The sequence below is a fragment of the Condylura cristata genome, unplaced genomic scaffold (genome assembly GCF_000260355.1).
Source record: "Condylura cristata isolate star-nosed mole 26May11 unplaced genomic scaffold, ConCri1.0 scaffold00025, whole genome shotgun sequence".
NCBI lineage: Eukaryota > Metazoa > Chordata > Mammalia > Eulipotyphla > Talpidae > Condylura > Condylura cristata.
The window spans coordinates 21,291,380-21,363,468 of NW_004567126.1; positions in this window are offsets into that span (position 1 = coordinate 21,291,380).

The window sequence follows — 72,089 nt, forward strand, 5'->3', positions numbered from 1 at the left end:
GCCAGCTTCTCTGCAGGGCCAGGGGGGCCGTGCATGCCACGCTGACCTGGCATGATGACCTCACCCTCTTCTCCCTCCTTTTCCCCAATTCGGGAAGGAGAGGCGTGAGTCAGGGAAAGGAGGCCGCTGGAGAGGAAAGCGGGTTCCTCCCCACCGTTTCCTGGGGGACAGCACTTCCTGGGGTGTCATGGCAGGAGTGCAGGTTGCATCCGGGACCGGTGACTGGGCTACCTGGGTAAAACCGCACGAGCCCCTTCCGCGGCGACGGACGTGACAAGCATGCGCTGTGCCCTCAGTCAGGGCGAGGCAGCACTTGGGAGAGTGACCCCGGGTGGCCAGCGACGCACGTGCACACAGGGCGCCAAGGTGCGTGGGCATGCCGGTGGGCAGCCTACGGCGCCCTTGCCCTTGGTGTCGTGGCCGGCACTGCCCACAGGCATCGAGCCACTTGGCGGGACACAGGGCCCGCAATCTGCTCAGAGCCCGCTTTATGGAGTTCTGGCGCCAGAGGGCTGCCAGGGGCTGAGTGACTGGCATCGTCTGTCACTCCGGTCATCTCCTGGCTTGCAGCCACTTGCCGATCTGGGTCTCCTGGTGTTGCACACAGCCTGCCAGGGCACTGCTGGGTGGATTTGCCTGTTGCCTCTGGTCTGAGGCTGGGGAGAAGCACCCGCCACCACCGCCTGCCTGCGCTGTCTTTAAAGCCTGGCCTCACCAGGCTGCCCTGGGGAGCCGCCTCTGGTCGGGCTGGAGGCACCCGGCTCGCCCTTTATTGTTTAGCTGAGCTCCTTTCAAGGAAGCTCTAGTGCCATTTTTTGTTTATTTCCTCAAATGCTGCCCATAGGAGAGAAGCCCTCACGAGGGATTCACACCTGGCAGCACCCAGTGGAAGCTGAGCATCTATGTGGACCTCCATGCGAATGCTGTGCATACATGTGACATCTGTGCGTGGATAATGTGAGATCTGCGCACACATACATGTGAGGTCCATACATGCATACTTGTAAGATCCGTGCACACATACATGTGAGGTCCATGCATACATGCATGTGAGGTCCGTGCATGCATATATGTGATATCACTGTGTGGATACATGTGAGACTTGCACACACTCACATGTGAGGCCTTTGCATGCATACTTGTGAGGCCCGTGTGCACACACATGTGACATCCATGTACACATACACAAGAGGACCATACATTCACATACATGATATCCATGTGTGAGTACATGTGAGATCCGCACACATGTATGTGAGGTCCGTGCATGCATGCATGTGAAATCCATGCATACATTCATGTGTGATCCATATGCACTGAGCATGTGTGTTCAGCTACAAGCTTGCAATTCTGTATATACCATATGCCCATACTTCTGCATGCACCTAAGTGCCCCCATTCACAGAGGGCTGTGTGTGTGTGAGTCCTCCCTTGCCTGCCCTGATGTGCTCAATGGGTATCTGCTCACGCACACCCAGCTGTACACATTTCCACGTGGACCTGACCTGCATCTCCATCCCCGTCGGTGCTGCATGTGTCTCTGCGGCTCTGGCTCTCTGCCTGCGTGTGGCATGCTCACCTTTGTGACTCAGGTGTCGTGAGCCTTCTGCTCAGTCTCTGCGGTCCACCCCCGGGGGTGGACCGGCTCCAGGCGCTGTCTGCCTCATTGGTCACTCTGCCGGCAGCCTGCATCTTTCCACTCAAGGAAAGGTCACTTGGACCCCCATGCAGACTCAAATCATGTAACCTTTAATGTTTCCTCTCCTGTGGGGACCGTTCAATTTCCAGCCTCTCTGGGGTCCCATTAATGTGATGGCAGATTGTGAGACTGTGGCCTGGTACAGTCTTCCCAGCACAGTGTGACTCCATGCCCAGGTGGGCAGCTGGCTCACTGGGCGGAACTTGCCATGGACTCAGGAAGCTGCTCCTTTCCCGTAGTACTATCTCAACTTCAGCGTGTGCTCAAAGCCTGCTGGGGGCCATGAAGTCAGCCTTCCTGTTTTCAAGATAAAGACACAGGCCAAGCGTTGGACTCCTGGTCCACTGCTCTTTCCCTATTTATAGCTGGCTTCTTGGGGCAATGGCTGGTCTGTGGTCAAAGATCTGTGTTTCCTATCCACCATGTAGGATTGTCACGGGCAGTCCCTGTGCAGCTAGGGATGCCATTTCCACCACGACCTTGTGCTTGGCGTGGTGCAGAAGTGATGGATGGGTGTCAGTTCCAGGTTTTCTTCGTAGCCTCCCGGGCTTAGAGCCTGTCTTCCCCTGTCTGCTGGCTAGAAGTGGGTGCCTGGCGAGTGTGGAGTTATTGCATTATGACAGCGGCAACCTTGTTATCATTCTGGGGCCTTGAATGACTCCTTGAATCAGAGTACTTCGCATGAGAGAGAGAAATAGACTTCGGTTGGGTTAAACCACGGTTGTGATCACTTGTTACAGCAGCTAGCCTTTCTTTAGTTCCCACACTGCCTGTGTGTAGGACATGACCCTTAAGAAAACCTTCCCCTGTGTTCTCACTGGTGGCGCAACAAGTTAGGACGCAGCACTACAAGTGAGGTGCAGCCGCTTCAGTGCAAGTTCGATCCCCGGCCCGGAGGTGACACACATGGTGCGGCAGACCTCTCCTGACCCGCCCGCTGCTCCCCTCAGCAGTGTACCTCGTCGATCTGCCTGTTCTGCTCCCCACTCTGTCTCTGGTGAGTCCCCACACTTCTGGCCTGTACCCCAGTTCTGGATGCATAAATAAATAAAAATAATTAAAAGAAAAGAAAACCCTCCCCAATCCCTTCTCATTGACCTTGTTCCTAAATCACAGGGTGCCATAGACTGGGGTCCTTTTGATCCCCTGAAGCCCAACCCAAAGAGAAAGCCTGAGTCGCCATGGCAACAATTCTTGCAGTGCATAATAAAATTAATGGAGGCACTCATTAGAGCAATTCCGGCTGTCCTTTGAGAAAATTTCATTCTTTGGAAGGACCACTCAAGAATGATCATTTAAGACATGGATGGAATCAACTCTCTCAGCGCCTTGGCCCCTGGGGCCAGTGGCTTTGCCTCTTGGGAGACTGAGCAGTATGACATTTGATGACTAGGAGTGCCAGTTGGTTTTTCCTCCCCAAATCCTCTCCCAGCTGAGGATCCCTTCATCTTCCCAAATGTTTGGGATTCTTCTCCAGGTCAGGAGCTGCGAGGTTCTGTGTTGTGACCTGGGTCGGTGCTAGTGAGCTCATTAAATGCTACTGAGGAGTTCCCCTAAGTTAAGCCCTCTGAGTTGGCATCTCTGAAATTTCAGCTCTGCCAGAGGAAGAGGCAGGGGCAGAGCCTATAAAACCTCACAGCAGGGCCCTCCCTGGTGGCGCAATGGTGCAGCACCACGAAGCTTCAGCCACTTCAGCATGAGTTTAATCTCCCGCGAGGGAGGTGACCCCCTTGCGTGGCAGACCTCTCCTGCCCCCACCCCTGCTCCCCTCAGCAATGTACTTCGATGATCTGCCTGTTCTGTTCCCCACTCTGTCTCTGATGAAGCCTCTCCCCGCCCCTGAGCCTCTGGCCTGTACCCCAGGTCTGGATGCATAAATAAATAAATCTTTAAAAAAAAAAAAAACTCATAGTAGTATGAGAAGTCCAGAGGTGAGAAGACCACTGGCATGTCTTTGACAGCAGTGTCTAGCCACCAGGCATGCTGCAAGCACACGTGAAAGCAGACCACACTCCTACTCAAACACCACCCATGACCCCGACCGCTCAGGCCAAAGTTTCAGCACCACAGCTTTCATTGCCAGCCTCCACGTTATCCCTTGCCACCCCCTTCTTTCTCCATGCCTCCCCTCAGGACAACCCACCTGGGACCCCAGCAGCCCCCAATATGCTTTGGCCTTTTATACACGGGCTCTCTGTCCATGTCCCTCTGCCGGGCAGCCCTCCCTCTCTTCTTGGCTTGTTAATTCCTTTCTTATCCTTCTGGCTGCTCACTGCCTCTACCTCTATGAAGTCTTTCCTGACTTTTACCACAGCCCCCGGCTTCCTGAGGATCTCCCTCTCATTTTATCCGCACCCTCTTATAGAGGGTGATTAAGTGTGTTGTCTTGAGGGAGGGAGCAAGCTTAGGAGCTCTTGTACCCCAGCATAGCCAGGTGCTTGCTCTGGACATCCAGGTTGTTGACGCAGCTTGAGTGGTGTGGGCTCATTTTGGTGAGTTGCTCAGGAGGTTGTCTGCGGGTCTCCCTGTGGGCTCAGGCCCCTCTGGCTGCATGACTCTCATGGGCCTGGCTCCCGAGCAGCTATCCTTTCCCCTTGGCCAACAGTTAGAGGAAGTTAGAGCCCCAGAGTGTGAGGAAGCTGGAGCCCTGAGGTCCAGCAGCCCCCGAAGAGCAGCTGAGGAGCACCACATCCACACAGGGAGCACCACGTCCACATGGGAAGTACCACATCCACACAGAGAGTACCACATCCACACGGGAGTACCGAGTCCACACGGGGAGCACCACGCCCACATGGGGAGCATCAGATCCACACAGAGAGCACCACGTCCACATGGGAAGTACCACGTCCACACAGAGAGTACCACGTCCACATGGGGAGCACCATGCCCACATGGGGAGCATCAGATCCACACAGAAAGCACCACGTCCACACGGGGAGCATCGGATCCACACGGGGAGCAACACATTCACATGGGGAGCACAGACGGAGTCAGCAGGTGAAGCAGATGTATTTCATCATTTCTACATCTGCTCACATTTTAGCATCTTGAAGTCCAAGTGGATCTTACATGGCTGGCATTCCACTGGCTATTTACAGGGTGTTTTTCACTAAGAACAGCCACACATGAAAGGATAGCGTAGTTCAGAGTTGATGGCCTCTCAGAGTTGGTAAAACAGGTTCCGTTATCTGTGGGCAGAGGTCAGGGCTGAGACACGGATGGCTGGATAAAGTCAATACTGGAGTCAGATCTGCACTTTAGGAAAAGGCAGAGTGAGGTTAGGGGGAGGCGGGAGGCCTCTGAGAGGGGGTGGGGAGCGGGGTGGAGCTGTGTCTCTTAGGAGAGCAAAGGAACTCTGGAGGGGGGAGTTACCATCCCAAGGTCTCTTTCAGTCTCCCTAATTCTAGGCTCCTGTGTCCCCTACTTTCCTCTTTCCACAGTACCACTTCGGATGAAGGAGATGAGGGTGGGCAGAGGAGGGCAGTTTATTCCTAGACCCAGGGGACAGATAGAAAACGGTGCTGGAACAATGCAAAAACCAAATACAAACCCCTGGCTCTCCACCCTGGCTGCGAATCCCCATAACCTGAAGGCTTTTCGAAGAACACTTCACTTGAGTCTCATCCAGACCGATGAAATCACAATTTTTCATCTAGGGTTGAGACTCACTGACCAAAAGTGTTTCTTAAATATTTAATGCTAATCACTGAGGATTGCCTTCAAAATGCAAATTACATTGTGAATCCCTGAATTGGAGAAATAAAACAATTTACATTTAAGTTGCCCTTTCAGTTTGCAAGGCACTTGCACAGGGTATGATTATATTTGCTCCTCAAGGTAGGAAGGTGCATTGTTATTATTATGCTCATTTTACAGATGAGGCGCGAGGGCAGGAGGTCACTGAACTTTGCAAAGGGAAGTGATATTCAAGCTGAGTGAAGGAGGTGATTCTACACTTGGCCAGTTATCCAGGGAATTACGGGGCCACAACTGGAGGAGCAAGAGGTTGGTGTTGGTAAGAGAGTGGAAGCAAAGAGGGCTAGCATCAGCAGGCGAGGCCAGAGGCAGAAGCAGGAGGGTTGCAGACCGCAGAGCTGATAGAGGGAGGGAGACAGGGCCCGCCAGCATAACCAGAAACAGGAAAACAAACCAGAAAATGACCAAGTGGGGGGAAGTCATTTTCAGGGTTAGCTGGGGAGCCCAGCTGCTCTCAGGGCTGGGCCCGAGGTGACATGGCAGAGGTCAAGGTTCTTGGAGATAATCTCCGTTGGCGAGGAAGGTGAGGACCAAAGAGCTATTCCGGACCCCAAAGCAAAAGGATCTGGTTTTCCAGGGACTCCTGGGGGAGAGGAAGCAGTAGAAGTGGAGTCAGCAGAAAGGAGGGGTCTCAGGACCACAGACTGGGTCTGAGTGAGAGCAGAGGCTGACGGAGACTTAGCAAGGCCCTGAGGAATGGGGCTGGAGCAGGATGACAGATGGCTGGCATCTTTGGTGACCAGAGGCCCCACTCTTCAGCGGTGTTGTGTGTGTGACTCACTGCAGGGGAGGACAGGGAGAGGGAGAGGCGGGGAGGGGTGCTGGACGGGGTGCAGTGTTCCTTGCCAGGAAACTGTCCCATCAAGCTTCGCTGAGGCCACGCTCCGTGTCCGTGCCCTCTGCAGAGTGTGCAGGTTCTGGGGCAGCAGTGGGCAGACACCAGTTCCTCACGGGCCGGGGCCGTGGCCAGGCCAGGCCTGGTTCTTGAAAATAGGCAGAAGCAACCGCTCGTCCTTGCTCCACCTCCTTCCTGCCTTATCTTCCTTTTAACAAATTCTGAATCATAATGAAAATTTTCCTTGGAGGTACTGTATGCCTGACAATCAAATCCCCACTAAATCAATTCTTTGCAATCAATGTTTTTCTAATGAATTTTGCATTTCTAATGGCAGGACCTGACACTATCTGTTTATTTTCTCTCTTGCCCTTGGCTCCCTCCCCTGCCTCCTTGTTTGAAGCAAACGGCAGGAGAGGCTGTTGGAGTCAAGTGGTGGGTCTGCTGAGTCTCTGTTTCTCAGCCCTCCTCAATTCCTCCTCGCCCCTTTCCTCCACATCCCTCACTGGGAAACTTAATGGGGTGTTTCTGGAGTAATTAGAATGATTTAGTCCTGCTAACAAAGTTAGTCAGGAAAAACCCCACAATCCACCAGGGCTCCCCCCACCCCTACTACATCTGTTATGTCTTGGACAAAGGAGTGGAGAAGGGATGAGAGGAAATGGGGGGGAACCTCTCCTCCCACTCCCTGGCCCCTCCCGCCTTCTCCACTTCCTTCCAGAGCAGGGAAGTGTTATTGGATCAGAGGCGCAGAGATTTTTTTTTTTATTTCGGAATTTCTGTGCAAAAGAACACATCCATTAATAAAAGAAACATTGCAGGGAGGCAGGAAATGACAACCAGTCAGGGCTCGTTCCTGAAGCCCAGATTCCTGCGAATGTATGAGGGAATGAAGGCGGAGAATAAGGGCCCCGCAGTCCAGTGCTCCAGAGATGTGACCTGTGCAGAGATGAGCTAGGAGCCAAGACTTCCTCACCCTGTCTTGTTCTAATTTCTGGAAGTTGTGAATATGACAATGGGGAGTGAAAGTTGCCGATGACATTAGTGTCAGTTGCAGCTGACATTAAAGGGGGGGATACCTGAATTACCCAGGAGAGCCCATGGTATCCAGAGGGGACTTCAAAGAAGAAGCCTTTGGCTGGAGAGAAAGTCAGGGTGGTTCCTTGTGACCAGGACTCTGCTTGCATGGCTGGCTCTGGAGATGGGGAAGGGGCCAGAAGCCAAGCAGAGCAGGCAGCCACTAGAAGTTGGAAATGCACAAGAAAGTGGGCTCTTCCTCTGAGTGTTCAGGGGCAACAGTGCCCTTCAACGCCTGGGTCTCAGCCAGTGAGAGCTAGTTTGGACTTTTCATTTCGATTGCTGTTGCTTCCTACTTCATCGAGAGAACGGAAGCCTCAAAAGCGGTCTTCCACAACGTTGTACGCTGCAGCTACTCACCCTGTCCTGTGTCCTCTCACAAGGCCCCTCCCTGGAGCCAAGACAGACCCTGCCCACACCCTCACCGAAAGCAAACTCGCCTTGTGTGTCTGTGTGCACACGCATGCTCTGCTCCTTTCCCCTCCCCTTCAGAAATCCCCTCCTCTCTCACATTCCTCTGATTTTGTCTCTGCACATAAGCTGTGGGTGTTAGGCAGCCCGCTCTGGGTCCCACTTCTCTCTTAGGCTCCTGCCCATGTCTTTGCTCCCCATTGAGGTAAAATTCCTCAAAAGAGTTGGCACCACCCAGGAAGGTGTTTCCCCACCAGCGCCCTGAAACTGTTACTGTCAGGCCACCCAAGACTGTGTGGCTTAGGGCCATTGGGCTCTTCCATTGGGAAGAGGAAGAAGAGTTGCCTTGGAGACACCTAGGAAAGGTTTTGGAGAGACTCAGATGTGAGATGAAGGTGACTCCCAGCAGAATGGGGGGCAGTGAGGTGGGAGAACTGGTCACATTCTATGGACTTTTTAAAAGTGAAGCCACGGGCCCTTCCTGGTGGCGCTACAGGTTAAAGCACAGCTCTAAGAAGCCGTCAGCAGCCACTGCAGCTCGAGTTCGATCCCCGGCCCAGGAGCTGACCCACAAGACAGGCTTAGGGCAGGTGTGTGTGGGGGTGAAGTCTGTGTCTTGCCCACCTGGCTGGGGAGACTTTGATTCAGGGGTCACACCTTCTCTTGTCTCCCAGACATGTCTCTAGGTTTTCCTGCTATTCACTCACTGCTCCTCTTCAGTCCCTTCACTTTTTCATCCTTTCTACGTCCCTTTGTGCTAGGCTTAAGGTGGGCTGGGCTTGTGTCGGTCCTCGGTACACACCCTTGTGCTCCCACTTAGGTTCTGTACTAAGGGGCTCGTCTGACCTTTCTCCATAAGCCTTGCGTAGCCAACACTTTCAAAGAGGCTTCCAGGCCTGTTCTGAAATCCAAAACCTCCTGCTTTTGCTTGAATTCTGATAGACTGCTCAGCTTCACCATGCCCCAAACAGAACTCTTGCTCTCCCCACCCCTGATTCCAAATCGGCTCTATTTACGGCCTTCTCTACCTCAGTTAATGACAATGGTCATCTTGCAGTTGCATAGGCAAAAAAAAAAAAAAAGAAAAGAAAAGAAAAGAAAAGAAAAAAAACCTATCAGAAAATACTCTCCTTGTGGCTTCACTTTATTTTTTAAGATTTATTTATTTATGCATACAAGAACTGGGGTACAGGCCAGAGGGGGTGTTAGAGGATTCACCAGAAACAGAGTGGGAATCAGAACAGGCAGACGTACTGAAATACACTGCTGAGGGGAGCAGCAGGTGGGTCAAGAGAAGTCTGCCACGCCATGTGGGTCAGCTCCTGGGCCAGGGATCGAACTCGTGCTGCAGTGGCTGCTGATGGCTTCTTAGTGCTTTAACCTGTAGCGCCACCAGGAAGGGCCCGTGGCTTCACTTTTAAAAAGTCCATAGAATGTGACCAATTCTCCCACCTCACTGCCCCCCATTCTTCTGGGAGTCACCTTCATCTCACATCTGAGTCTCTCCAAAACCTTTTCCTAGGTGTCTCCAAGGCAACTCTTCTTCCTCTTCCCAATGGAAGAGCCGGAATGGCACTGGCAGAGACTCGGGAAGCTCAGGCACTCCTCTGCTCAGACCTGCACTGGCTCCCAGTCCTCAGAGCCGAAACCCCACTTTCTGCAGGGATTCCTCACCCCACCCCGTAGCTGATGTGTTCTTGCTCTCACTGCAACGTATTCTGATTGAGCCACACTCACTGCTTTGTGGCTCCCGGACAGGCTCTGGCCAGGGTCTTGGCCGCAGGCCAAGAGAGAGCCCTTTCTCCAGCTCTCTGCTCAGCTGGCCCTGACCACTGCTCCAGGTCTTTGTTCAGACCGCACCTTCTCCGTCCGTGAGATCACACCGACCACTTAAAATTGTACAAGCTCTGTGCAATGCACTCCCCATTACCTTCTAACGTATTGATTTATTTCCTTTTAAAAAATCATGGCTATTGTTTGCCTCTCTGCAGGAATGTTAATCATGGAAAGGGAGTATCCTTGTCTTCTAATGCACACGTAGTTTCTCCAACAGTGTCCAGGCACATAGCAGTCACTTTGCACTTGTTGAGTGAGTTTGCCACCATGTGGTCTCTCCAAATCTTCTCTACAAGTCATTTCTTCTGTTGTTATTTTCTTGCCCATTGTAGGCATTCTAGGGATGGTGAGCTCACACACAGTGCGGGCTTCAGTGTTTTCTTACCTACTGTCTACAAGCACACCTGATGCTGGTGAGTTGTCACCATGTACCTCTAACTGGGTGGCCACACCTCGACACTAAGAGTCGGCACTGTGATAAAACTGCTTGAACCGCTTATAACAGGGCATCTGCTGTCCACCCTAATGAAATCGTCATTGTCTCTGCTTTGATACTCAAGGCCAAGTAGTTCTATGCTGGGTCCCTGTTGGAAATCTTATGGGCCTACTGATTGATACCGTTAACAACTGGGAACTCCTAAGAGCCAGGAGTTCCTAGCGCCCAGCCCATGCCTGCCCCTGGCCTGCACTCAGTAAATACGTGTTGGATGAATGCTTGCTTAGCTGATTATCAGTGAACCTGATTGTTGAACTTCTGGTGGGTGGAGGTTGGACACTTGATAGGAGCGTTTACTTGCAGGTGGTCAAACCCATCAATGAATTCTGGAGAGGCTTCTTTCTTTTCCATGATGGGTTAAGGCTTGATCCGGCTCAGCCCACCTTAATCCCAAGATACACCCATTGATAGTCTTGAAAGAAAGTGAGAAAAGGCAAGCAAAAGAGTGTAATGAAGTTCTGGCCCTGTTTTCTAGAGGGCAGTTGGGCAAGCCCACTCAAGAGACCCACCTTTTGATCAATTCAAAGTCACTTGGTCAGTGGCCCTCCCTGGCAGCACAAAGGGTTAAAGTGCAGCACTATGAGGCTCTCTGCAGCCACTGCAGCACGAGTTCAATCCCCAGCCAGGGAGATGTCCCACATGGCACAGTAGACCTCTCCTGACCTGCCTGCTGCTCCCCTTAGCAGTGTATTTCAGTAGATCTAACTGTTCTGCTCCCCACTGTGTCTTTGGTGAATCCTCTCACCTCCCACCTCCCTCTGCCCTGTACCTCTGGTCTGTACCCAGTTCTTGTATGCATAAGTAAATAAAACTTTAAAAAAAAGTCACCTGATCAGTAACCTAATCACATGCACGAGTCTCTCCCCCTCCCCCCAAACCCCAGGTGTGGAGGTTCCACCTGACATGGGACTCAGGGGAGCTGACTTAGAATTCTGGATGCCACACGGAGGCTCAGGGGACATTCATTGCTTGTCCAAGTTTCTATGCTGTAAGCACAGAGACAGAATGGAGTCCTGGCTCATAAGAGCCCACGACTCTATGCCGTGCTAGGAATGGTGGGAAGAGGCGCTGGGATGTGGAGAGGAGACCCGGGGCCTTTCTCTTTTTGGCAGGTAACTGCTAGGAGGACACTTGGCTCACCCCGGATAGGGCACGGTAGACCATAGAAGCTTGGCACAGAGATCGAGAGAGGTTGCACACAGCTTTGGCCACACTGAATGATATCGTAGAAGTTTAGAGTCTAGAATTAGAAACTACCGGTGCTTAGATCAGCTAGTTCATAGTTGCCAGAATGGTGTTCCATGGAACCCTTTTTCTAACATGGCAAATTCTTTCTATGGAGAAAGGAGTTTCCTGGTTTAAAAAGTTTGGGAGCCCTGGGTTAAATGCAGTAGAAGACGTTTTTGCTGCAATGTGGGACTTTGTGTGCCTTTCAGCTATTAAAGTACTTCAGGAATCTGCAAGAGAAGGAAAGTATTTGGCTCCAGAACAGTCCTTGTGTGTAAATGGTAACTACTGCTGCATGGATTCAGGCACTTCCCACACCCCAAAAGGGGACTGTGCTTTGGGATGGAAGGAAGCTCTGTGGGGAAGCCCTGTTTCTTAATGAGGAGAAGCAGGTGGCCAGACCCTGGGAGGTTCAGACTGAGGAGTGACAGTGTGAACACCGCCTGGGGGAGGGCTTGTAGCCTTAGGGGAAGGGGGGAGCTTATTACTGATCTGTTGGTAAGAAGAGGCGCTGGGTCTGTTGGATTAATGAGAGGACACCTTCCTGGGGATGATCGGAGATAAGTTTTCTCCAGGGACCTGGAGAAACAAGTCCTAGATACCCGGATGCAAAGTGACTTTGGGAACTGTCTTTTATTCTGTTTGTTTTGTTTTATCGTGTCACCCTGATCACAGGCTTCTAGGTCTCAGGGGAGTAAGGAGATGTGGATTAGGAGGGATCTGTGGCTCTGGATTCAGCCCTCAGCATCTTGGGGGGCCCTGGAGGGTGGAGGGGTGTGCAGGGATAGGGAGGCCAGGCTGCTGTCTGCCTGGAGGGAGGGGAGCCGCTGCCCACCCAAGGGAGGGGGTGTTTTCTGTTCCTTCCCAGAAGAATCCTGGGAAAGGGAAAAGCAAATCCATCTGAATATTCAGCTCCATAAACAACACTATAAAAATCGCATCCATTTGCAGAGCAAGGCTCAATGCTAATGTGCCAAAACAATGAGGTACTTGTGGCATAAACTCTGATCAGCCTTGTGGCCAGGAAGCTGCTCCTTTGAGGATCAATTTCCAGCTTCTTGGGGGAGAAGGGAGCTAGGCCTGGCCCACTGAACTCACCTTGCAGCCCTCTAACCCCTTACCAAGGAAGAGCTGGCCTGCACAGGCCTTGGTGGGAAGCAGTTGTGGTGAGAGAGAACTGGCCAGGGAAAGCAAAGTGCCCCACGCATGGATCTGGGCATAGGGCTCATTTCTGCAGCTTCTGAGGTCGGTGATGTTAGCCCAGAGATTAAGGGCTCCTCTCCTGCAAACTCTAGAATTTGGCTTGCCCTCCTCAGTGGACATTGGGAGAGGTGACTAACCCAAGATGGAAGTTTCTGGGCAAACTGTTTGAAACATGAGGCACAGCGCCTCATTTTGCAGATAAGGAAACAGGCTCAAAGAGAGGAAGCAACTTGGCTCAAGGTCACCCTGCAAAAAGTGGCAGCGGCATTGTGATTAACTCTGAGTCAAGGCCTGAAGCAGGTGGGATCCCAGAGAACATTTCCCTGGCAGTCACCCTCAGCTGCAGCCACCAGGACGTCTCAGCACTCCCAGCTTTTCCCCATCTTTGGGGTCAGCAATTCAATCGATGTCTCCTGCCTGTGTAATCTCACTGGGCCCAGCCCAGGCCAAGGCTGTTTTTCTGCTGAAATAGGGCTGGCAGCTGACTGCAAGACAGAGGCAGGAGGAGAAAGCCAGCCCTTTTCTCTGGACCTCCTGAAATGTCACCCTCAGCCCTCACTGCGAAGCCTCCATTCCCGGGGGACTCTGGTGGTGCTTATAATTAAATCTCACTGCTCTTCCCCCTCTGCGTCCCCCAGGCGCCTGGCCTTTTCTGGTGCATGCTCACGGCTTGGAGGCCAAGACCTACGCCTGCTCTGTGGGGCGCAGGTGCTCCCCAGGAAAACACTTCCCTCCTTGGAGGGGCATTCAGAGCTCTAGCCGCCACCCAGACTCTGCGGGGGGCGGGGAGGCATCAGGAAGGGGCTCAAAGGCTCTTCAGTGGCTAAGGGTGGGCTCCAAGTCCCTCTCGTAGAGTAAGATCCCACTGGCACTCTGTTTCTTGCATTCCCTTTGTGAAAGGCGACACTGATCAGCTCCCCAGGTGGGCAAGGGTGGGAGGGAGGCTTTCTGGAGACGCCAAGGGTCTTAGAGCTAAAAGGGCCCAGGCACAAGCCTGTGACCACACGCAGCCTTCTCCCAGCAGCAGGGTCCACAAGGAGAGTTCCTGCCGCATCACTGGCCAGGAACTCTCCCCTCACAGCCCTCTCATCCCACCTGGCCTGCATGTTAGTGCTCTGAAATAAGCCTTCTGGAAGCTTCTGCACATCTGTCCTGGTCTGTTTTGTGGAGTCACAGCCTGGTCAGAGCCTCTACTCATTGACAGTTTGCTCTGCACCTCTCTCTTTGAAGGACCTTGTATGTCTCCACTCCCGGGCCTGGAAGCCAAGAGCCCTCCTACCTACTTTGCAGGTGGTGTGCGGAGAAGTTGAGGACATGCAGAGCTGGGATGGCTCTGGCTCCCGAGCCTGCCTTCTTGATCTTCAAACTGCCAGGCAGGTCTCGACTCCTCTCTCTGCCAAAGAGCAGCCAGTCGTGCTTGAAACTACCACGTGCCCTGGGTGAAACACCCCCAGAGTCTTTGCTGCTCTTTTCTACCCCTTGGCTCCTGGACTCTGCTCCCTTTTAAACGAGACAGTGAGAGCTAAGCCCAGGGCTCCAGATGGGTCCCACCAGCGTGGGCTTCAGAGGGCTCTTGTCTTCCTCTCCACTTGGCACCTTTCAGATTTCTTTCTCTTCTCAGGAAGCTGCATCACCGTATGAGTTTGTGGTCAGTTGCACCCCCAAGATCTTTCCTCATGACTCTGACAAACCAGAGCTCCTTTATCTTGCTCTTGTCCATTTGATTCTTTGAACTTAAATGCAGGATTTCTCCTCAACTCTGCCACATTTCCCCAGTGTGCTTATGGCTTGTGTTCTAGCCTGGTTAGACAGATGCGGGGTCTGCCATACCATTCATTTCCTCAGACCTTGTCCTACACACATGCGGCAATCATCCTTTGTCAAGATTTATCCATGCCATTGACAGAAACATTGAGTGAGAGAGATGATGGAGTTTGCCTCTTCTCTGGAGAGACATCTCCTACTGGGTCACAGGAGCCCAGTTCTGAAATGTAGACATTGTCATTTTTGACTTTAGAATGCTGCATTAGTCCTATATGGAACGATCACTATATTTCAGGCAAGATACTAGACACTGAAGAAAGATATTCAAGTGGGAATGCTTGCTGTCATAAAGCTCCTGGTGGATTTGGGGAGATGGGTTTGCAGACAATAGGGTGTCAAAGTAGTCAGCTTGGAAGCACCTGGGTGGGAGGTTAGACTAGGGGACCTCCCTGGGCTGCCTGGCGCTCAAGGTAGGACTGAGCACATGAGATGGATTGATCTGATTTGGAGTTCCAGAGAGGGTAGCATGGCCCCGAGGGGCTGTTTTTGAGACCATCACATGGCCACTGGGATGTCATCATCATTTTAACTCAGTCACCCTCTCCTCTTTGTGACTCATTCTCCAACTCCATTTCCTCTAAATTTAGAATGATAGCCCCAAATTCAACAGTACTCAGGGGAGTGTGTGTGTGTGTGTGTGTGTGTGTGTGTGTGTGTGTGTGTGTGGAGAGTAGAGATGGGGTGGAGGGGAGGAAGAGACAAGGAAGGAGGTTTGAAGCCTTCTCTATTGAATCTGGAGAAGTCAGATGCAGAACAGGGGCAAAAGGCAGATTTCACTCTAGATGAGTCAGACACAGAATGTGTAGAAATGAGGGCAGATGCGGTCTGGCCTGCACCATGGAGGAGTTTGCTGGGCATTGTGACTCATTCCCCTGAAGAGGAGCAATGGGAAGGCGAGCTGGGCTGGGGGTGGAGAAGAACGCACAGGGAGGCTAGATAGCTTCATCCCAGCATGATGTAAATTTGATCTGTGGTTTTATTGCTTAATTCAAGTATCGTGAAGTCCCAGGTCATCAGACACCCTCTCAATATGCGGGAGTCACTCCCAAGACAACTGAAAATGATTTTTAGATTGCCAGGGCTTCCCTTCCATGCGGGGTGATCTTTACCCCAGGCTGCCCCGGACCACATCTGGCCCAAAAAGGAAACAGGAGGGGGATGCTTTACTGCAGGTTTTGCCCCCAGCACTGAAACCTCAGCTGGGTGTTAGAGCTCTGTAATTCATGCCAAAGGTTGCTCCTTGCAATTTCTCTTTTCCTCTCCCTTCCCCTGCTTCCCTCCCCCAGTGGGAGAGCAAAAGCAGCTATGCTTATAGAAAGATTGATTAGTTAAGCAAGTCAATTATATCTCTTGCCGAGAGCAACTGTATATTAAGTAATGCAGCAAAAATGATTGTCTGCACAGATCCATTTTGTCGAACAGCTGTTCCAGAGGCCCGGAAAGAGAAGACGAAGGTTAAAATCCCGTAATAGTCTTCACTCCCCATCTCACCCCACCCCATCATGCCTGGCCCCCCAGGGGCTCCATTTATTATGAAATGGAATAAGGTCGGTAATGAGCGTACTGGCGGCCTGCTCCATTTTGCCGCGCGCTCTCTCACCATGCCTTAGGCTTCTGGGCTTCCATCAGCAGTGAACCTGCTGCCCTCCTGCCATGGGGGAGCTGGCTGAGGCCTGCCACCATCCTGCCTCACTCTTCCCATCTAGCCTGGCTGCTCTGATACAGTGGAAAGCTTTGGGGGTGCAGACTCTGGAGATCTGAGTTCAAGTTCGATCTTGGCTAAGTCCTTCAACAGTCTGAGCTTCAATTTATCTTCTTTGTGAAAGTGCAATAAAATTTAAAGGAGATATGGCTGCAGATGAAATCTGGGGTCTCTGTTAAGTCATTCCTCACTGCTGGATATTAGCACGTGAGGCACGGAGGAATGCAGACGGGTGGGGCGTCTGTGCTGTTTACTGGGGGCTAGGCAGGGTCCTGGGGCAGTTGGGCCCATGTCCAAGAGGCTGCTGATCAGCCTACACCGCTTTTTACACAAGCGCTGAAGCAAATGAGTAGACTTGTTTACAGCCAGTTCTGCCTCCCTGCTGACCCAGGTACCATTTTTTCAACTTCTTTCCTGGAAGACGCCTTCGTGTTCCTTCGTGTTCATTTGAACCTAGAACCCCTTGAATAAGAAGTAATTTCCAGGACCCTCCTCCAGTTGCTCCCCCACGGCGTCTGCAGGAAGCAGTACCCCTCTGCCCCTCATAGACAAGAGGACGAGGCTGGGTGAGCCGTGGCGGAGTCTGGTGCCTCTTGCTTTGTCCACTGCTAGATTTGTCCGCAAGAGGTTGGGGCCAGTGGCCATGTTCCTTCTCCTCTGTTTCCAGGAGACACTCAGCCAGAGAACCGGCTCTCCAGTTTCTAGGCTAGCTCAAACCTCTGCTCCTGTCGGAGGACAACTTTACCTCTTTCTCTGTCTCAACAGGCTCGGCCTACTTGCTTGCTCTCCTACCTGAAGTTCTCCCATCGTCCCTTCACCTGCTGATGGTTGCTCCTCCCTGCTGGAGGACAGCCAGGTGAGGGGGGGAAAGGCCTCCACCTGTCCTTCACCTCTCAGTAGTGAGTGTGCCAACTCCCCTCTCAGAGGGCTTTGAGTTGGAAGACACTTTGGGGTGATCCAGGCCCTTCCCTTAATGAGAAGCTGAGGCCCAGAGAGGGGGTCATGGAGGTGACCGGTTGTGTGGCTGCCAACCTAGTCTCTGGCACCCTGGTCGTGCCCCTTCCCTGGGGTTGCCTCCTTCTGGAGTGCTGGCTGGGGAGGAGGGCCGAGGGGGCTGGCCGGGCTAAGGGGTCACGCACCTGCCCCGCCCTTGGCACAGAAGTGTCTAGAAGGCAAGTTGTCGCAACACTGGCTGGTTTCCAAGCCCTGCAGCCCTGCTCGTGGCCTCCTGGACACTCAGTGTCCAGGCCCAGGACTCAAATCCAGGTCAGGCCCAGGTGGCCCGAGCTCTTCTCAGCCCGTGTGGCGGAGGCCCCAGCTCCCTTGACTGCTGAGCAGCTTCACAGTTTCATTTTCCAACCCTCTGGCCACACGTGGGCAGTTAGCATAGAAATGGCTGTTTTCCCAGGCTGCTTGTCTCTCCCACGTCCATAAAGAGGGATCTATGAGATGAGCACAGAGGGGAGGGTGGTGATGCCAGCGGTGACCCACATGGGCATCCAGCCTTGGAAACTGGGCTCTGGGCTGGCAGGGGGCCCTGAACAGGGACAGGCAAGGTGGGCATCCCAGATATTTCAGGGGCCCCTGATGGCCTGGCCTGGGCACCACTGTTCCCTGAATGCCTGAATCCTTTTGTTACCCTCCTGTCTAGTCAACTCCCACCTGCAACAGAAACTTCGCTGCAGCCCCTGTGGGGAGGAAGGAGAGGGTGGCCCCAGCCTGGCCTTGCCGAGGACTGGCCCTGAAGGGACTGAGGCCTGGAGGCTTGTTTGTGTTAGGACCTGCCTGGGTGGGGACATCAGATCTCTCCTTCTCCCCCTCCCTTCTTTTCATCCTAGGCCAAGAGAATAATCCTGTATCTGTCTACTACAGAGATTCTTTTCCAACTGCTTCATTTCTTGCCCCTCCCAGAGAGCCTAAAAAGAAAGGGCGAGGGCAGTAAGAGGTATCCTTGAGCGCTTATCTTCTGAATCTTCTCATCCTGGCGAGGGTGGGGAAGCAGGTTGCCAGGGAGAATAGTGGAGGAGGCCTTGGGACAAGCTTTCCTACCACGAGGCAGGGTCAGCTTCAGCCAGAGCCCCAGAGCCCCAGAATGTCAATGAGGACGTGGGCTTTGGAGCCTTCCATTCAAGCCCCTTGTCTTACAGATGAGAAAGCGAAGCAAGGGAAGGATGAGGCCTGCGGAGGTTAGACAGTGAGCCCTGGTTTTCTGGGGACAGTCATGGCTGAATGCAGACACTGTCCCACATCACACTGGGAAGCAGGAGAGGGAATGCACCTGTCTCTTTGCTGTTTCTCAGTGAGATCTCCAGCTCCCAGGAGTAGTGACAGCTTCCTGGGAAGCAGAGGAAGCCCCTACCTGCGTGGGCCCGTGGACTGTGAAAGTATCTCTGCATTCTGAAGCAGGCCCCACCCATTTCTTGATGTCCAAGGTGCCACCATTTATCTCCAACATAACATTAAGGAATGTTATTCCTTTCATTTAATATACTTGTTTAAAAGCTAACACACCGTCAGGAATGCGCTATGGGAGCTTTCTTTTGAGGAGAGTGTTTAGCTGCGGATGAATAAAGGACTCTTGGAAGCAGGTAGCGTCAGGATTGAAGACAGATAGCAGGAGATGAGGGAAGAGGCCTCTCCTCACTGCCAGTGTGCTCCCTGGGCCGCTGGGCCTGCACTGGCATGGACGGCTGGGCTGGAGGCTGAGGGAGGTGGGCAGTGAAGTCCCAGGTAATGCCCAGAGGAGTGTTTTTCCTCACAGCCCTACCTGGGCCAACGTAATTGGACTTACTAGAGCTAATGTCTTGGGGATGAGGCCTCCCACGTGTGGCTTTCTAGAAGGTTCCACTTTCTCTGCAGGGTCCTCCTCCGGTCTCTCCTATGACAACCTCCCTGGATGGCTGTGAGTAGGTATCTGTTGTGTTCTCGGACTGACTGTACAGTCCTGGGGTAGGGACAGGTCTTAGTGGAGTAGAAGGAGGAGGGAAGGTGGTGATTCCAGGTTCTCTGCTGCCCATGGAGCAGCCCCTGACCCCAGGTCCCCCCACATGCTTCCTCAGCGGTGTTAGCCAGAACTCTGACAGGGTGATGTCGCTGCCAGCCTACAGAAGGGTGAAGAGCGCTCTTTCTTATACTTCTCTTGCCTCTCCTGCAGTTATGTAGGCTAATTGTGTAACCGTAGGAGGTAGGAGAGATCTATCTGTGTGGATTCTGGCTGGATTTCCAGATGTGCCCTGAGTGTCTGACGGGCCATCTCCAAATGTGGGAATGAGAGTTTCCTGCTGCCCTTTCAACTTTGAGCAGAGGACAGCAAAGGATGCTCCCTGCGCATCCGCAGGTGACTCTGCTTGACCTCAGCATCCCGGCTGCAATCCAGGGTGTTCTTTCATCATCCAGCCCGAGTCTCTCCTGTGTCACAGATAGATCCTCATCCACGGTGTCCTAGGAAACGGTGTCCTAGGAGTCCTGTGGCAGAGAAGAGAGGAATGTGCTTGAAAATAGTGTCCAGGAGCACTTGAGCTGAGTGCAGCTTCTTTTTCTAAATTATTCTTATTGAGGTAACGTTGGTTTACGTCACTAGAAGTTCATGCCTCATCAGATACACCACCCCTAGCCCCAAGCCCTAGGCATCTGCCACAGTCCATTGGGCTCCTCCTCTTTTTCTCCCTAAGTTCTTGGTAGCAAGTTCTTATTTGGTCTGGATTGTCTCAGAGTGCTTGCTGTAGGCAATACCGTTGGGTCAACGAGGCAGGATGAAAGATCTGCAGGCTTCCCAGCCCAGGCCAAGCCAAGTCCTGGCAAATTAACGAATTTCTGCACGTGTGTGTCCTCACGTAACTGTATCCAGCCACTTCCTTTGGCAGTGGCTGTGAGGCAGCAACGGGGCTGGTGAGCTCCTGATGGAGGGGCTAATGGGGTGGCTACCAGAGCCCTATGGGAATGCCTGGGGAGGAGGCTCGAGGATCTGGTTTAATTTTTCTCCACGATGAACCTGACAGTAAAGGAAGTAGAGGAGAGTGGCCGAAAGGAGAGAATGGCTGCCAACAATGATCCCTTTAAGAGCACTATCAGAGAGGCCTGTCAACTAGAGTGCATTCAGTGGTGGAGATGGGGGAGAAGGAGAGAGTCCTGCATTATGAGGAATGGCTGAAGGAAATAAGCCCTTACATAGCATGGAACGGTCCCTCAAGGTTGACGGTGAGCAGGAGAGGACATGGTTGTTTTCCATATCCCTTCAGTTAGAAACAGGTCAGTGAAAAAGCCTCAGGAAAATAGCTATGGAACACGGCAAGGGAGAGATTTCTCCACACAGCAAGGGAGAGATTTCTCCACCCAGACCTGGCCAAGGGGGACATCCATTCCTAGGGAAGGATGCGTTTTTGGTCACTGCAAGAAGGCCATCAAGCCAAGGCTGGGGAATTTCTTGCGTGGAGAGAGACAGGGAGAGTTTCTGTGTAGATGACTCCAACTTGAGTTGGGGCGTTGCATATGGTGACTTCTTCCAGTTGTAAGCTTCTCAGTTTTGAGGATGGTCCAGCTTCCAGGCTGGCCTGGGGCCCATCTGGATACCCACTCTTGTCCCATAATGTGAGGAAGCTTGTAGAGTCCTAAAGGCAGATAGATCCAGGTGAAAATTTTAGGCATGAACAGGTTTTGTGTGGAGGTTAGAGCACCAGGGACAGAATTACAATGGTTGAGGGTCTTCCTGAGGGAGATTACCTGCTGGGAATGGAATTCCACCAGAACAGCCCCTGCATTACAGCTCCTTGAATCACCCAGATTTGTCCACTTATTGAGGTGCAGGACACACATAAATGCTCATTGAAGTTTAGGGACTACTTGTGAAGAAGTTTGTGAAGTCTGAGGGACCTGGTTTCAAATATCAGCAATATCAGCATTTTCAAATCCTGGCGGAATGACTTTGCCTAAACGACTTTCACTCTACGAGTTGTTGAATTTTCTCATCTATGAAATGGGATGGGTAATTTCTATCTCATGGAGCTGGGCTGAAACTAAATTAGACAAATCATTCAAGGTAGGCTTAGGTAAGTGATAACTCATCCCCCCTGGGATCAATTACAGGCCCCCCTGGGATCAATTACAGGGTGAAATGAAAACTGGTAGAGATAGTGGCCAAAAATTCTCCCTGATTTTGAGGGGTTTCTGTCATCTACCACTGCTTTGGTGTACACCCCTCTTTCTCACCAGCATCCTAGGCTGTTCCCTCTTGGGTATTGTTTACAGCAAGATCCTTAATGTCCAGGATAGGGCCTGGTATGTTCTAAATCCTTATCAATGGTGTGGGCAGCAGGTACCCACCTTGCGCGAAGTGGTGTAGGGAGGGACAGGAGATATTGGTAACCTGTGGCTTGTTAGAGCTGGGCAGAGCTAGACAAACTCAAGGCCATGACTTCCTTCTGCAAAAGGGCTGAAGAAGCACATGGGTGGGGGTGGGGGTGGGGTGGGGGGAGTGCTCAGTGGCCAGCGACTGGGAATCAGATGCTGGATGAGGGACTCAGCTGGAGTGGAGAATCTTGTCGCACCAAGTGTGCTGGAACCAGAACACAGCCCAAGGTGACACATGTTAGCAACCTCTGTTGCCACGGTGCTGAAGTTCCCATGTCACTCACAGCACACACCTGTAGACAGAAAACATTACACGTCCCCAATCTAGACCCACACTTCTGTTGATTCAGCAGGCGATACACTGCTTAGCTGCAGTTCTTCAGAAATTACCGGCTCAGTTTGGTTCCTTATCCCCTGCTCAATGACTGGGGAACTTGGAGAGAGCTGTGCTCTCAGAAGCAGTGGCAGGGGGAGATGAAGGAAATAGAAGTGACCCAAGAGTCACCGAGAGGATTTTCAGTACGTATCTCTCTATAGCTTTCATTTTACTTCTATAATTGAGCTTCCCTAGATTCTACAGGGTGTGATTGGAACGCACACCCACATCTGCGCTCTAGGCTCTCAAGACATTTTCCCATCCTCTCCTTGAGTACAATGTCTGTGGAAAGCCAGAATAATGGTGAGCAGATTGGACAGGCTAAACTCCTGAGGTGAAGTGTTGCTTCGCAGATTTGATAAGTTAACAGGACTTAACCGACCCAAAGTCCCAGGTTTCAGAGCTGGGTAGAGGTTTGCCCTGGAGCGGACGAGCCCTGGGAAAGGTACCCCCTGACCACTGATGCCTCTCTGTGAGCCTTGGTTTCCCCTCCTCCATGTGATGCATATTGGCTGTGTAACTAATAGCTATTGATCACAAAGATGAGCTAATTCCACTTTGTTTGCATTTATTATGGGTAAGAAACCTGTAAGTCATGGTGTTTTACCTCGTGCAATCCTTATATTAAGAGGAAGGATGTCCTGAAAGAACTCTGCAGAGTCTTGTGGACTCTACTCCCTACTCCAGCTTTCTGGATTCCACCCACTACTCCAGTGATTGGGAAATTACATCTCCCAGCAGCACCAAGGAGAGACCGGTGAGGACTTAAGGGCGGAGCTAAGCAGGCATTCTGGGACTTTGGGGGATAAATAGTAAGCGGTTTTCCAGCTGTCACTCTGGAGAGGTAATTGTTCTCTCTGGAGCAACTGCTCTCAGACCGAGAGACTGGGGCCAGCAGCCTCAGTTTGGGACTGGAGCTCCAAGTGAGCTGCTGGTAAGGCTTTCCAGCTACTTTGTATCCTGCTCCCTTTCCCTGGGTTGTTTCCTTTTCCTTCCCCCCTTTTTAAAGTAACACACCCATCACCCTTTTGTGTGTGCCTGCAGTATAACTGAAGTTTGAGCGAGCAAGTGAGGCCCCACAGACAGGCAGCCCAAGTCCACTCTGGGTTACCTGTAACACTTACAGCAGCTCACAAGCGCGATCATTATCCCATTTTACAGATGGGAGAATCGAAGCTTGAGACATCTCAAGTGGGTCCTTGTCTCCAGCTCCAACACATCCTCCCAGCTCTTTGAAACTGAAATGAATTTGCATGAGGTTGTGTTTTCTCCCCAGATACATCTCTTTTCCTTTTCCAGGATGGCTCTGCCAGTGTTGAATGTGGGAATGTGACTGTGCGTGTGTGTGTGTATTTAATATATAATAAAATATATTTAACACTTCGATATCTACTCTTAGAGGGTCACATATTGGAATCACTAGACTGCCAATGATTTTTAAAGAGATAGTAGCCCATTTTTTACACTAATTATGTATAACTAGCTAATTATATATGTATCAATTAAATATATATATTATTTAACTTTATTGGAATAACCAGGTATTATTATTCAAGACAAATAAATTCAGAATGGAATTTTTGATAACATCTTCACCAATCCCATCATGGTCATCAGTTATGTTTCTTAGAGCTCCAGTCTCATCTACACGTTGGGTACAGAACAGTGGGTTCTCCAAGTCTTTGACATGGTCATTGCTTTGAAGGCATTTGGGGAGCAGTTCCTGATTCAAAGCCCAGCTGTCTGGCTGTTAACGGTCTTTTTTTTTTTTAAGATTAATTTATTTGTGCATACAGAACTAGGGTACAGGCCAGAGGTGTGGGGCGGTGAGAGGATTCAGCAGAGACAGAGTGGAGAGCAGAATAGGCAGACAGATGAAGTACACTGCTGAGGGGAGCAGTGGGTGAGACAGGAGAGGTCTGCCGTGCCAGGTGGGTCAGCTCCCTGGCTGGGGATCGAACTGGCACTGAAGCAGCTGCTGCTGCTTTGCTGTGCTGCGTTTTAACCCGTTGCACCACCAGGGAGGGCACTTTAAATAGTCTTTTGTAGGTACAGCCTTTCATTGCTGTTCTTGGCCAATAAGACAGGCACTGGCCTCATGCGGCTTTTGAACTCTAATATGGCCAGTCCGAATCAATCTGAGTCTGTTTGATCCACTGTAGGAAACATAAATCATATATTTCAGACAGTGGCTTACAAAGATATAGTACAAGAAATGTAAATGATCTCATTCATATTTTTAAAGTTCACTGTTGAAATATTTTGTGCATATTGGGCTTAATGAAATCTATCATTTTCACATTTCTGATTTTACCTTTTTTTGATTTCTGATTTTACTTTTAAAAACTGACTACAGAACATTTATAACTCACATTTGTGGCTTATTTCCATTAACTGCACTTTCTAGGGATGCCTTAGTTTGTTGTCCTTAATCAGTTCTCAGGTTCCAGGTTATCCCTAGATTAAAAACTATACTAAAACAGAGACTTTAGGTAGTATAATTCTTCTGATTTTTGTGAAGAAGCATGGCATCTTTTCCCCCTCTAGCAGACTTCTCTGTTGCCTCGCTGACTCCTTACCTTATACCCATCTCCAAAAGAAATGAAGCTCTTTGACCTGTACTTGAAATTTGTTGAAAATTCATTGAGTAGTAAGTTTATCCATTAGCCAAACGAGGTTATAGGAGATATCTTAACATGCTACAATATTGGGGATGGATTGGTCAGTAATATTAATGGAGGCATGGCAGAAACCTCATCAGTACTTAGAATGTAGGCCAAGAGCAGACAGAAGTCATGTCCATGCTCACCAGAGTGTATATGACATTCAAGGACCAGTGCAGGTGGCTCTTTGGTGTGTCCAGCGCTGGCCTTCCACTATAAGGTCGTTGTTCCACGTTGTTCTCTTGTTCCACTTCTCCACCAATGGTTACACTCAATGTCTTACTCGTTAGCCAAAAGGGCAAGAAACTTCTAAGGCATTTCCTTGCAAGGCTTCACCCCTTGTCTCTTTTTAGAGAGGCCCTATGTCAAGGGTCTGCTCTTCATGCTTTATCTTCTTCTTGCCTTATTCTCCATTGGGCTTGGGTCCTCTCTAGGCTGGGACAAGGTTAGTATCCCAGGGGTGGGCACCTTTTTGGGGAGCACAGGTTCTATAAACTGGGCTCTTGGGTCACCTTTAATGTGCCTTTGGACACAGTTTTGCCACATATTTTTGGCGTTCAAATGCCCTCCTTTCAGGTACTGAGAAAATCTCTAATAATTCATTCTCTCTCTCCCCTCCCCTGGCTCTTTGAAGATTTTGCATACTTTTTGCAATGGTTAGTATCTATCTTTCATGAGTTCTATTATTTATGAGAGAGTGTTTATTTATCAACTTTTTATTATTCATATGTGTAGGTAGAGGAAAAGGTATAATGAACCCCCCATGGACAATAATTCAACCTCAAAAACTACCAATATATGGCCATTAACAAAAAAGCGCTATGTGTCCCATTATCTCTACTCCTTGCTGATATCTTAGTATTTTATGTGTAAATGCTTCAGTTGTGTATTTTTAGGAGAGGACGTCTTACCATCTGAACTTCATTTAAAGTTCTACTTTTTAATTTTTTTAGTTTTATGAAAGTAATATATTCTCATCGAAAATATTCAAACAATACAAGAGGGTATAAAGAAGAAAGTGAACGCCACTCAGAAACCAATACCCAGCCAAACACAGTTAGCATTTTGGCATACATAGTTATATTTTTATTTAGCAAAATTCTTTATATAGATTTATATATATATAAAATCATACCACAGATGATGTTTGTGATCTTAATTTTTTTATTAATTTTTTGGTAAGCATTTTAAACATTGTATCAAAAAACGGATACAGAGGGGTGCACAAATTGTTAAGTGTGTATAACTCAGTAAATTTTCACTGTCACGTAACCAATGAGCATCTCTTTAAAAAAACAGACTATTTGCTGCAAGTTGAAACCTCATGCCTCTTAGTCACTAATCCTGCTGAACATACAACTTCTCTAACTCCATCACCATAGAGGAGAGTTGCCAGCTTTTGAATTTTAAATAAATGGAATCACAAAGGTTATGTTCTTCTATATGTGATTTCTTTTGCTCCACATTATATTTTTCAAGTACATCTTCAGTGTTATATGCAACGATCATTCATCCATTTGCTTTGTCTTGTAGTATTCCACTGTATGAATCGATCACATTGATGAACACCTCTCCCAAACCCAGTGTATTTAAGCAGACTTGTGGCTTTACCAATTTAAACTTGTACCAGACCTTGATTATTATTACTGTCTTAAGTATTTTCTATTATCATGAGATTTTAGCAGTAATTCATTATGGTTTTAATTTGTATTTTTCCTGATGATTGATAGAATTGAATGCCTTTTTATATGTTTATTGGAGAGAGAGATGTCCACTTTTGTGAAATAACTTCACTTTTTCCTCATTTTTCTACTGAATTTTCTGTGCCTTTTTCCCCTTGATTCTAGCAGTGAAGTATATAGTGCAAAGAACTTTCCCCATTATATGGGTTGCTTTTCATTCTTTGAAGTTATCATTTTATAAACAGAAATTAGAAATTTTAATGTAGTTCCATTATCGACATTTTCCTTTGTTGTTTGTATACTTTGCCCTCTGTTTAAAAAATACTTACCTGGGTCCTCCCTGGTGGCTCAATGGGTTAGGAAGTAGCACTGTAAGCTGGCCACAGCCACTTCAGTAGGAGTTCGATCCCTGCCCTGGAGGTGATCCACATAGTGCAGCACTCACTGCTGCCTCACCCGCTGCTCTCCTCAGCAGTGTACTTCGTCTATCTGCCTGTTCTGCTCCCTACTTTGTCTCTGGTGAATCCTCTCACCACCCCTGCATCTCTGACTTGTACCCAGCTCTGTATGAATAAATAAATCAATCTGAAAAAAAAAAATACCTACTTCAAGGTCATTAATAATTCTCCTATGTTCTAGAAGCTTTATTGTTTTACCTTTCACTTTTTTGTTTATAATATATCTGGAATTAATTTTTGTGTACGGTGTGAGGTAGGTATCAGGCTTTAGTTTTCTTACATGAATATCCAATTAATTGAGCTCTACTGAATGGAAACGTTGTTCATTTTTTCCCTCATTGTTCTGTCATATCACTTTGTGAGGAGTGAAATGACAGTATGTTTGAGTCTGTTATGAGATTCTCTGTTGTGTTCTGTCACCCATTTGCTGGTCTTATGCCAATTCTAGTATCTTAATTACTGGGACTTTATAGTAGAATACTTAATAACTGGTTCTTTAGTTCTTCCAAATTTGTTCCTCATCTTCATGATTATCTTCACTATTTTAGTACTTTGCATTTTCATGTAAACTTTGCATCGATTTGTCAATCTTTACAAAATAAAAAATATGCTGAGATTTAATTAGTGTTGCATTGAATTTTGTATCATTTGGGGGAGAATTGAGTTTTTATATTATTTTATTTTTACTATTAAAATTATGATTTTTTAATTTTATGGATTCTTCTATCTATAAATCTATTCCCCTGTTCATTCAAATATTCTTTAATTTATCTGAAAGTATATAGGCTTTTGTGTAGAGGTCTTATACTTTTTTTTGTGGAATTTATTTCTAGGTTTTATATGATTATTTTATATATATACTTATATTCAGTATTTTTGCTTGCACTGAAAATCATTTAAAAATATTTCTTCCTTGCTTGTTGGTCATATAGAGAAATACAGTTAGTTTTTACCTATTAAGCAATAACATTGCTTGACTTGGCTAAGTTAACTTTTTCTATAGAAATTTACTTGAACATTCCCCTCCTCCCTTTTTTTTTTTAGAGGCTAGGAACAAAATCTATTTGAGCATTTTAAACATGAATAGATGTTGGATTTATCAAATGACTTTTCTACATCTTTTGAGGTGATCATTTCTCCTTTATTTTGTTATAATCGGCCACATTGATTGATTTTTCAAATAGTAAACTTTGCTTTTTTGGAATAAACCCAGTTTTATTTTGACACAGCCTTCCTTTATATATCACTGGATTCAAATTGCTAATAATTTGTTTAGGATCTTTGCATTTATGAGAGAGACTGATATGTACTTTTTCTTCTTGCAATGCTCAGGTTTTGGTATTAAAGTTATACTGTAAATTGGAAAGTATAAACGGTTCAACCCTCTAGAAGAGATTGTGTAGGATGAATAGTATCTATTTCTTAAATGAACAACAAAATTCACTGGCAAATTTATACCAAAATTTTCCTTTAAGTATGATATTAGCTGTACATTCTCATAGAGAATCTTTAGTAGGTTCAGGAAATTTTCCTGGATTACTAGCTGTCAGGGAGTTTTTTATAAGAATTGGGACAATGGATGTTTTTCTTTATCTATTGAGGTGATTATTTGGTTTGTCTTTTTTATTTTTTCCTCTATTAAGATAGTGAATTATATTGATTTTTGAATGTTAAACTGATCTTGCACTCCTGGCCTTGCATTCCTGGTCATGATGTATTTTTTTATATTTCTTGTATTAAATTTACTTAAGAGATTTGCTATTCTGTATATTAGCTATTTGTTAAGATTTCATTTTATGTGTTTTGTTGAGTTATTAGCTATTAGTCTTTATTTTGCCATTTTAGTGATTTCTTAAGGATTTATAAATTATATCTTTAACCTTTGGTAGTCTAAAGTTAGGAGAGAAGAGAGTTGTGTGTGTTCAGACAAAAGAGAGATGAGGGAGGGAGGAAGGAGGACTAGAGAGCAGGAGAGCAAGCTCCAAATATCTTCAGAGGTTACCTGTTAAGGTATTCGTGCAGATACTGCTAAGCACATGCATCTGAGGGGACTGCCGAAGAAAGAAAAAGTAACACCTAGAGAGATTATATGAGACAGCCCCTGGAACTCACATAAGATTAAGGATAATGTCCATTCCTGCTATCCAGTGTGTAAACTATGATTTATGAAGATTCAGGGACAGAGTCCAAAAAGATTGTTTGTTTGTTTTTTTTCTCAATAGTGGAGAAAATTAACCCTAGATTAAATATTTCACTGGTCTTGCTTAACAAAGCCTAAAAGCAAACAAAAAAAGGTCAATCTTTTCCAAAATCCGAAACAAAACATAAAAAATATATTTTTTAAAGATTTATTTATTTATGCATACAGAACGCAGGTACAGGCTAGAGGTGCAGGGGCAGTGAGAGAATTCACCAGAGACAGAGCTGGGAGCAGAACAGGCGGACTGACAAAATACACTGCTGAGGGCAGGGTTGGGGGATGGGGGGTGAGGAGAAGTCTGCCGCGCCACGTGTGTTACCTCTGGGGCAGGCAGGGATCGAACTTATGCTGAAGTGGCTTTAGTTTCTTGGTGCTTTAATTTAACCCACTGGGTCACCAGGGAGGGCCCAAAACATAAAAAATATTTACAGGAATGCAATAATATCCAACATCTAACAAAATAAAATTTATAGTGATCAAAATAAATTTATAAGCATTCAATAAAAAATAAAATTAGACATCAGATATATGAAGGAACCGGAAAATTATACCTAGACTGTGGAGATTTTCTAATCAGTCAAAACAGACCCTAATGATGGAATCAGGGACAAAGAGCATGAAAACAGTTATCATGACTATATTACATATGTTCAAAAACCTAGATTACAAAACTATAAATAAAGTCGGGACAGTTTTAAAAGTTCCAATTTGAATTCCGAAAGATGAAATATTTAATTTTACTGTGCATAAGACATATAAACTTTAAAATGATCCAATTAGAATTCCAATGATGGAAGCAAAAAATGTACCAAATGGGATGGTGGGAATTTAGACACTGTATGAAAAAAGATTAGTGAATTTGAAGACACACGGTGGAAATTATTCAAAATGCAACACAGAGATAGAAAAGACTAAATTTAAAAAAATAAGAAATTAGTATGAACATTAATTTAAAAGGACACCTGCACCCTTATGTTTATTACAGCACTTTTTACATTAGGTAAGCTAGAGGGACAGCCTAAATGCACAGAAATAGATGACTGGATCAAGAAGATATGGTACAGATACACAGTGGAATGTTACTCAGCAATCATAAAAGATAAACTCATGCCATTCACAACAAATGAATGGAGGTGGAAGGGATCATGTTCAGTGAAACAGTCAGAAAGAAAAAGAAAAATATCGATGGTTTCACTTATAGGAAGAATGTAAGGGAACCAAATAAGGGATCAATAAAAGAAATAATTATAATAAATTAAAAAACAAAATTAACAGACAACTACAAGTCAGAGACATTCTGTAGAGGAGGGGGAGGGAGAGGGATCACAACAAGGGAGAGAAGAGCACAAGGGACTATGGCGATGGCACAAGGTGAATTAGTGGTGGGAAGTTCATGGGGACTACACTTGAGAGGAGAAAGCAAGCATTGTACAAAAATGAAGAGTGATGTACAAAATATATGTAATTAAAAAGTAAATTATTATGAATTTAACAGTTCATTTTGGCCACCTTGGGTAGATTCTCAGACTCTTGGATCTATTGCCCCAACTCCCAGAGATAGTTGAGTTCCATCTGGCTTTCCCTTCCTTGTACCACAAGGAAACTTCTGGACACTTCTCTGGGCAGTAACTGGGGCAGTCATAGAATTCACTCTCCAACTTTCAGGGATCACTGTCTTTTTGCCTGATGTCCAAAGTCTTGAGAATCATTATTTTATGAACTTTGTTCAATTTTTAAATTGTTTTAGGTGCTAGAGTCTGATACCTGTAAATAAACCTTAGCTCCAAGTGGATTCTAATCTTATATTTATATTTTTAAATTTAGTTCATGTTTCTGGGTGTTTATTTCAAATCTTCTCTATCCTTTATGATTTTTTGTGTGTCCTCATTCTACTCTGAGAAAAATATAGAAATAGTTTTTGTTTGTCCTTTCTCCAAGTTTTGCTTTTAATATTTTGAGGTCATGTTATGAGATGCCTACAAATTTAAATATATATTTTTTACCTTCCTGGTGGACTCATCTCTTTGTCATTAAGAAATATTTTTCTTTTTCTCTGGTATTTCTTGCCTTAAAGTTACTTTGTCTGATATAAGTATAGTGATAGTTTTCTTTTAGTGTTTACATAGTATAAGTTTTTCTTCTTCTATTTTCACACTTCTTGTGGTCTTATATATATATAATAGACATTGCCAATTAGCAGCATTTAGTTGTTTTATTTTATCATAGTTGTTAAAAAGCAATATAAATATGTTCATGTTTCTGCATGGTTAAAATTTTTCAAAATCTTTCTAAGCAAAGAAAATTGACATGCTGTAATAATTGAGAATGTCTCTTTCCCCCAGACAGATTTTCTTCTCACATTTCAAGGGTGATAGACCTGGAGCCACTTTTATTTATAATGGAGCCATCTGCTCCCATTGAAAGGCTAAGTAAACTTATATGCCCCAGAGCCAAATACTTGCATTCTAGAGTAGAGACTTTGTCATTTATCTTCCTTGATAAAATATATTTGCATTAGAAAGATTAGGTTCCTTTTCCTCTTTCAGAAGAGAAGGCAGCTGTATTCCTATACAGGTGCTCATATTCATAATGTTGGGACTCCTTTCCTGTGATGTCAGAAATCCCATATGTATAGGTCTAACTATCTGGCTCTCATTATATCACCCTTCTGGGAGAGAATTGGGTGTGGGCAAACAATGCTGTTATTATTGAAACAATAGTCTGCCCCAAGTCAGAAGACTTATTTTTGTTTTCAGGTAAAATAACTAAGTCATAGGTATTAAGAACTTAGCTGACCTATTACCTGTCAATTTGTGTGTGTGTGTGTTTTCTTGTAAATACACAAGAATTTTGTATTCACCCTTTATATAGTTCATGGTATATTTGGACTTGAATACACTGTATTTTCTATTTGTCTAAATTCTCCTTGAGTCCTTCTTTCTTCTTTTAAGTGAACTAAGTATATTTTCTAATTTCTATTATTGTAGTATTTTGTTTTTCTTTTTGTGGGTATGCTTGACATTACAACATGCATCTTTGATTTATTACAATACATCAACAATTATTACTTCTACCACTTTTATTATTGTTATTGAGAAGCTACCCTTGTTTTATTATTACCAGTTTGAAAGTAATATGACTGCTTTGAGCATTCCTCTTGGTTTGGGCTTGTCAACAGATTTGCTGTGATATAACCAGGCACATGTCAACTCTGCTTGAGAGTCTCTGAAAATATGTGACGGATGACTTTCTTTAGTTTTAGAATGTTGGTAGCTATTATTTTCAGCTGTTTCTTATGTGCATTTTTTTTTTCTCCCTATCTTCTGGAATTCCAGTTTCACATGTTGGATTTAGTTTATTTTATTATCATCTCCTGTATCTCCCATACTCTTTTCTCTTTTTCAGCCTTTTAGAAATATTCCCTATTGTTACCAGTGTGATTATTGTCTATCGACCTGTCCTTGAACCTGTTCCCCCTTCAGCAGTGTCTAGTCTTTGGTTAAGCCTAAATTACTGGCCTTAGTTGTTAGTTCTAGAATCGAATTTTTGTTCTTTTTAAAGATTCAGCGGTAGATTTTTTTGGCTGTCATTTTCCATTTTGATCTATTTTCTTGAGGATATTCATAAGAGTTATTTTAAAGTGTTGGTCTGAAAGCACCAATATTTGATTCAACTGTGAATCTGTTTCTGTAATTTGTTATTTATTCTGGTTCTTAATCATTTCATTCTGTGTTCTAGAATACCTACTTATTTTTTATTGAATATGAGACATTGCTATGAAAAAGTGGAGTCTCTGAATGTCATTATCTTCTTCCAGTTGAGTTTGCTTAGTCAGTTAGGGCAGGGGAAGACTTCTGTACTTGACACTGGGCCCTACTTTCTGTGAAGGTTGCTCTATTTCCTACTCATTTTTACTCCTTGAGTTGAGCACTTCCTGGGTCCCAAAGAAAGTCCTGGAATGTTTACTTGGCCTGTTCTTCTTTGGTGGCCTTTAATTTTGGCCTCTCTAGCATTGTAGTACTACAAAATTCTCTTTTTTAAACAAGGTAATTTTTTTCCCATGTAGGTTTTTTGCAGATCATTTTCTTCAGTGCTGAGAAACTCAGCTCCTACAAATGGGCTTTGGCAGATGTCATGGGGCAGCAACTGCAGGTCTAAAGTGGGCATGTTTGATCCTTCTGGGCTTCACAAGACCTATCCCTGACTGTCTTTCTGAATTCATGCAAACAATAGTTCATGTAGTTTCTTATGGAGCTTAGAAACCACATGGGTATGGAAGACACTGGCTTCAGAAATATCCCTGTCACCTATGGCCTCCACTGTGGCTCCCATGATGAGCTTCTTAATGGCATGGCCAGGAGTCGGGCACACATTGGCTATCGTTGGTACAGTGACTAGGCTGCATGGAGTATGGCCCTTTGTGGGCTAACCTTTGTTCCTTTCCTTCTTGGTCTGCACCAGAATGAAAATCGTACTAGGAAGGGAGCAAAATTTACCCATTCTCAGCCCCCTTCCAGCTTCTTGGAAGCAAGGACCCCAGAACTAATAGCTCTTTTCAATGTCTCAAACTCAAAGTCACCTTTTGGTTAGCTTTTCCAGGCCCTGCACTGCTGCTTATAGGTCACAAATGCCTGGAAGGAAATGGGCATTGAATTTTGGGCTCACTTCTTTGACCTCTTCTCTACAGGATCTCAGGCTTTTGCATTCTATTTGCTTTGGTAGCTACTGGGGAGCTTTCCCCCACCCCATCTTATTTCTTCTAAAGTTGGACAAATGAACACATTAATATCAGACAGCTTAGTAGGGGAAAAGGCCAAAAATTGAATAACATGCATATGGAGAGTGTGCATGGTTGTAAATACTAAAGAAAAATGGAGCAGACAGAGCAGGGATATTTACACTGTGTTTACAAACCAGGCCATCAAGGGAAGTGTGTGAGGGGAAGGCTTCACATGACAGACAAGAAGGGGTTGACTTATCCTCACTCTCAGAGTAAAGAGGAGATTCTTAGATATCGAGTACATGATAAACCTAAAACTGGTGAAGACCCCAAACTCATTCTTCTAGATAATAAATGGGGGAGCAGTGATTGTTTCTTCTGTTATAAAAGGGACAGAGGACATGATCATTTCTTCTTTGATTAGGTAAGCGTGAAGAATTTAGGCAAGGACAGCACCAAGGGGTTTCATTGCTTTTAGTTCAAAATACTCTGTAGGCCAGTTTGGAGCCTCTAGGGGAGACAAGTTCTGAGGTCTTGGTCCAACTTGGTCTAACCTTAGCTCTAACCTTCACTATATAGTTCCTCACTGGTCTTGTCAGTTCCTGCATTGGAATCCATAAATAACTCAAGGGAAGAGCAATCTGTAATAAATGGTGCTTCTCAACTCAGTTCTCTCCTATGTGGGATTTGGACTCTTAAGTCCTGGCTGACTTGGTGGCTCTCTGATGATTTTAGAAGCACTAGGCTCTCTGTTTAAATTTTAAAGTTTTAGTACAGGGAGAATTTGATACCAGCCAATCTAGCACAACCAAGAGCAGAAATTTTGTAACCATCTTTCATGTGATTGCTACTTTGTGTTAGACCTGGAGATTAAGTAGAAAAGGGATCAAATAAACGAGGGAGAAGAGTTAGGGCAGGATTAAGTAACTTGTCATCCAAAAGGTTTGGTACAACCACAACCACACAACCCTTGGCCCTCAGATTGCTAATTAGATTTTGGTCAAGCTGCTAGGTGGGAAGGGAACTGGACACTTTTCAGTTATCTGAAGGACTCACTGTGGCTTTGGCAATGATTGGGCAGGGCATGGTGATAGTGTCTGCATCAGGGAGCAAGGAGTAAGGGTATAAATAGAAGCTGAAGGGAAAGTCTGGAATTATTTCTAACCAGGCTGTTTGGTTGGAATGAGGATTGATGGGAAATACTGCATTCCCCATTCACAGATGTTCAAGCACTGGCCAACTTGGAAAGCACAAAATATGGGCCATAGGATGGACTAGATGCCTGGTGTGGACTGCACCCAGCAGAGAAAGGCTAAGAATCCCTGATTTCAGAAGTAAGGCAATCTGCATGTTGTGGTATAAAGTGCAGAGGGCTGGATGCCCTGTCCCCAGATAGTTTTGGAAAAACAAGGAACTTGCAACCTTTCTGTTCCTTTCTCTCCCACACAAGCTTCAACCAGGCCTCTAAATCCTTATTAGATTTAACATGATAAACAAAGCTCCAAAGCAGAACATTAAGACCTTCAAGCAGGGTGGGTAGCTGGAGACAAAAGCAGCTCTGGTGATGGACACCCCTGCTTTGTGCCCTTGAAGAGGCTACAGGTGCAGGTTTTGCGGAGTCTGGCATCCTTCCGGGGAGGCACTGCCAGCCTGCCCTGGGAACAGTGCCAGCCAGAAGGTCATGTCCCCACTGGTCTCACTCTCCTCCGGCCTCTGCAGCATTCTCTGGTGCTCCTCCCTTCCTCACTGCAGGCTGGAGCAGTGGAGCAGGCTAATCAGGGCCCCTGACTTGGGGAGCTCAAGCTCCTCCATCCCTAACCCCAAGCAGTGCTGAGAGCACTGTTTCCACCAGCCAAATTCTGCAAATGTGCTGCTAAATATTTCATTCAGGCTTAACAACTCAATCTGCCTGCCATTATCCGGAGGGCCCCTCAGCCCCCGGCCCCTTTCTGATTAACAAAGTAGCTGGCCAGGAAGATCTGCAGAAGCTGTCATTGAAGGCTGCCTTCCCTGCTCAGGGTGGGCAGAGGGCGGAGGGGCAGCATTAAGCAGGAAGCATCGATTGCAGCATTAGCTAGCTTTTTACATTCCCAGGCAGACAATGCAAGTACCTTCAATTATCTTCAAAGCAACTGAAGGGAAGGAAATTGGTCTTAGATGTGGTAAATAGACTCCACAAAGTCCGCTGAAGCATGCCAAGAATGCACACTGGAGACCCAGGTCTAGCCACCTGGCCCCTCCCTGCTTGCTCAGAATTCCCATGGTCCTTGCAGGGATTTCACTTCTTTGTCCCTAAGAGAACATGAAGGGTCTTGGGGCTGGACTCGCAAAAGCCAAGGTAGCTACCGGGAAGGAGAGAGCCAAGACCGAGCTTGGCACTGGAGACTTAGCTTTCTATTCTAACCTCTCTGAGCCTCAGTTTCCTTCTTTATGAAATGGGGTGGGTGAGTGATTTCTGCCTTTGAAAGGAGTGATCTTGATCTCAGGGCTCTGTCCTTGGCAGGGCGCTCTCCTCTTCGATGTCCTCAAAGCATCTTGGGCTCATTGCGGTCCCTGGCCTCATCAGCCTGTTGGTCTGTCCTCCCCATAGGGCAGTGGTCAGTGTTTTTTTAGGGTAGGGGTTCACATTTTTTTTTTTAAAGATTTATTTATTTGTGCACAACACTGAGAATCCAAAGCCGCTTCTGCATGAGTTCGATTCCCACCACATGGCCCAGCAGACCTCTCCTGACCCGCCCGCTGCTCCTCTCAGCAGTGTACTTCATCGATCTGCCTGTTCTGCTCCCCACTCTGTCTCTGATGAAGCCTCTCACCGCCCCTGAGCCTCTGGCCTGTACCACAGTTCTGTATGCACAAATAAATAAATCTTAAAAAAAAAAAAAAAGAAAAACACGAGCGTACATTGTGCCTGTAGTCACAAGCGACTCACAGGAACTAGACTAGAACCCCTGTGCCTGTCTACACAGTGTCTGACACATAAATCAGAGTCAGAATATGCCTGTTGACTGCTGGAGTCATGTCAAAGATGCTTTCCCAGTCATATGACTTTGGAATCTGAGTCTCTTTCCCTAAAGTATTGATTTTATAAGTGCTTCTTGTGTTGAAGCCCCTAGACAAGGCTTTGTGGAGAATACCAAGACATAAGTCCTGTCTGCTTGATGAGGAATTAGACGTGAGTGCATGTGTCAGTGACTCAGAGTAGGTAAGATCCAGTCCCTGATCTGTCCTTAGCTCGGATAACTCTCAGGAAGGGACTGTCAGCCCTAGCCTGGGAGATACTAGGGAGGCTTTAGCAGTTTGCAAGAGAGGAGACCAGAGTATGCTGTGATAACAGGCCCAGTGTCACATGGACCAGGAGGTGGAGTGGGACACCGCTGGAGCTTACTCTGGGGCACCAAACCACTCCTGGAACTGGGGCAGAGAGGTGAGGACCAGGCAGCCTGTCCGGTCCCCCTGCTGGGCTAATCTATTCGATGAGGGTATCATTATGCACAAGCAATTTGCATAACGCTGGCAAGCCTTTGATTGCAGGGCACTCAAGTGCCTGGTGGGGAAAACTGGCAAAAGAACATCCCTTTGTCCTTTTCAGACCACAGAGGGGTGTGTTCTGGGAGACTGGGACCTGGATCGGGAGGGCGGGATCCCACAGAGGCCAAGAGGGAGAGAACAGGGGCTTCCCGCAGGCTTGTTTTCCTGGGGTTCGCTCAGCCCTACCCGCGGCCTGTTGCATCTTTTCTGCTCTTAACGACTTAATTTTAAAAGGATGAAACCCCTCGTGCATGTTTTTAAGGAGTTAAATAAGTGCTGGCGATGGCTCCTATCGGGGCTGTTTGGATTTGAAAAGAAAATACTGAGATGTAAAGATATCAATATTTAATTGTCTCTTGAAGGCTGGGTTTTCAAGTAAGCGGCAGGGAGCCCAGAGTCTCCCTTGGATGTGTCATGCATATGCACAGATGTTCATGCATGTGTCTGAGTGTGTGTGTTTAGGAGAGAAATCTTCAGGAGCTTTGTGCTATTCACTGCTATTCCTAAGGACGTTTGCTCTCCATCATCTAAAGCAATGATGAAGGATGGGGCATGAACTTGGTTTTCATTCAATTTAACTTAGCAAACAAGTACAGAACACTCAATCTGCCCCCCTCTGGTGCTCCAGGCATGTTTGGTCTAGTAGGGAGGTAGCTCCTGGACCCAAATTGCCCATTTGACAGATTGGAATATTTCCACAAAGATGGACCAACTTTGTGGCTCTTCCTTGAACAGTGGCTGCCCTGTTCTCCGAAGCTGTCTTGTGGATGGAATCACCCAGCCAGGGACCATTTCTGCGTGTGTCTTGCTAGTTCCTGGAACATGGCAGATGTTCAATAAATCTGTGTTGAATGGTTGTTGGGCTTCTTAAACATTCCCTCTAGCTCTGCGGTCATTTCTGCCCACATTGCCTCCCTCAAATGCTTGGCAGTTTCCCAGAAAAAAAAAGAAATACACCCAGAAGAAGAAAAAAAAGCTCAGAGTAGTAAATGGGACCTGAGAATTGCAAAGAGCTGGAGCAGAAAGCAGAAAGTGTGGCTGCAGGCCATGCGGCCGCCATGATACCTGCCACCAGTGGGACTCGTCTAGACAGTGGGCAGGAATTTGTCTCCTGGTCTCCTGATGAGGGCAGCTTCGCAGGTGTCCACCTGGGACCTGCTTGGGGAAGGAGAGCAGTGGAGACAAGGATAAGATGACCTTTTCATTTCTTTCCAGAGTGGGATCATCCTCTAAACTCTTTTCTCATAAGACACTGGGAAAGACTTGGTCAGAGGTCTCCAGATTTTCTGTTCATAGCCATGGGGAATAAAATCACTTGACAAATAAAAACAGAAAATCCAGCAATGGGTTAACAATGCTTTCCCTGAGCTGGGGTCCTGATTAATTTCTTTTCCTCTGGAGAAATGTAAGACCCTTGGGAGATGTCAGACAGGCTGGGTTCGGAGAAGGGAGTGCGATATCCCCCTGTCCTTGAGTCTGAGTTTCAAAGAGGAGATACAATCAGTTAAATGTAATCTGGGGCCCTCGTCTCCCTCCCACTGGCCAGGATTCTGCCAGCCTGACTGAAGAAGAAAGCAAATGGAGTTTCAGAGGAGACATAGGAGAATACTACGCTAGATAGACTAATTTCTTTCACTGGGAAGATGAAGATTGGAAGGAAGGTAGGGGGAGGTCGTTAAGGTGAAGTCTAGGCCCTCTCTTTTCCAAGTCTAGGGTGTTGGCCTGTGAAGAGTCAACCCTGCAGTTGTGCTCTAAGGGCCTCTAGTCACACAGAAATAAATAGAGCACTAGGGTTGGGCACCATGGACGATGGAGAAACATGAGATAAAATCATGAGGTCTGTTCCACTGGCTTCAGGTAAGTCAACACCCAGATGGCTTGCGCAGTTGACTGGACCAAGGTGTTGTTGTTTTCCTCAATGGTGTCAATGACTCTTGCTGGAATGAAGTCTACAATGTGTAATCATCAAAGACTCTGGTCTCATCTACAGTGAGAAGGGACCAAGCACCCAGGCTTATTTTACAAGGGGTTCTCAATCCTCAATCTATTGGAATCCATCAACCTCTTTCAGTATCTTCCCCCAACAAGTGCGTGTGTATATAGATATACACCATACACTTAACTGCAGAGCATTTATGCACCTCCTGGAGGGGATCCTCCTCCTAAGAGGGGATCCCCTTAGTGAGATACCTGTCTCTAAAATAATATAATGAGTAACCCTGTTGAAGTAGGAATTATTACATCACACTCCTTTGCCTACAAGTGGAGAAATAGAGCTTCCATGGGATGATGTCATTTCCCCACAGCTAGTAGGAGGTGAAGTCCAAACAGGAATCCAGATCTTCTGTCTGGGCTCCTGCAAACTTCTGCCCAACCACACTGGTTCCTGCCCCCAGGGCTTCCGCTACCCATGGCTGCTTTGGCATTCTTGTGAATTGTGTGACTATTGATATTCTCTGAGATGCATGATGGGTAGAGACTGGGCTGTTGGCCACTAAAATGACAAGAGGCTCCTTGGGAAAAGAGTGGTGACCTGGTCTCCAGGAGCCAAGGCTGATTGTATTTGATTCTTCAAGCATGTTGGTGATTCCTCCTGATGTCGGGGCTTGGGGGCTCCAGGATGCTGGGACCAGAGGTCTCCCATGAGTTCATTTAGTGAATTCTCCCTCCTAAGTCTCCAAAGCCATAAGAAGGAAAAGCTGTTTTTCTATTTCCAAGTCCTCTGCATCCAGGTGACCAGGGTAGCTCTGCCTTTGAAGTTTTCTTTGAAAATGAGCAGGAGTATTCTTTGCCCAGGTTTATTAAACCCGTGACTTGGTGGACAGGAGTGACATTAGAAAAACCCTCTCTTTAATTCCCTTCCACAGATTTCCAAAGGAGTTCTTATAATATCATTTGCCCGATTCAATTCTAATGAATATGGATTAATTTTCTGCATTATGGGTATTGATCTTCGGCCATTGATCTGAGGGAAGGAGTATTACTGCTCATAAATTCCTCCATTCTTGTGGAGGGTTCCCTTAGGGTATAAACGAAGACTTGGAAGTAACAGACATGGCAAACTCGGAGCGGTAGGTTAGCGTCAGACAAATGAGGTGGAGGAAATGCTTGTGGGGCTTGGGGAGGCGATGTGAGTCCTAGCTGCGATCGTATGCACAGTCTAAATAATCCTATTCGTTCTTCCTCGCCCACATGCCAGGGTTTCTCATTCTGGACCTTGTTTGTGCCATGCTTCCTGCCTACAGAGCCCTTCCATGATTTTCTCCTTCCTGGTCAAATTTTACCTACATTTCCAAACCCAAAGCCAATGACATGTTTTCCCATGATGCTGCTCCTGGTTCTCCCTCCACCTAATGCTCATTCACATTCCTCCGTCTTTCATCTTCCTACGCTGCCTTATCTCTTAGGACACTTAACACTTTGTGTTAGACACACGTCTTAATTTCTGAACTGTAAACCCCATGAAGCAGACATGCCATCTGTTTCATTTAATACAACAAGCCCAGCATCGAGCGGTGTAGACTCATTTACATGCTTGCTGAAGGGATGAGAAGTTTGGGAGCATAGGGGTTCGGGAGGGGGCTTACTGAAAAGCTTTCTTCTGTTCCTGATGGCCCTTATAAAAAGGAGCCCTTAAGCTATATCTGTGTTCTCCCCATAATTAGTCTTTCTGCAGTTTCACCATTTGCTGCTTTATCATAAAACGGAGTGGATTAAGGACAAGGTTGTTGTCTTAGTCCATTCAGCCTGGATAACAGAAAGCCCTAGGCTGGCTGGCTTATGCACCGTTGAGATTGATTTCTCACAGTTCTGGAGGTGGGAAGGCCAAGTTCAGGATGCCAACATGGTTAGGGGCTGGGGACCATCTTTTAGGTTGCAGACTGCTGACTCCTGTGTCCCCACTCAGTAGAAGGGGCAAGGAGCCCAGTGAGTCAGGACACTAATCACATTCATGCCAACTCCTTCTCCCTACTCACCTCCCGAAGGCCTCATCCCCTAATACTATCACCGCGAGACGCAGGATTTCAACATGTGAATTTGGGTGAGGAGTTGGGGACACCACATTTCAGTCATAGCTACAGTCCTAGGACACTCCTCATTCTCATTAGATTTATAGGACCAAGTTGTCCACCAAGGTGTTGTAAGCCAACAGAATAGAGCTTTCTGCTGGGGAGAAGTGAGGCTGCCCAGTCTTTGCAGTTGTAGAACAGATTCACTCTGTTCTCTGATTGATGAGAATTCCCCTTATTCCCTTCTCTCATTTCTACTTTCATGAGCTCTTTTTTGCCACTGTCACTCTTCCGGTGTTCTGTCTCATCAGTCTCTACCTTTCTCATTCTTCTTGGCCTCCTTGGCCAAACAACAGAGGTTTACCTACCCTCTGAAAACCTAAAAATACAGTGCTGGGTAGTGGCAGCTGCAGTGATGGGGTGGAGGAGGCTGCCTGCAGGTGACCAAAAGAGGAAGCTTTGCCCTTAGAGAAGAGATGGCAGGTTAGGGAGAGGTGGAAGAACTCAGTAGATTTGGGGAGTCTATTTTTTTTAAGATTTTATTTATTTATTCATATAGAACTGGGGTACAGGCCAGAGATGCGGAGGGTGAGAGGATTCATCAGAGACAGAGCCGGGAGCAGAACAGGCAGATAGACGAAGTACACTGCTGAGGGGAGCAGCGGGCGGGTCAGGAGAGGTCTGCCTCGCCATGTGGATCTCATCCGGGGCAGGCGGGAATCGAACTCATGCGGAAGTGACTTTAGCTTCTTAGTGCAGCACTTTAACCTGCTGAGCCACCAGGGAGGGCCATGGGAGTCTATTTTTTGTCCAGGAGAACATTAAGCTGGGGAGAGGACATTTTGATCATTCCAATATGGCTTCTAGGTGCAGCACTGAAATACGCCTGTTTCCATGTCACTCCTCAAGTTAACATCTTTTCAAAAGTTTATAGCATAAAGTAAAAGCCTTTGTGATCCATTCAAAGCCTGGCCCAGCCTGTCTCTAGCTCCATCCCTCATTACTCACCTTTGGTCCAAAGAGATGGTCTTGTCATCATGCGCAGAATAGAGAGAGAACATAGAAGCAGAAGCCTCAGGATGAATGGGGAGCGCGGGCTGTTCTGATGTTGCTGGAGTGTAAAGTGTGAAATAGGGTGTACTGAGCCCAGACTCGTGGAAGATCTTGGGAGCAAAGATGAAGATCAACACCAAAGGTGGGGTTCCCTCCTTTTGTCTGCTGCTTCCTGGTATAGCTCCCCCGAGACAGATGCATTAGTCAGGATGTAATCAAGAGCCAGAAGCCATACTAGGTATTTTGAAAATGTTAAGCATAGAGAATTAACATAAAGAACTGTTAAGTGGCTCAGATGATTTGCTCACTAATGGAAAAGGCAAAGGGAACACTCGGGTGTGATGGAAGTAGCAACTGTGTAAGCTACTTGGAATAAAGGAAAGGGTTAGGGATTATTAAAGCCTGAAATCTTGAATGAGGGGCACCTGGGCTGAAAGTCAAACCTGTAAGGGAAGGAAGTGACTCAGCTGGGGTGGCATCGCCTGGTTCAGGGCAGGAATTTGTGGGGCTGGGACTCATTCTCTTTGAGGAAAGGGGTCCAGCTGATGTCGTGGTGTCTCAGAGAGTCCACAGTGAGGCCGTATTGGAAGAACTCAGGGTGCTGAGACAAATGATCTCCTGGTTAGGAGAGTCAGATGGAGGCAGGGAGAAACGGGGCACCAAGTGGGAGGGCCCAGTCCTTCCTTCTTCCTTCATCCTCCAGCAGCCCCTGGGACAGTCTTCTGGGGAGCCCATGGTCCCGGAGCAGCCCCTGTTTCACAGTGCAGAGATGAGAAGGATGCATTCAGATCATAAACTCTGACTGCTCTGGGTTACCCAACATCCCCACACTTCTTTCGACGCAGACTTGAACTTTCTTCAACCTTAAAGTATTGTTCTCTCACCAAGAGGCAGCTATCTTTGGTTCGAAAGGCATTTTCATTCTCTCCTGCTGCGAGGAGCTGCAAAGCTTCAACCGTCGTTGCTGTCTCTGGAGGCAGTCTCTCTTGCTGTTACTAGGTTGACTGTGCTTCTCAAAGGAGAATGTTAGCATCTGAGTATTTTTTCCTTGAAGAGTAAATTGCAGAGTTAACCTCCAACAACTTGCATGACATACTAAGGAAGGGAGGATGGAAAAAATAATATGCACACAGAGACACAGAGAAAGAAGACAATGTGCACAATGGCTGCACCTTTTGTGTAACTGGCCATAAAATGTACATACATAATATATAATGTAGTTATGTAGATTGCATATATTGCATTGCAAATGTGTATGGGTGCACTTACAATTGTGCTTGTGGGGGTGTATGTGTGTACATAGTCTTCCTTCTTTCGTTACTTGTTTCATCTTTTTGCATTAGGCTCTTGCGAGACCTCCTCTGGTCAGTGTCTTAACTGGTGGGTGGTGGAAGTCACCAGACCATCATTGCTGCCTGATCCTTAGCAAATCTGTGTATTTTGGGTTGCTGTGATTTTCCATGATAGGGAGGTGGTCAGAGGGGCCCCGGGAATTCCCTGGGTCTCAGACGATCACCTCTGCCATTAAATTCCCTTCAGGTACGAATCACCCCGACTACTAGATGAGCCCCTTTTGGTGTATGTGCTTCGATAGCCCAAGAAACCCACAGTCTCAACTTGTAATGCATTGTTTATCTTGGTAGGAGATTTTCTAACTTGGGAACCAAGACCTCCAAAGTAGCAGAGCTCAGCGTTGTAGTGATAGGAAGCAAGAATTCTGTTGCTGAGTTTGAGGAGGAATAGTGAGAAAAATAACTTCCACTTCCAGCCCTTGCTTTTGAGACCTCTGCAGCTTAGTGAAGGGAGAAATCACACCATATTATGGTCACAGAGTCAAAGTATACGCTTTGTTCTCAAAGATAGAACCTTATTATTTCAGAGGGTCATCTCCCAACTGGAACCACGGCTGTATGAATGAACTAGTAGCTCATTCTAGCATTCTTGGGGGCCAGTTGTTTCTGGGTGATGAGGTATGTAATCAGAGGGAATTCTGCAGACCCGAGCACATTGCCACACTTCTTTGGCTGAGAAATCAATTCTCTGATGAGAAGCAATGTTGTGAGGAATGCTGTGATGGTGGTAGGTGATGTGGAAGGCTCTGCGGTGGGGGTTACTAGCTGAAGCATACTGGCAAGGATGGCAAATCCAAACTAAGAATACATGCTCTAGCCCAACAAGGATGGCTCTTCCCCCTCCATCCTGGAAGAGCTCCAGTGAAATCCAGCTGCCACTGGTCTCCCAGGAGACTCAGCATTGGTTTCTGCTTTTGGTAGGATGGACACTTAGTTGCGGTAATAAGCGATCAGCATGGTGAGAGGAAGTACATGTTGTTAATCCCATGAGTAGCTTCCATCCGTGCCATCTTGCTCACATGACAAAGGTCCACTGAACAGCTCAGGGGGGCCTTGGAGAGAAGTCTGCTACACAAACCATGTGAGCATTCACATGGCACAAACATTCTCCTAGCTTCATCGTTGGCACAAGGACCGCCCCAAATCAGTGCCACTGGAATGAGGAAACCTCATTCCACCAACTTTTTTTAAGACAGTTTCAAGCTCAAGCTCAGACTCAAGAGGTGGGGTCTACCTCCAGACCCTCCTTGGGGAAGCCTTTATTCTTCAGAAGCTTTGTAGAACTCTCTGCCTCGTTCATTGCTTTGACAGGTAGCTCTGTCTGCCTTGTGTTGTACTCTATAGGACAACACTATTTGTTTAAGGACAAGTTTAAGTTAGCAGCGAGGGTATCGACATCTTTACCTCACCAGAGACTGCTGTTCAGTAGCGGACACAGGCAGGAGAGAGAGGTTGCTGGTCAAGGTGAGAAGGCCTAGGTCTGAGGCCTGCTCTTGTGCTACTTCACGTGCCATCGGGAAGTCTTAGCACACCACACCTTCTGCCTAGACAGTGTGATGCTGTTTGATGTTTCTTGCTTCTAAGATTTCTCTTGTGCTTTATCTTTCCCATTTCAATGAAAGATGACTTCTTTCTTATGTGAGGGGAGATGCCAGCCCAGTAGGTTACAGAAGCCCCTAAAAAACAGAAGCTTGGTACAGTATCAAGACAAAGCAAGCTACTGTCCTTCAATTGGCCATGGAGTTATAATTGATATTCATCATCTTTTCTAGATTTTTCTAGTGGTTTATAATGGGTTGGGTAGGGACATCAGCCAATTATTCATGAGAAACTCTAAGCCCCTAGTAGATTTCTGTCATTGCATATTTACTGTTTCTGGGTGTGAATGCAGCAAAAAACATGCTTGCAAATGTCTTGGTGATCAGACATGCTTCTCTCTGCCCTTATTGGGTAGCAGTAACACTAACTCCTCATTATTGTCAGGGTAGGTTTCAATGCCATGAATTAACACTTTTACTTGCCTTTTGGTCTATTGACATGAGGAACCCCAAATAGCCAGATAGATGATAGTCTCAGCTTTCAGTTCAGTGGAACCTCTACTGTGATGCGTGACCTTACACTGACCTGGTGGAGCATAAGGTGGAATTGGAAAGGACAAGTTTTGTGTGTGGTCACTGGCTGCAGGGTGTCTTCCAGGGAGACTGACCACTCCTTCTTCTACCCATTGACTCCCATCTCCACCCATTCTGGCTATTGGAGTACAACACCATATGTAGGTCATTATTTCAGCACATGCAATGCATCTTCAAAGATTCACTATGTCTCCTTCAGAAAGAATGCCATATCAGGGTTCAAGGTAATCTTCCACTGTTCTCACATCAGGCAGCGCTCTGTGGCAATGACGTCAGTCGTAATGAAAAGAAGCCTGTGCTACATGGGAAGCCCCATGTAGCTTCGATCCCTGCCACACTGCCCTTCTGTTCATGAGATCATTACATTTGTCCTGGGTGGCTGAAGAGACTGGTTGATTTCACAGGACAAGTCTGTCTGTGGGAAAGGATTGCTTCTATGGTGGATGACCTCTGTGGACATGACTAGGTACCAAGACCTGCCTATTTGGTGCAGCCTATTTACGTATCTTATTTCTATATCTCCTCCCCTCATTTCTAGATCTTCTGTCTCTGATCTTCTGAATGTGTTTCTTTCAGCCCCACCATCTGCTACCCAGGAGTTGTGCATATATTAATACATAGCTTGATCCCCCCCCCCTACCTATAGTGAATAAGGAAGCAGAATGCTCCTTGTCTGACTACTGGAAATATTTACAATATTTACCACTAAGAAAATTTCCTCTAGACTCTCTTGAGTAGGACTTTAATGCAAATGCATTTTTTGGCTAAGATAACACCATTGCTGTTTTACAAACTAGCCTGTGATCCTTTTTTCCCTGACTGGTCATAGGAAGTCTTTTAGTCCATGAGGAAATATAGGTGAATGGGGGTCAAGGCATATTGGGTGGCCCAGGTCACATAGCTCCTTGACTCCCCGTGGGTTCAGTCTCTACGAGAGTCCGGTAACTTGTGGTTCTTAGTGGTTGGTACTTGCAACACCTTCCATAAAATACTCTTTACACAATGGATACCTCTCTCTGCCTCTGGTACATATGGTCTGAGTGGATTAACAGCTTGTACCTACAGCCTGGTGTGCAGCAGTGTTCTTACTGAAAACCTTCCAAGTCACCTGATGATGGGTCAAAACAGTGTTCCTAAGCACAGTTATATATCAGATGCTTGCCTCTCTTTTTGTGTGGGAGGTGTGAGATATAAAAACTTGTCATTATGTTCAAGAAAAGATCTCAATCTGCCCCAGACCAACAATCCTAGAAATTTAAGCTATGACTTAGGAGCCTGAATCTTCATGGACTTTTTTCTTATTTGTTGAGTTCCTTTTCCTTCTGGGCCATCTGCATAGTATTGTTTGGTGTGTGGCTGGTGTAATGAGCCAATGTATGAGCTGCTCACTGCCGCAGTAAAAAAAAGGCAGAAATTGAGAGGTGAGCTTTTAGAACATTTTATAGCAATTTGGTATCGCTGTGACATCTAAACTTATGGTAAGTGGATTTGTCTTGTTTAACCAGGCTAGTCCAGTTTGAGCATTATGGAATTCACACAATAAGTGGCCTACAATGGAAACTGTGTATATGGTATCTATAAAGTTTGTTTGCCGACTGTAATCCCTATATATGGAGCCATGAATTGATTTCTTTCATTAAAAGATCATTTAAATTTAAATATAATTTCAGTGGAAAGTGTTAGGACTGGCTAATGAAGAACTAAAGAATGACTTTAAAAATACAACAGCACTTATTTTATTTTGGATAAAGTTAAAAATGAGTACCCCCCCAGCTCACTGGAACTTATTTTAAAATTTCTTCTTTCATTCCTTGCCGCGTACCTTTCTAAGATTAGTTTCTCTGCTATGAGTGTTACTTAATTAAAATCAATCATAGGGATGGTTTAGATATATATTATTCCTGGTCAGGAGGATTATAATCAATCCAACCCACTTTATATCATTTCACAAACAAGAAGCAGGCATTCTTAAAGGTATTTAATGTGGGGGGAAGCTATATTTCACTCATAACTTTTCTTTCATTTTAAATCAAGTATGACAAATAGTTTTGGGCATAATAGTGATTTTATATTAATAATCTAATGCACATTTCAGTGAACATACCTACAGTTTTTGCAGTCTTTTTCTCCATATTATATTATTTCAGATTATATTTATTTATATATAATTTTATATTGGTTGCATTTAATAATTTAAAAATCACTTATTTTTTGAGTAATTCAATTTTATTGTGGTTTATAAACATGTCAGAGTATATATGAAAAAATAATTGACCCTCCACAGATTGTTGGAAAAGCACTTATTGAGACTATTTGCTATTTTAATTCGTAACTCAAAGCATCAATCTACTGGTCCACCATGAAGCTCTGTAAACTGTGAAGCTGAATAAGGTCCTTGCCACTATGGTAATGAGGTAACATGGCCCTGGCAAAGTGAGTGCCAGTGTATGGCTGTCCACACCATGTAAACAAAACCATTTTTAATTTTTCAAGAATAGAGAATGCATTTGTCAGCTCAGTAGCTTTATTGGAAAATGGCTTGATGTCATCCTGTGCAGATACCACACGTGCTATATCAGATGCATTTGGGGCTGCCCTCGTTTAGTTTACAGCAGTACCCCTCGTCTATCACAGTCCTCTGGGTTTCCCCAGGGCTACCGAATGTCAGTGGGGAAGTGGTAGGATATGAACTATTACCCCGCCCCCCCCCCCACATTTCTTTGTTGTTGTTGGCGACCTCTGCAATACTCCCATTTGCAGCATTATTTCTAGTATGTTATCTTAGGGAGTATATGGTTTCCGCTTGATTGTTATGCATGTGGAATTGGGGTACAGGGAAGGTCAGAGGATTCACCAGAGACAGAATGGGGAGCAGAACAGGCAGATCAACAAAGTACACTGCTGAGGGGAGCAGCGGGTGGGCCAGCAGAGGTCTGCTGTGCCACGTGGCCACCTCTGGGCTGGGATTGAACTTGCACTGAAGCGGCCATGGCCAGCCTACTGCACCACCAGGGAGGGCCCCCACTTGATTCTTTTTGCCTACTTACTAGCCTTTATTACATAGGCCAGAAGACAGGTATAAGGGTTCATCCATATGCCAGAGAACCATAAATGACTTGACAGGCTCATTGGGGATGGGCATGAGCCCACATTCAATTTATCACTTGCCTTCCCTAAACCTTTTGTCTAGTCAGAGGGTCATCATGACATTTCAAGCTCCCTGGTTTCAAATCCATCTCAAATCTTATACCTAACGATTCTTAAACAGTCAGGGTATTTCCTTTTCTCCAGGACACAATCATCATCCTGGCAAATGTCCTCATGTCACTTGGGGGAGAGATTGAGGGTAACACATGCTGTGTATACCAGGGTCTGTGTGCCCCAAGCTTTACTTATCTATGGGATCTGGTATGCACAATCCAAAGTTTCAGTGAAGGATTATGCATTCTCATTGTGGCAGCTGATGGCAACCTTCTGCTTGCCAGACCTTGATTTTTAAAGTAATTATCCAAACAGCATGCTACTATAGGTAGCTTTCTATTTCTTCATGATCATTTAGCCATTACCACAGATCCCTGTGGTGCAAGCCCTCCTCATTGCTCAGACCGTGCTAACTATTTTGGTAATTATGCCCATTTTGCTGCTGATGGCTAAATGCTGCTCCCTGTCCTCTCATTTAAAATCCCATGACCTCTGGTTCTATCAGTCAGGCTTCAATCAGAAGCTGGCCAAGTGCAAGAGATACAATAAGAGGTTTATAAGGAATCGGTGTGCAGGATGGTGGGAGTGAGCGAGGCAAGTCTGGAATCCAGACAGTAGGGCAGGCTGTCTGGAAGGACAGGCTAGAACTCTCAGGCATAAGCTAAAACTGCTATCTATAGGAAGGATTTCTTTTTTTCTCAGGGAAGCCGCAGCCCTGCTTTTAAGGCCTTTCAACTGATTAAATCAGGTCTGGCCAGATTATCTAGGATAATCTCCCTTACGTAAAGTCACCTGATTATAGAATTTAATCATATCCACAAAATGTCTTTACACCAACATCCGGATTAGTGTTCTATTGAAGAGCCAGTGACTATAGCTTAGCCAGGTTGACTCATCAAAAAGACACTCACAGACCATCCCTAGCCAACTTAGTAACCATACATACCTCCTTGTATTATACTTCATATGCAAATAAAGACAACATCAAAGTCATACTTCTGCCTAAATATTACTATCTTATCCTGGGTATAATGAAAAATATGCTACACTTTTCTTAGAGGAGACTGAAAAGTTCTTGGATTGTGTTCATTCTTCCTTGTCTTAAATGCTGAGATATAAAGTTATCTATTATTAATACATCTTATGTAGATGAAAGAATAAGAGAAGACAAATATTATATATGTGTATATATATAAATAGATTTATATTTCAAAATGTTTATATTAAAATATTTACATATATTTTATGTTATGACAAAATTAGGAAGAAACTCTTAACTATTCATCTTTATTTGCAAAACTAGTCACATCACCATAGTTGGTTTGTATAACTATTGAATTTTCATCTACTCTCCACTATATTCCTTTTGTCTTTCACAATCACCTTAGTCGATATTAATTCTTTTCCTGTTAGTGACTTAAACCTTCATCCCTGAATGATCTGGGCCGTTAGTGGTTCTGATGGAATTGAGTTGTAGTTTTCCATTAACTTTAACCATAGGACACAGGAGTATTGAGAAAGGCCCTAAGGGATCTCCTATATTCCAGCAATACCTTTTCTTATTTCCATTGCGTAACAGCAACCCAAACTCCCCTTGATAATCAGTTAGTATAGTAATCCCAGTTAGTATAGTAATCCCCTTCTTTGCCTATTGATTCAGGGACATGAGAAGACCAAAATGTCTGGGTGGAATAGAATCATTGCTGTGTCTTGGTGGAAACATTCCTTTCTTTGTAAGTAATATCTCTAGACCAACAGAGACTAAAATCACAGAGACAGGATGTAAACATTCATCTAACAGATCCTGAGGGTTTATAGTTAATAGAATTATTTTCATTTCAACTTTCTTGATTTCTAGAGCCAGGAATCCTGTCACCATATATTGGAGACTGAGTTAGAGCTTATATAGCCTTCTGGAGAGTCTTGCCCTAGTTCCTCAAAGCACTACTACCTAGCTGGCACCAAAGTGGAGTCTTTAAAACATCTTTCCAACATGGAATCAACCCAAATGTCCAAAAGTAGATGAGAGGATTAAAAAGATGTGGCATATGTACACAATAGAATATTACTCAGCAATCAGAAAAAGGTAAACTCCTGCCTTTTGTAGCAACATGGATGGAGCTGGAAGGGATCATGCTTAGTGAAATAAGCCAGAAAAAAAAGAAAAGTACTGGGTGGTTTCACACATTAAGGACTGGGACTGGAGGAAACAATGAATAACTATGTACTGAGACATTTCAAGGGGTAGAGTAGGAATGGGATCAAAAACGGGGGGTGGGGGGGTGGGCGGGGGGAAGTTCATGGGACTGCAGCGATGGCGCACGGGTGAATTGGTGGTGGGAAGTCCATGGGGATTTCAATTGAGATGGAAAAAGACACAAAATAATGTAAAAATAAACTATTAAGAAAATTTTTTAAAATGGTATTTCCACTATTCTATCAAATGCTTCAGGATAATGGAGAACAGAGTAGGACCAGAGAGTTTCATGAACATGGACTCACTACCACACTTCATTTGCTATGAAGTAAGTTCCTTGATAAGAAGCAATGCTCTATGGAAGACCATGATAGTAAGCAAGGCATTCTATATGTAAATGAAATTACAGTTTGGCCAGGTGCACTGGGGGCAGAGAAGGGAAATCTAAATCTGGAGAAAGGATCTATTCTAGTAAGAACAAAGCATGCCTGTTCCACGATTAAAGTAGTCCAGTGTGGTCAGCTGCCATCAGGTAGATGTGCCATATTGAGGAGTCTGTTGATATCTGCTGTTACAGGTTGGGCATTTAGCCAAAGCTGTGGTCAGGTCAGCCTTTGCCGATCTCATGCATAACCTATGTCCTACACGATGGCCATTTTGTTTATGAGCCCACTTGACAATGACAGGGAAAGAAACTTGACTGGTATCCTAGAAAGGTCATCGTTTCTACTTGATTATTAACATCATCCTATGCTGAGGTCACCTTTGGGTGAGCACTCACCTGGAACACCACTCTTTCCACTTCTCAATCAGAAAAGTCTATTCACACACCTCTTTCCCAAATCTCCGTGTCATTTATTTCCCATTGTGTTTCTCCCAGGTTCTTTATCACTCACACAGATAAACCATGGACCATATCCTGTCGATTGAGATAAGCTTCTACCTGCAATCATGTCTACTTCCAGCAACATGAGCAGTCAGGTAGACAGCTCAATGTTCTGTGCACTGAGTGGTTTCTCACCACTGACCTTCAGGTGGTGATTTTATGCCATGCAAAAACCATCTATAAACTAGCTTGAAGTTTTTTTCTTCTCTGTCGGCAGGGAATGCCTGTGAGGCCATAGGTACAGACCCAAAGGAAGAAAGTTCATGAGCCCATGATCTATTTCCTTGTGTAATACTTGTACTTTCAAAACTTGCTTGCAGCTGCACTCCTTTAATAAGGAGTGTTGGTCTGTATGCCCGATTTTGCAGTTTGAGTCATAAACAGTCAATTCATAATGGTCAGCTTTGGTAGTGTGCATGTGACTAGGTGTTCAGTCTCTACTGAGGCCCATTAGTAAACCAAAGCTGTTTGTCCCTATAGGGCTCCATGAAAAGTTCTAAACAGCCTTTGTACCTGTACCCGTTGCTGACATTTCAAGCACCACCAGGTCTACTGGATACTGGATCATAGGGCCCAAGTGTCAGAGCAGCTTGGATGACAGCGTGAACCTGTTGCAGAAACTTCTCTTCCAGTCTCTCTCAAAACTAGCAGATTTTGGAGTCATTTGGTAAATGGGTTGGAGAAACACACCCAAAATGAGGAATATGTCGCCTCCAAAATCTAAGAAGGCCTCCAGGCATTGCAACGTTGTTTTTCAATGGAGCAAGTGTCAGATGCAATGACTTTATACTACCTGGAGCAGGTGTCTGACCAATATGTCAGAGTACTTGCTACTTCCTGCTTACCAGGCCCAGGCAGCAAAAGATAGGTGTATTTGATGACTGTAATATTTTGAGGAAGGGAAATGTGATCAAATTCCCTATGGACTAAATTATGAAATGTGGCTGAAGATCTGGGCAGTGAAGGTGTACTGCTGGTCCTGCCAACTGCATGGAAATTGCTCAAGGTAGTCCTTATAACAGGTACAGAGAACATCCTTGTCCTCTCAATAGATGCTGCTTACCAGGTACCGGGGGATTCATTCATTTGTTCAAGCAACAAAACCACATATGGAACAGCAGTTGCAATTGGAGTCACCTCCTGATTACGTTTATGATAACTCACTGTCGTTCCTCAAGATCCATCTGTTGTCTTTTCATAGGTAGACAGGTTAAATGGACTGCGGAGGCAAGCACTACATCTGCATTTAAGTCCTTGCTGTTAGCATAACTGTCTGAACTCCCCTGCACCCCTGCTCCCACAAAATGCTTTATTACTTTTGGGTTACTATTTTTCTATAGGTGGGTGCAGTGCTAATAGCTTCTACTTAGCCTTTACCATCACAATAACCCTGTCTTCACAAGACAGGGAATCAGTGTGGGGATTCTGCTAATTGTTGTGTATGTATTCACTTATGTCTGCTGGAACTGGGGAAATAACACAGGGTGGGGTCCAGAATCTGCAGGGCCCACTGTGATCAATCCAAACTTAGTTGTCTCTTCTTATTATCTGTCCTCCATAAGCCTCTATGGTACTGCTGGGTCACAGGACATTTTGGGTTTCCAGAGAATAGTGTCCCTTCAATATCCACTATTCCCTGAAAGATGTGCTTTATTCACCACCTCCCCCAAAGCGGAGACACCCTGGTAAATATAGATCCCCTTGGAGAAGGTTAGAAGAAAGATGAATACAGCAAGATCCTTCTTCAAGTGGATCCAGTTTCCCTTCGTTTAGAGGGAACGCATCTGTAAATTGGCTCAAGTCCAGGAATTGACTGGAGGCCATGATCACCTGCTTCTGTCTTTCATATTAGATTTTTGTTTACTAAACCTCTGACTCTTCTTATGCAGAACAAGTAAGCATATAGTGGACAGCACATCTCTTTTTTTCTAGGGACACCATCACCAACTAGCCAATGCCACAGGTCTCTCTAATCCTATTCTGATTACAGCTTTGACTCTATTGTCCATTACAGTGGCCATGTCCTCCTGGCCTCTGGCAATTCAGTATCAGTGTTTGCACCTTACTGCCCAGGTACCCATTGTATTCACTGCGTTTAGGGCCCCCAGTTCAGTGGTGTCAGTTTCCACTCTGATGTCCAGTCTACAGAGAAGGGGGACATGCGAACTATGTTCAATATACAGAGAAGAGGGACACACTAGGACTTCTCTTCTAAACTACTAGTTGCAGGGAAAGGTGTGTCCTCTGGTCCTTCCTGGACTGGGGAATTAAGTCTTAGATTACAGATTCACTTTCATGGTCCAATCTCCCAAGTCTTTGGTTACCTTCCTCTACTGCATACCATGACGGTTTTGGAATTTCAGCTCAATTTAGGCTGTGTTTGGCTTCATGCCTAATTAACCAAACAAAATATCAGAACCCTTGTTAACCCTTAAGCTAACACTGACTCTGAAATCTCTTAGTGAGCTCAGACCAATACGTTTGGCCAGACTCAAGTTATGTCCCCTCCACCTTGGTTCCACTCTCAGTAGCCATTCTCCACATGTTCCTCAGCTCTCTCTGTAAAATGAAAGAATGATGCTGTTCTTTTGATGTTTAATGAACTTCCTCTGAGCTCATGGTTTGTTCCTCACCCTCTGGGACTTGGGAGATCCGTGTCTAGTTATGGGTGTAGCCGCATAGAGGGTTACCAGGAGAGAATTTGCAGTGCCTTGCAAGACCATCACAGTTGAGGAGGGCAAACCTCAGGCAGGAACAGAAGGGCTGCTTCTGCAAAGAAGACTTAGAAGAATTTAGGGGTACAAGGTCGTAACCTTTCACTAGGATCTTCTCATATATTCCCATTCCAGTGTTCAGATCCCAATGTTTCCCAATCAAGCTTTCACCCTAACTTCACCAGAATACACACATGAGGTTGGGGATATAATTTGTGTTGTTACTCAGTCACTGACAGGACACCACTCTGGCTTTGATTCCCAGCGGTCTCCGTGCCCAGGGTATAGGAGATAAAGGTTTCTGTCAGAGAAGAGAGAAAAGATTTCAGGACTTGCTATTCAAAGCTCAGGGGGAAGTTTGGAGAGGTCCAGCCAGGGCAGTGATATGTATTGATTCATAAGGAAAGAAAATTTCTCTTGCCCCTGTGTTAAAGATGACTCTTAGAGGAAAATGAGGAGATTATTATTGTAGTGCTCCCAGAAGATGATAGTGGTTTGGAGCAGAGTTTTAGGAGTAGAGATGAAAGCAGTGGGTCCATCTGGAATATACTTTGAAGGTGAAATCAACAGGAATTCCTGGGAGATGTGCTATGAAAATAACAGAATGACACAAAGAAGCCTTCTAGGTGTTTGTGTTGACAACTAGGTAGACGGTGGTGACATGAACCCACTTGGAGATATGGTAGCTGCATGGGCCAAGGGTTAATTATGAAACATCTTTAGATCTTAATGTGTCGATGTCACCACTTACTCATCTCCTCCAAACAGGACTCTGTTTTTATACAGCTCACATACAAATTTCACAAAATGACCCTCAACTAGTTCTTTTTCTGATATAAGACTCCATCCAGCATCACACGTTGCATTCAGTTGTGTGATTGCTCTTCAGTCTCCTTACTCTGGAAAAGTCCTTCAACAGTTCTTTATTCTCTTATATGACCTTGATGGTTTTGAAGAGTGTAGGACAGTTGTGTAAAATGTCTGTCTCGATGTGGGTGATGAGCTCTTGATGGTTAATTTCAAATTAGGCATTTTGGGCAGGAGTACTATATACATTACAGCATGTCCTTTCCAATGTATCCCGTTGGGAGGTGCAGGGTATCGACTTGTTCTACTATTGGTCTTGTTTGCTGTGATCACTGGGTTAAGTGTTATCTACCAAGTCTTTGACCTCTAAGTGCCCTTTGCAATAAATAAGTAAGGCATGGGGTGATACTTGGGGTTGTAAATATCCTAGTCCTCATCAAGTTTTCGCCCAATGATCTGAGCATCCATGGAGATTCTTGTTTGAATCAATGGTTAATTCTAATATTTGCAAAATGATGACATTTTTTAACTGAATAATTCCTCCCGCATCTATTGATAACTGTCTACCAAAAGGAAGTGCTATGAATAAGGAAATCCTTTCAATATACATCTCCCTCCCTAGGACTCACCTGAGAACAGGCACTGTTTGATTCAACTCAACCCTCAATGTTGTGTGCAATGTAGATGCTCAATAAATGCATTTTTGACATGAACTGTACCAAAACTACCCCAAAATGGGGACAATATTTAAAAAACAAATCTCTGTTTTCAAAGGTTTCTGTGATTCCAAAGTGAATTTGTATGTGATGGAGCTCTGTAGCCCGCAACAGGCTGTGATCCTTGGCAGGGGCTTACGAATACCATAGTGGCCTGCCGATGGTCTCCTCCTCCTGGCAGGAGGGAGGCTTGTTGAAATGACTATGAAAATCAATGACTAAGAAAATGGTTCGCAGTAGTGCCTTCACCCTCCTTCTCTCTCTTCTCTGGCTTCTTCGAGGAGGGCTGGGTGGGTGCTCATGCCTTGCTGTTTCCTCTCTGCCCGCTCTCTGCCTGCTACCACTCCGCTCTGCCTATCTCTCCGCTCGCTCCTCTAGAAAAGCAGAGACTTTCCTGCAGCTGTCAGGCTTCTTTCCCTGAAGAATATCTCTAATCGCCCTGCCTGATTGGGTCTCGTTAGCAGGCTGGTAGCATTGATTGTACTCAATCAGCATCCTCTTGCCCAGCTGGGAAAATGTCCCATTTATTCCTCCATTTTATACTCTTCCTTCTACAACTATTTTACAGATTTTGTGGAATAAAAAAAAAAAAAAACCTCATCCAAAGACCAAAATTTTCTTCTGTTCTGCTTGTAGGACTCTTCATGATTCTACTTTGCACGAAGTTTTCCTGTTCTTCCTATACCAGAGCATTTCAGGAAGTTTCCAGTGGGACCTCTGGGGCCACCCACACACTCCTCCACTCCTCCCTATCCATCACCTGTCCGTCCGCAATAATAACAAAGGTAACAAGAACCAGAGTTTACTCAGCCATGCTGTTGACAAAAGATGTTTGCATAAATGAACTTGTTCGTGCCTTACAACAATCCTGTGGTATGGATGTTATTATCTTCATTATTCTTGTTTTGTGGATGAAAAACAGAGATCCAGGGAAGTTAAAGGACTTGCTTAGATCATTTATCTCAGACAAATGGCACTCCAGCCCCAGGGACTGTCTGTGAATTGCAGCACAGCCATGACCCACCTTCATCCGGGTGGTGGTAGCCTCTCACTTGGCAGAAGCTGGTTCTGAATCAGGAAAGGCCCCGGTGACATCTTGCTCCCTGGCATTTCCAGCAGAGACCACTTTGCCTGTGTGCGGGGTGAGTTTTGAAAGATCTCCCATTCTAGATCTCTCCATGGTTGATGGTTCAGAACCTGGTAGGAAGTTCCTCTAAGTCCATCAGACCCAGATGGGTGCCGGAGCATTCAGGGCGCTAACCTGCAAAGACACAGTCCCAGCACTGACACCCAAAGTCTTGGGTGCAACACCCAGATTTTCTGCCTACTGGCTGTGTGCTTGGATCAATCATGGACCGTATCTGCCTCAAATAAAGGTAGTATGGGATGTGGGTGGTAGTGGTGGTAGAAGGAAAAGCTCATCATAACATCACCCAAATGATAATAGAGAAACGTGATATGCAGTGCACTTGAGATTCAGTATGTACACAACCACGTCAGAGTCCTAAGTGTTCTATGGTAATGCAAAAACTGCAGAATTTGTATCAAGATTGAAAAGAAAAATATGAGCACTTTGGTATGATTCAGCTACTCATGCTTCAATCTAGACATTTCCACCCAGATGGCAAACTGCATGTGCTCACCCACTGACTCCTTTGCCCAGGCTCATGCTGGGCCCTTCATATGTTGGGTTCTCTCCTCCCCTACTTTCTTTCTGTTGCCTGATGTTTTGTTTACAGCTGGTTATAGCTCCTTCAATGTCATTACATTTCAAAATAATGCCAAAACAAATATCTTTTCCCTTTCCCCAGTAACCTTTTATATGCCGCCTGACCATATCACAGAAACTAGGACTTGTGCCCACCTCCTACTCACTGTGGGCATTTTAGCCCTGTCCCTGATACCTGGCCTCAGTTTCCTCATGAGTAGGTGGGAGTGATAGTTCATGCAGTTGTTATGGGAGTGGCACTATTGGATATAAAGGTATTCTTTAAGAATAATTTCATGTTTGTCTGTCTTATTCTCACTCAACCAAAAGTAACAAGCATCAGAGATCTAGCTTAGTAATATCAATATTCCCAGCACATGACATTGCTGGAACAGAGCAGGGACTTAGTAAATTTTGGGTGGAGGAGTGGATGGATGGATAGATGGGCGATGGGTGGGTAGATGGGTGAACTGATGTGTGGATGGAGGGCAAGGTGGTTAAAGATCACAAGAGAAGACAGTTGAATTGAAAGGGGCATTCAAGATTCATTTAACAACAACAATTGCAGTTATAATTCATTTCATGTAAGCCTTACTAGCATCTGGGAGGTCAGTATGAATGATACTCAGACAAGCTCAGGCCAGTAGCAGAAGTGGCATTCAAACCAGGTCTGTTTCCAGATGTAAGACCTCTTTCCTAACACACAGAAGGTCAGCGGTCAACACCCATCCCCTTGAGTCTCTGGATAGATCCAGGTCCTTCCAGATGTTGTGAACCAGCACACTGGTCTGGTTATGTCCATCTGCATGGCAATTCTGTCACTTGCGATAAAACAGCCTTGATGAATGTTCTCTCCCTTAGTAACTCCTCCATCGCATGTTCCTTATATTTTATTCGAGCACCAGTTTTACCACCTGCTAGTACAATTATTTTCCATATCTTCCTCTCAGCTAGCCTTGGATCTCTGGGACGTATGGCCTGAAACTTATGTACCAAACAACATCTATGTGATAGGTTCTCGAAAGAGACTAGTAGCTTTTTACTTAGATAGCGTTCAATTCATGTGTTAATAATTTTAATGTACAATCTTTCTTATACTTGGGGATTTGTCTTGATTTTCCCCTGGGACCTATGAAACACCTAGTATGTGCTGAGACCTGCCCTAGGGGAAGTCACAGAGAAATTGCATTATCTCTGTCTTACAGGTCTTTGAGAACAGGTAGCGCTTCATGATCTGCCACCATCATTCATATTTTCTTTCTTCCTGTGGAAAGTACAAATGGTCCCCCTCAAGCCACTTAGCAAACACATAGTCAGAATGCTATGAAAATAGTTTGAATCTGCGTTAAAGCCTTGTTAAATTTTCTGTTTAAAAGCATTTTGTTCACGTAGTGATCGGAGGTCTTTTAGAAAGCAGTTCTGAGAAAGTGTTCCTAAGGCAGTCAGTATTCAAAGCCATTTGGAGAGAGAGCTGGTTGCCAGGGGCAACACTAACTTCTGAGGGGGAATCTCTGCATGCGGATATAAAGCCAATGCCCTGGGGGCCCTGTAGGACTGGGGTCCTCTCACAGAGGAGCCAGCCAATGGAAGGTGGCTGAGAAATTTTGGACAGGCTGGCTCCTGTGTCGGTGACTAGCCGGGGCCAGAACCCAAGCGCACACACACCCGTCTCCCTCTGAGGAGGCTGCTAGCAAGACAAAAGCCTCAGGGGGCCACAGTGGCCTTCTGTGAGTGTCTGTTCCATGAAGCAGGGCAGTCTGGGTGGCAGAAAGAGGCTCTGTGTCTCTCTCCAGTTAGTCATCCTTACGGTATTTATTTACATATTTATTTTCTTTATTAAGTCATGCCACAGTAAAATGAATGTTTTCTCTTGATACAGTTTTACGAAGTTTAACCTATGCATAGATTTGTGTGACAGCCACCACAATCAAGCTCCCTGGAGCTATCCCTTTACCAGAACCACACCTTCCCTTCCCCCTCTACTCCTGGTACCCACGCTACACGTCTGTCATGTCGAGGATGCCACCCAGATGGACGCTTACAGTTGAGCCTGGCTTTTCTCCCTCAGCACAATGCCTCGCGCTTCATCTAGGTGGCTGCGTGGGCCCATGGATTGCGTCCGTTTATTGCTGAGTAGATTCCCTTAGTGTGCACGTTTACCCATCCTCATTGTTCACGGATTCCGGGTGTGCACATCCACCTACTTGCTAAGGTTCCGACCCGCACTTCGGCCCGGGAGAGGATGGGAGGGCCATTTGCAGACATGCGCAGACGGAGCCGCGCTCGTAGCCAGTGCGCATGCTCCCGCGGAGGTGGCCAGACCTCCCCGCTCGCGCTCACCTCACACTGTGCACGCAGGTGTGGCCTCTTTAGTGCCAGCTCGCCCGCGTTTTTGTGCATTTTGTTGGTGATTTCGCCCTTTCAGTGTCTCGGTAGTACTGCTGCAGCGTGGTCTGGTGTGCATGGCGCCTTGTGGAGGACTCAGACGGGGTAAGTGTGTCCGGCCGGAGACCCACCTGTGGACAGGTCAGATAATTGTGTTGAACAGAAGCTTACAGAACACACGGCTGGGTGCTGAGTAGTGGGTGAAAATGTGGTATCAGAGGCTCCCAGGACCTCTGGCCCTCCCAGGACCTGAGGGTCAGTGCTTGCGAACTCATTGCTCAAGGTGACTGGACAGCCCAGCGGCTGTGGATAGCGAGAATCCCTGTTGTGCTAGCTCTGGGCTTGCGACCGTGAACCCCTCTCCGCCCCCCCCCCCCCCACTCTGTACCGGCATGTGGGCTGGCTGGCAGGTCTTGCACGCTCCTGCACACTGTGTCGTTAGAAGGAACTTTATTTCTTTCGTTTTGGGAGAGAAGCTGAGTTTCCACGTGACTGTCAGAGAACCTGCTCGGTGCAAGCCAAGGAGAAGAATGAGCGGGTTTCTCATCCAGACAGCCATGGAGGGCTAGAGGCGGCCAGCGGGACCCCGAGACCGTGCTGTCTACGGGGCCCCCTCCCAGACACCCCAGCTCGCCGTGCGGGTGCGCCTTGTGGGCCTCCGTGGAGGACGGGGCTGCTGAGGTGATCTTGTTCGGCAAAAGACAAGGGGACCAGGAGTGAACTCAGGGTGAGCTCATAGAATTAGAGGCTGTGGACTCCCTGGGGCTGTGAATTGGTATTTTGGTCAAGTGGACCCATATCTGGTGGACAGTGCTGCCTCCTCCACTGACACCCAGGTATACCTAGGCGTGGCCTTCACCTAAAGGACCCATATGACACACCACAGGATTGTGTGGGATAAATCTAGGTGTTGTGTGAGTCAGTTGTGGATGGCCATGGTCCAGGAAGGCTTCCCGCCATCCAAGCTCCAGACTGAACGTAAGCACCTTTTCTTTTCTCCCTTCATAATAACGGTGACCAATACCATTTAGCTTCAAAAAGATCACATTCTCGCTTGCAAGCCATATATACATGTTTTGTGCACACACTATTTCCTTAACTCTTCACCTTTTCTTTCCCAGGGAGGTGACTTACATTTCTGCAGGTTATGGGCGTAGATGAGATTGAGGGCACCGAGTACCTCTGGCGTCTGGCTCTCTTCCAGCCCTTTCTGGCCCAAGAAGCTACTGAAGTGCCAGTGATACAGTGATGTTTCACTCGGGAGGATCTTGAATCCACCCTGATTTATGTATCAGGCTTGCTATTGATGCTAACAAGGCTGCTTGCCACGAGCTTGTGACGGGTGCTGCTTTCATACCGCCTCACGTAAGCACTCTGCACTGTACGATTTCCGGAACTCAGGGATAGAATGACTGGGTCTACTTAGACGTCACCGGCGCAGTCAGGGCCTGAAACGCTGGCATGACCTGAGGTCACCTTAGTAATTGCCCCATGTACTAAGTTCCTTCTCTCTTTTTGCCCCCCTGCCTCCTTGCCAGTCCTGAGCTCTACTCCACCAGTCAGAAAAAGTGCTCAGGTTTTTCCACTGTGCATTCCTCCCCCAGACAATGAGTGAGACCATTCATCGTCTCACTCCTTGAGCACCTGTGCCTTCGGGATCCTGGATCGGGAGTGGGGAGTGGAGTGAGAAAGGAGAAAATCCTAAAGAAAACCCTGGTTCTTGACCCGTGCAAGGTGTCCGAATGACCCTCCCGGAGGCCTGTCCACACAGGGATGGCTCAGCCGCCACCAGATGTGTGCCTGGGCACAGGTAAGGGTGCCCGAGACAGTGTCAGGCAGGCCAAGAGGAGACCAGGGGAGCTGTGTGCCAGTGGGGTCCCTGCTCTGGAACCCCAGGACCCTATTGTTTGGCATTTTAGGGGGGCTCCTTTCATGAGACCTTACTCCAGGCTGAAATTAGAGAAGGCCTAAGATGACCCATTTACTCCCTCCTCACAGCGCTCATACCCTCTCTACCCCCAGCCTGAGGACCCCATGGAAGGCATATGTTCTCCAAGAGCACCCCAGCCAGCCACCCACTTCCCCCTTCTATTTTCTTCCGGTTCTCTACCATTTCCACGTGACCTGAACTGCCAAAGACCTGGGAATGATTTCTGTGGAGAAGGGCGACTGACAGCAATACCATTTAGCCTTTCTCGGACTCAGTTTCCCTTTTTCTCAACTGGAGATGATAATGCTATATAGTCTTGGCCTTTCAGGTACCAGTCACATCATCAGAAATTTTTATTAGCACTAATTTGTGCCTGGCACGCAGTGACTTCCACTCTCTGGTGGTGGGGCGGGGAGAGTTACACTTCAGGTTTTGCTTATATCCAACGAACTTGTTACATGAAAACCCAGGTTTACACTGACTATAAATTAGGGGATGGTTGCTCACTTTATGAAAGGATTCAAGGTAGGGTTCCCTAGTCCGTTTACAGTGTGACTCAGTCTGCACCATCTCCACCCCTGTCTGGTGTGCAGGCCGCATTTTGAGCCTTGTGGAGGGAAAGAATTAGAGATACCGGAGAGGTTTGCTGTCCCCATACAGTGACACTGGGACCCAGGAACAGGTCCAAGTCCCTGGGGCACACCCCCGAGGGGGACCCCAACCTCTGTTCTCCCTCTGGTCTGAGTAGGGACCTGGAGCATTGGCGGGACTTGGAGGCCGGGACCTCTGGCTTTGGCATCATTTTCACAAAGGGGAGGTGAAAATTTAGTGTGTCTTTTTTTTTTTTTAAAGGTTTATTTATTTGTGCATACAGAAATTGGGTACAAGCCAGAGGTGCAGGGGCGGCGAGACAATTCACCAGAAACAGAGTGGGGAGCAAAACAGGCAGACTGTTGAAGTGTACTGCTGAGGGGAGCAGCGGGCAGGTCAGGAGAGGTCTGCCGTGCCATGTGGGTCAGCTCCGGGGCTGGGGATCGAAAGCGCACCGAAGTGGCTGCGGCCAGCTTGCGGTTCTGTGTCTTTACCGGTTGTGCCACCCGGGAGGGCCCTGATTTGTCTTTCTTGCAGTCCTTAGGGTGGGTTTCTGGCTGGGCACTCGGGACCATGGGCCTCTGGCCAGGACTTGGCAATTACAGATGTCCTTTTTCTAGACCCTACTCTGCCCCCCCCCAACCCTTTTCCAAGCATCGTGGGCTGGGACCCATTTCTGAGTTTTTCTTGTCCATTTCTTTGTCTCTTTGAGGGTTTTGACAGCTGAGTTTTGATCTTCCCCCAAAGCAATCTCTGCCCTGTCTCCCTCAAACATCTCCACCAGTGTCACCGTTTTATTGCTACCCAAGGAGGATGACTCAGGTCATGGAGCCAGATTTTATTAGCAGGCAGTGGAAGAGCATCACAGAGATGCCCTCAGAGGAGAGGAGTGGTCAGAGCTGAGTTTCATCGAGGTGCTTCTGATGGGGGCAGGTACGGGCCAGTAGAGCTGTGAGAGGAACCAGTGTAGGCGGTTGGAGGTAAGACCGCATGAGGACACACCTGGCAGGTACCTGGTGGGGACCTTCAGAAGCTTGACGACGATCCTTGATCCCTGTGTCTTCAAGAAAAGCATCTGCAGTCCCTTGGCTGGCTCCAAAGGTCACTGGCAGCTTTCTTCCTTCCCTGGCATGCTTCTCACCCCTGGTCTTCCTAGAGGTGCCCAAACAAGGGTCAGACTTCCTATCAGTTGCTTGCCCCCCCCACCCCTCCCTGACACGCTCAGACCTGGAGTGAAAAGTGCCCCAGGCCACCCTGTAGTTTCTGGGGCTCCATCCCTCCACCTCGGTAACAACGCCTAGCTGGCATCAGGGGTCCTGGGAGGGTCGGGCAGCTGGCTTCCACCTAGGGACACTAATCACCGAGTCCTCGTCCCCTACATTGGGCATCTTCAAAGAAACCTTTGGTGTCGCCGACCAAGTCAGCGGGGGCTGGGAGGGAGGCTGGAGCTTTATTAACTAATCTCTGGTACTTGAGTAATTTATTATGTTTAAGCTGGTGCCATCAAGTCTCACAGCAGTGCCCGCGTGCGCTGGGAAATAAATTAAAGGCTGTCCAGAGATACTTGGATCATCTGTGTGATTGCCGGGCTGGTGAGATGGAGGTTTAAGGCTCTCTCTTCTTGCAAATTGGAAATTAGGAATTAATAAGACAGCAGGCCAAAGAGCTTCGGTGGTGGTGACTTGGCTTCAGGGCCAGGACTCGGGGGGAGGAAGGCTGTGGTGGGCGGGTGGGGCAGGCCAGGCCAGTGTCCGGCCAGGGTTTCTATGAGGTGGGGACCCAAGGGAACTTGTGGCCAGTCAAAGGGGCTCTTCTTAGCCTGTGGTGTTGATGACAGGGATTTTTCTGCTTCTGGGGAAAGGTCAAGGAGGTAATGAAAAGAGCGCTTGCCTGGGAGCCCGAGGACCTGCTTTGGGGCCCCATCCTGCCACTAGGCCTGACAGACGTTGGTCAGGCTTCTGGGCTCCAGTCTCTCATCCACATGACGGAGAGCTTGGACTCAGGACTGATGTAGCATTAGGCTTACAGATGTTAAAACAGCTTTTTAAGTCAGAGGAAATAATGAACTTTTAGCTTGATGAAAATGTCTTAATATGTAGAAAAATACATTGATCTGTATGCCCAACCTGTCCTAAAATGTCATTTTAAAAAATATTTATTTATGCATACAGACCTTGGGCACAGGCCAGAGGTGCAGGAGGAGAGAGGATTCACCAGAGACAGAATGGGGAGCAGAACAGGCAGATGGACGAAGCACACTGCTGAGGGGAGCAGCGGGCGGGTCAGGAGAGGTCTGCCACACCATGTGGGTCACCTCCGGGGCGGGGATTGAACTCATGCTGAAGTGGCTTCAGCTTCTTAGTGCTGCGCCACCAGCAAGAGCCCAAATGTCACTGTTAATAGGAACAGTTTTTGCGTGTGGACAGTGAGCCCTGTCCTGCAGCCTCCAGCCCCCAGGGTGGCTGGTGCCTGGAGGGCTCATCTAAGGCTCGCTTCTTGCTTTGGCCCTAATAGCATCTGACTTCCGGAAGCACTGGCCAGCTCTCCCCTCTAGGGCGGCCCTGGCTGTAGCCTGTGAGCTCCTGGAGAGCAGGGACTGCCTTGCCATTCCTCTCCTGAATCAGGAGTGCTGGGGCATGGTAGGAAGCCCCCTCTGGGTGGGGACAGGAGTGGAATCAGGCTGTTGACCTCTCCCCTGCCTCGTGTCTCTGCTTCCTCATCAACATCCAGGGAAGAGACAGGTGAGCCTTGTAGAAGCCTGAAATATTTCTCTCACATGTGCCTCCGTGCAGGCCCTGTCTGTGGGTCTCTAGCATCAAACCCAGAACCCAGCCTCAACCCTCCCTTCTGCTTTTCTACCTCCATGAACTCTTTCAGAAAGTCCTTGAAGGGCACAGGACAGAACTCCACGCTGCCTCAACTTGGCAGTGCAGCCTTCTTGGGTTGGCGCTGGGAGAGCCAGCGGGCACCCAGGCTGGTGACCCCCAGTGCTGGCCCAAACCCCCTCGTGAGCCTGTCCTGTAGTTGGGTGGCCTTACCACCAGGTGGCAGGCTTGCTCTACACAGATGCCTTGGCTGGAGCATTTGCCTGGCAATGGCCAGAGGTGTGGGCGGATGCCAGATCAGCCAGCAGCCCCGGGACTGCTGAGACCAGTGTGGGCGGTTACAGAAGCAGGGCTGAGGCCTTGCAGCTTGGCATTGGACGTCTGCTGAGATTCTGGCTCCAAGGGCACCTTGGTTTCCTGGAAGTGTCTTCAGGCTGAAGGCTGGTATCTGACTGGAGAGCGCCCCCTGGAGTAGGGAGGGCTGAGTTGCTTCTCTGTGTGTGTGAGAGACAGACCCAGAGACAGAGGGACACAGAAGGACAAAAAGAAATGGAACTGATGCCTTCGGAGGCAGTCCAAGACCTCTGGTTCAGGAGGGAACGGCCACTCTCCACCATAGTCCGGGCCACGGCACTGTCCTTCCGGCACACTGAACTGTCCCCGAGGGCCTCCCAGGAGCAGCGGTCATCACACGGGATCCCAAGTCCCTATTTTCACCAGGAGGGCAACAGGACACCATCCCGGTCCTGGGTGGCTGAGCACCAAGGAGTGAAGACGCGCGCTAAGGGGGAGAGGTGGCCCCACTGTCGGGGGAAGAGAGTCTTGGACGAGGCCCCTGGGAGGAAGCGGGGACCCAGCCACACCTGGCATGCTTTGTCTCCCCCCAAGCCTGGAGCCATCGCAGGCTCCAGAGGGGCATTCAGAATGCTCTGTCCTGCCCAGCCCCACCAGGCCCAGTGCCAGTCGGCTGGAGACCTCATCTTGTACCTGGGGCATTTCTGTGCCCACCACAGAACTCAAAACCCAGAAACAAGCCCTGGGCCTAGTCCTGTCTCCTGTCCCGTGGCACCGCCCAGGGGCTCGGGCTGTTCTGCCCGGTCCAGCTCTTACCGCTCTCTCCTGCGCTCCACTCCCTGGTGTGAGGTGGTGGCCTCCGCCCCACGTCCCAGCGGCAGCTGACCTGACACCACGTCATCGCTCCCTTGGGCCCTTCTTCCCGGGACATCCTGTCTCCCTAAGGGGAGTGGGCTGGAGAGAGGGTCTTGGCGGGATCCATTCTCAGGGGTCCACGGGCCCCTCACAGATCCACAGGCACAAGTCTGAGAGACACAGAGGAAAAGGCAGAGAGACAGGTGGGGGAGAGAATGGCGACCCAAAGGAGACGTTGCAGGGAAGTACAGCAGAGGAGGAGGAGAGAGGGAGGCCGGAGAGGCGGAGAGGGCAGGAGAAGGGGCAGGACGGAAGAACCCAAACAAAAACAGGAAAAAAAAAGAGGAAATGAGAGAAAGGAGCTGGAAACCAAAGGAGGGGAACAAAGGAAAAAGGAGAGTGCCCAGCACACAGATCGGACAGCTGCTCAGGGTGGCACAGGGGGTGCGGGCCACACCGGCCTGCCCCGGCCACCGGCCGGCCATTGCTGCCCCCGTCAGCGGCCGTGTCCTTGGCCCGCCGAGGCCTGGGGGGCCAGATCTCCCGCACGGTCTGGGGTGACCTGCCCTGGCCACCCCCCAAGATTCCTCCGGGTGGCTCAGAGCCTCAGGGGGTGCCGAAACCTCGGTGCCTCACACTTGTCACCCAAAATTGGATCTAACCGCCTCTCTCCCTCCTAGTTTCCTTAGTAACTGACAGCTCCCCAGTGAATTCCAGACCCTGGGTGACAGACCGCTGTCACTGTCACAGAAGCTCTCGCAACGCCCCTCCCCCCACAGATTTGCAGCCTTGGGCGGGGGTGTGAGGATGCCTGGGTAGGCTCAGGGGTAATTAAAACATGTACCATTTATTCCATAACAGGGAGCAGAACTTTAATTACTCACACCGAGGGGGAGGGCGTGAGCGAGAGGGTGACTTTTGGGGTGGGGAGGGGGACCAGAGACGTGTCTCCTTCGCTGCTTTCCTTCCCATGCCCAGCCTGGGTGGGAGAGGTGGAAGGTGGGTCCGGGGAGGCGAGGGGTGTACGGGTGTGTGGGGGAGAAGCAGAGGGTGCAACCTGATTGTGTTCATTAAGGCAACACAAAACTGGGAGCCGTAATAATAATTAAATTAATTATAAAAGCAATTTGCTTTTGAAAATTTGATTTGACAGCTTACTAGTGGCTGCACTGATCTAGCAGCGCCGGCTTAAAAATAGTCAGAACAAAAAAACCAGCCAGAAGAGCCATCAGCTAATTTTAATTAGATGCCAGGATTGGTAAACAAAATTCCGCACCACCCTTTCATTGTGGCTGACTTCGATTTAAGAAGATGTCGGGATTGATTTGGGGAACGGCAGGGGAAGGGAAGGTGCCTTTCGGAGAGGGGACGGAGGCTCTGGGGTCCCAGCCCAGCGGCTCCCCTGGGGGGCAGTCCCTGTGCGTCTCCACCCAGGGGGCTGTCTGCTCCAAGAGTCCTCACCGGCGTGAGTCTCGCTGTGCGACTTGGCTGAAGGCAGAAGTGGCCCTGCTGGGTGCCCACGTGTGTGCCCAGCGTGCCTGTGTGTGTGAGTGTTGGGGGCGGCAGGCTGGCAGCGTTCGCTGACCTGCAGGACAGACCCGTGAGCGCTGGCTCCTGCTGGCCTGCAGGGCTCGGCAAGGCCATAGGCCGCACGGTTTGGGTCCTGGCCAGGAGGGGCTGCTGTGGCCGTGCCTGTGTCCCCAGGCACCTTTGACCTGTGACCCCTGCCCTGCATGGCCGGTGCTGCTGCCCCTCGCACTCCGTCCACCCTAACCCTGGCTCAGCCTGCTGGACCCAGTAAACTAGTTAACTAGTGAACAAGGGCCGAGATTGACCTTAATGGTCTCTTCTCTCCCCTTCCCCACTTGCTCTTCCCTCCCATCCCCAGGTAGTCCCCTCCCTGGCCTCTGCAGGCTGAGTCCTCCTCTCTGCTGCTCTGGGCTGGCTCTCAGGTCCCCATGCTCTCCCCTCCTTCCTCGTTCCCTGTGTGGGTGGGACGCCCACCCCTCTCTCCTGAGTGTCAGGCTGCGGGTCACCTTCGCTGCAGTCAGTCTCGGGAAGACATCATTTACTTTGTTCAGCAGGTTTTGCTTGTTCTAGCCCAAGTTTGGGGGGACAGATACAGCTGGGAGAGTGGATTTGGCTCCAGGACATGCAGCTGAGTGGTGGGGATCCAAGAAGGCCTGTGGCAGCCCGCCCCCGGCAGCCTTCACCCAGAGACTTCTACTGCAAGGCCTCTGTCTGTCAGAACCAGTGCTGGAAGGAAATTTCACTCCCAGTCCTGCCCAGCCACCCGAGGGTGCGCCCCAGTGGGCAGCTCCCCACCTCCCCACCACCTGCTGGCTTCCTAAGCTTGTTGCTGTCTTCTGCTGCTCCCTCTCCTGGCCTTTTGTGTTATGATTCCCTGGTCCTGGCCGTTTGTGTTGTGATTCGCTGGCAAGCCCTATGGCTTCTTCCTTTCTGATTCGCCTCCCATTATTCTCTGGAGACAGCCCTGCCTGTCTCCTCTACCTCAGGACAGCCCTGCCAGTCAGTCTGGACCTCTGGACCTCTCCTATACCCTGCGCCTGAGCGCCTGCATGGAGCCTGCTGTTCTCTCTTGTTTCTGGCTGCAGTGTCACCCCGGTAGCTGTGTGGGTCTCTGGGCACCTGTGTCCCGCCCCTTGCTGGTCCCCTGTGCTGAGCCTCGTGTGGGGCCTTATTCGAGAACACGCAGGGGTAGTCTGGACACTGGACACACTGAGAAGGCAAGGGCCCGGGAGGCCCAGGAGAAACCACTGGGCAGGCATCAAAGTCCCGGTGCAGGGAGAGCCTGGGCATGGCCCTTGAACGGGGTGGGGCTGAGTGATGGGCAGACCTGGGGAACTGGGGGCAGAAAGCGAGAAGGGGGCAAATGAGAATAGAGGAAGTGGGACAGGCTTGGAGGTTTATGGTCGGGCCAGGACTTAGCCATTAAGAAGGTGTTGGAAAGTTAGGGCAATGCTGATGATCAGAGGGAGGAGGAGGCATCCTGGGCAAACCCCAGGGCACCCGCTCAGCTCTGCAGCCACCAACTGGAGTGCTGTGTGCCACGCAGTATCTGGAGCATGTGTGTGTGTGTTTGTGAGGGTGTGTGTATGAGTGTGTGTGTGTTTGTGAGTGTGTGCTAGGTGGGGGAGAGAAGCGGACAGATCTGTCCCCCCTCCCCCAACCTATATGGCCTTGGACAGTTCCTTAGTCTCTCCGAGCCTCCTCCGTTGCATCATTTACAAAATGCAGGTAATTCTGGCAGCTCAAGATTGTCGTGAGGATCAAAAGAAAAAATATGTGTGAAGCCTGTAGCTGGGTTCCGGGAGCACAGTGGTGTCTAAGGAGTCCTCCGTTCTCACCGCTACTCAACCCGGTCTCACCCTGCCGTCTAATGCTCACTGTCCCCTCCCCCTCCACAGCAGCACGGATGTGGAGGGCCCGAGCCACCTGCAGCTGCTCCAGCCAGGCCCAGCCTCCTCCCTTCATGCCTGGGCCGCAACACCCAGTGTGAGCTGGGGACGTGCCTGAGGCTTCCGGGTGACGGCAGGGCCCAGGCTCTAGGACCCCCATCCCGGAGCCTGTGATGGCTCAGAGTTTCGAGTTGGCAAACACGAGCGGAGAGACATGACGTAGAGGTGGCAGCGGAATCCCCAAGTCCAGCCTTGCTTGTTGGGGGGCCCCAGGTGTGGGGTGGAAGCCGGGGTCTCCTGTGTGTGTGTGTGGACTTTCCCTAGAGTCGGCTTCACCGTGGAGCATGGGGCAGCGCTGAGGGTCTGGCTGAACAGCCTCCAGCCTGCCCCGTGCGTGGGGAGAGAGGCGAGTTGCCTCTGCCTTGAAATCCCTGCGTGAAATCCGATGTCCACCCGGCCCTGCCTGGGCTCTGCCGGCAAGAGGGACAAGGCCTGGGAGCGTGCTGACCCGGGACCCCGCATCCCCGTGACAGCCTTGTTCTCTGCTCTCGCTGTGTGGCCTTGGACAAGTCACCCCTTTTGGGACCTGTCTTTGTGTGCAAAATCAGAGGCTCAGGGGCCCTCCTTGGTGGTGCAGCAGGTCAAAGCACAGCACTGCGAAGCTTTAGTGTGAGTTCGATCCCCAGTTGGCCCCAGAGCTGACCCACAGGGCCAGCAGACCTCTCTCGACCTCCTCTGCTCCCCTCACCAGTGTATTCCAGTACATCTACCTGTTCTGCTCCCCACTCTGTCTCTGGTGAAGCCTCTCACTGCCCCTGCACCTCTGGCCTGTGCCCCACTTCTGTATGCATAAATAAATATATCTTTAAAAAAAAAATCAGAGGCTCAGGGAGTTTCTGCTCCTCTAGGATTCTAAGGCACTGGGAATTGTCCATCTCTTATAAAGTCTGCTTTGGATGTGACCCCTTGGGTCGGCACTGAGTGCTTCTCAGACTAGGGTGGGGACACCTGGCAGTGTGGTCTGTGGGAAGCGCACGCTGGCCTGGCCCTGACTGATGGAAGGAAGCTGGGCGCGCCGTGTGCCGGGAACCCGCCTGGTGTGCGCCCGCCTCCTTGTCTGCTCCCCGGAAAAACTGTGTCTGCCCAGCCTGGTGCTTTCGGAGACCCAGTGAAGCAAGCTGTCCATGTTTTATAGTGCTTAAAATCTTTTTTTTATTCATAGCCAGTGAAGGCCTGGGCTCTGCCTTTCCCGGAGGGCACGCTGGGGGCCACATGCCTCTGCCCAACCCTATGCTGTCTCCTCTCCCAGGCGTGGCTGCTGTCACCAAGACTGGGGACTGAGCTGGAGTCTGTCAGGGGTCCCAGGAACCTCCCCCCACCCTCCAAGCATATCCCAGGGGGAACTGGGAACCCTGTTTTACCCATCCATGGAGGATTATCCATTTTGCTGAGTGCTGTGGCCTCAGGATGAATGTGGGTGAGGGCTGAGTCAGGAGCTCGACTGATCCTTCTGTGGCAGTGGAGAGCACCTCCATTAAGCACCCACCTTTTTTCAGTGAGAAGATAGGCAGGTGTTTAGGAACTGCTCCACCCTCCCTTCCTTTGACTCCCCACCCCTTAACTCTTGGCCTTTTCAATAGAGATGTCAGGGGACTGAGTGACCAGGGCTGGGGTCACTCAGGGCCAGGGGCTGCTGGCCAGGTGTTCCCCTCCCCCTGGAATGCCCAGCCCTCTCCACCACGGCTGGGCAGACTCGGGGCGGTGTCTAAAGCCCTGTGTTCATTTTCCTCTGCAGAGAGTAGCTTGTGAGGATGTGTCAGGAGGAAATGGGGAGCCAGAGTGGAAGGTGAGAGCAAGGCAGGCAGAAGAAGACAGGCCAGGGCAGAGGCAGACACCTGGGAGCCAAAGCAAAGGCCCCTTGGACAAGCTGGGCAGGTGGTCGCAGGTGGTCACAGGAGGCCGCCGAGAGCAG